Source organism: Oncorhynchus gorbuscha, linkage group LG08 (genome assembly GCF_021184085.1).
Source record: "Oncorhynchus gorbuscha isolate QuinsamMale2020 ecotype Even-year linkage group LG08, OgorEven_v1.0, whole genome shotgun sequence".
NCBI classification, from domain to species: Eukaryota; Metazoa; Chordata; class Actinopteri; order Salmoniformes; family Salmonidae; genus Oncorhynchus; species Oncorhynchus gorbuscha.
The window spans coordinates 78670668-78728167 of NC_060180.1; the positions used below are offsets into that span (position 1 = coordinate 78670668).

General features: G+C 43.6%; 1 protein-coding gene and 1 pseudogene across 1 annotated transcript; both read right to left on the reverse strand.

Moving 5' to 3' along the window:
• Positions 1 to 6225: 6225 nt before the first annotated feature.
• On the reverse strand, positions 6226 to 31354 carry LOC124041058 (protein THEM6-like). Its single transcript, XM_046358225.1, has 5 exons — positions 31227 to 31354; positions 15264 to 15488; positions 7494 to 7773; positions 7312 to 7316; positions 6226 to 6552 (listed from the first exon to the last, which is right to left on the reverse strand). Exons 2-5 carry the CDS (start codon positions 15482 to 15484, stop codon positions 6435 to 6437), a joined length of 624 nt encoding a protein of 207 aa, XP_046214181.1. The 5' UTR covers positions 15485 to 15488; positions 31227 to 31354; the 3' UTR covers positions 6226 to 6434.
• Positions 31355 to 37210: 5856 nt separating this feature from the next.
• On the reverse strand, positions 37211 to 46768 carry LOC124041059 (annotated as a pseudogene).
• Between the last annotated feature and the right edge of the window lie 10732 nt (positions 46769 to 57500).

The following is a 57500-nucleotide window of genomic DNA, read 5'->3' on the forward strand; positions in this document are numbered from 1 at the left end:
ATATGGGGAGGGAGAAACCCTGTGTATTCTGAACCAGGATCATGTTACCAAGGTACCTCCAGACAGGAAGGTATGACCACTGACATGTTACCATGGTAACCCCATTACCTCCAGACAGGAAGGTATGACCACTGACATGTTACCAAGGTAACCCCATTTCCACCAGACAGGAAGGTATGACCACTCTGACATGTTACCAAGGTAACTTCCTGTCTGGTGGTAACAGGGTGAGGATCCCTGACATGTTACCATGGTAACCCCATTAGCACCAGACAGGGTGCATATTGGCACATTATCTGTTACATTGTTATACTATCAGAACACTTGTAAAATGTTTATTCTACATGGACCTGTTACCAAAACACTTAGTTAAGAATATCTGCATACATTCATCAATTGCAAGATGCCGAAACCCATGTTGACTCTACAAGGTGTTGAAAGCGTTCCACAGGGATGCTGGCCCATGTTCACTCCAATGCTTCCCACAGTTGTGTCCAGATGGCTGGATGTCCTTCGGGTGGTGGACCATTCATGATACAGATGGGAAACTGTTGAGCGTGAAAAACCCAGCAGCGTTGCAGTTGTTGACACAAACCAGTGCATGCACCTGGCACTTATCACCATGCCCCCGTTCAAAGGCACCTAAATATTTTGTCTTGCCCATTCACCCTCTGAATGGCACACATACGCAATGCAATCTATGTCTCAATTGTCTGCAAATCAATCTGAAAACAGGTCACTTTTACAATGAGTGGTTACTCACGGGCAGTCTCATCCAACTCGGTCTCTCTAGCAGCACCAGTTAAATCTGTGGGTGGGTAGAGACAACGGCAGAGAGATGCGCCTGGTCTTTCGATGACAGTTGAGGAGGGTGGGAGACTGAAAATCTCCCATTGTCCTCGCGGCTATCGTTGTATTACCTATTTTTGTATAGCTATTTTAGTTAATGAACAGTGAGTTATCAACTTAAATAGTCAAAACAACAAATTAGCAGCATTGCTAGCTCGGAGTGCGCGGGGTTTTCGAGTCTCCCTTTTCCGCGTCGGACTGTCGTCTAGTGTTGAACACAGTAAATCAAAGCAGTAACCAGGAGTTTACATACATGGTTTATTCAAAATAATTGACATTCAATTCCAATCATGATATACTCTGCATCCAATTCAATATTTAAGATCTACAGACAGCAACATAAATAATGTAAAAAATAAATAGACAATGAACATCATCATCAATAAATTATAGAAACACTAATTGTAATAAAAACACAGAATGGAGAAGCTTTGGTGCATAATTTATACGCAGTACACACAAGATAGAGTTCCCTAACGTAAGGTTACCTGCGTAACCACGGTTCTCTGAGTGAGACGTCTCACTGTGGAATTCACCAGAATATCCTAAATAGCTCGGGGGAACCAATCATACACATCTGTCGGGGACAGTCTCAATACCATCCCTCAGATGCTCTCTGAAGCTAGGCAGTCTTCAATACCATCCCTCAGATGCTCTCTGAAGCTAGGCAGTCTTCAATACCAACCCTCAGATGCTCTCTGAAGCTAGGCAGTCTTCAATTACCATCCCTCAGATGCTCTCTGAAGCTAGGCAGTCTTCAATACCAACCCTCAGATGCTCTCTGAAGCTAGGCAGTCTTCAATAGCAACCCTCAGATGCTCTCTGAAGCTAGGCAGTCTTCAATTACCAACCCTCAGATGCTCTCTGAAGCTAGGCAGTCTTCAATTACCAACCCTCAGATGCTCTCTGAAGCTAGGCAGTCTTCCACCAAGGACAGTGTGTGCCAATGAAAGCGGAGTGACGTCTGGTTGGTAGAACCTCATAAATATATGAGGGGATGCCCAACAAGCCACATGGCAGATATCCTGTTAGGAGATGCCCTTCAACAGTGTCCAAGAAGTAGTGAGCCCTCTGGCCCCCCGGAGGCTGTAACTCCTTGCTATTGAAGGCCAATATAAAAGCTTCCCCATCCAATGAGACAACCGTTGAGCCCTTGCAGGGAGGCACCCAGGACAAAGAGTTGGTTGCGCTTGCGCAAAGCTGTCGTCCAATCCAATTATACGCACAACGCGAGTACTGGACAGAAATGGGGTAGCCTATCCTCTTCCATAGAAAGGCCAGACGGCATGTGGAAAACCACAAGCTCCATGGACAGACCACAAGCCCCATGGACAGACCACAAGCCCCATGGACAGACCACAAGCCCCAAGGACAGACCACAAGCCCCAAGGACAGACCACAAGCCCCATGGACAGACCACAAGCCCCATGGACAGACCACAAGCCCCATGGACAGACCACAAGCCCCATGGACAGACCACAAGCCCCAAGGACAGACCACAAGCCCCATGGACAGATGGCATGTGGAAAACCACAAGCCCCATGGAGAGACCACAAGCCCCATGGACAGATGGCATGTGGAAAACCACAAGCTCCAAGGCCAGACATTTGTAATTGCAGCCAACCTTGAGTATAAAGGTGGGGTTGAGCAACAAGGTGACCTTGGAAAAAGCCCAAGGCAAACTGCAGACAGGAATGGAGAACTGAAAGGGGATGGAGCTCACTGGCTCTGCAGACAGGAATGGAGAACTGACAGGGGATGGGAGCTCACTGGCTCTACAGACAGGAATGGAGAACTGACAGGGGATGGAGCTCACTGGCTCTGCAGACAGGAATGGAGAACTGACAGGGGATGGGAGCTCACTGGCTCTACAGACAGGGGGTGTAGCTCACTGGCTCTACAGACAGGAATGGAGAACTGACAGGGGATGGAGCTCACTGGCTCTACAGACAGGGGGTGTAGCTCACTGGCTCTACAGACAGGAATGGAGAACTGACAGGGCTCTGCAGACAGGAATGGAGAACTGACAGGGGATGTAAATAAATACCTTCCCGTCTGGTGGTAATGGGGTTACCATGGTAACATGTCAGTGTGGTTGATGTAGCTTTAAAAAACACCACCACTTGTTTCCATACAGTGAGCATGTAGAATGAGCCCTAGCACTCTGGATAGACTCAATAGTCCACATTTAACCTCTCAAGGGCCAGAGGGCCATGGCTTCCGGGTGAGGGACAGTCTCTCAGTTCGCTTTGGTCAGCTGATCTCTGCGTAACAGGAGTTGCCAAGGCTTGTTGTACAGCGGGTGAATGATCTCCGCTATCCACAGCTTGCCTTGCCACCAAGGGGCTACAACGTTACTTTTATGCGGAGTAAAGTCATCCCGTATAAAATATATGGTAGCCCAGCATGGGCACAGGTGTGCCGGTAGAGGCCTTGTTCGGTAAATCTTGGGCTGAGTTAGCATGTTCCATGGCTCCAAAAAAAGGCTAATTCGAGAACAAAGTGAAACGATGGTAGGCTAGCGAGTGTTGGTAGGCTAGCGAGCGTGGTAGGTTAGCGAGCGTGGTAGGCTAGCGAGTGTGGTAGGCTAGCGAGTGTGGTAGGCTAGCGTGTGTGGTAGGCTAGCGAGTGTGGTAGGCTAGCGAGTGTGGTAGGCTAGCGTGTGTGGTAGGCTAGCGAGTGTGGTAGGCTAGTGAGCGCGGTAGGCTAGCGAGTGTGGTAGGCTAGCGAGTGTGGTAGGCTAGCGAGTTAGCACAGTGCTGGCCGGTGAAGCCAATCCCTTTAACAATGTGAGCGCAGCTAGCGTTCGTCACAAGGGCTAGTAGCATGGCTAGCCAAAGGAAGATGGCGCTATGTTGGTCTTGTGATGAACAAAAGTGTGCTTCTCGATCGATAAGCAGTGACGCTAGGATGGTCGGTCTGGTCAACATCGGTAGTGGGTTGAACTAAACGAGAAAGCAAACTAGTAATTCTACCCTTCCAGGTAGAAGAGCTAGTCGGTAGGGGAGCTGGCCTTGCAGCTAAGCTAGCCAAGTCTCCTTAGCTAGCTGTTTTACGCTAGCTGTTTTATGCTAGCTACAACAGGAGACGAATGAAGAAAAAGCAGTTGAAGCGAAAACGTTCATTCTGCATTTTAGTAATTTATCAAAAACTCTTATCCAGAGCGAAAACTCTTATCCAGAGCGACTTACAGGGAGTAATTCGGGTTAAGTGCCTTGCTCAAGGTCACCCAACACTAAATACCAATAACCCATCGCTCGGCTGTGTAACCGTTAAGCCTGTGAACAGGAAAACAGATCTAGTGGTGCTGAGGAGAGCTGAGTAAGACTCAGGAAGAGAGGTGAGAATGATCAGAGGGCAGGTGGCTGGCTCTTTAGTATGATGGGAGGGGCTCCGTCATTCGCCACTCGACCTGTCAGTCTCCGACAGACATTTATGATTGGTCCTTCGAGCTACTTAGGAAATTCTGGTGAATCCCACAGATGTCGAAATGAATAATTGAAAGAGACTATCTCAAGATACATGCACACGTAACTAAAACTATTATGGTAAGAGTTTCATGTCAATGGGAAAAAGTTTCGCATCTCAGGTTAGGATGAATCCCTTAACAACACGATGGTCCTCTATCCTGCAGGCGAATAACCAAAGTGCTCTCTAGTGGCCTCATGGGTGAAATGTGACTCATATTTTCCATAATTAAGAAACATTTTAATTTTTTAATGTAGAAATACAGTGTTTCTATGTCAAGCAGTTTTGTAATATTTCAGTCTTCTGTGACGTATATAAAGTGTAATATTGGGATGCAAACTCAACATGGTCCTGTGTAGCTCAGTTGGTAGAGCATGGCGCTTGTAACGCCAGGGTAGTGGGTTCGATCTCCGGGACCACCCATACGTAGAATGTATGCACACATGACTGTAAGTCGCTTTGGATAAAAGCGTCTGCTAAATGGCATATATTATTATTATTATTATATTATATACATTACAACTCCATATCTGACGTGGTACAGGTGTCTTTGTTTCAGCCCATAACCATGTGTGTGAGATGTATTCTTTTGTTTCAATGTAGATCTGTTTAAGACTACCCAGAATCACTCTGTGTGACCCTGATTTAGCCCACTGCAGTACAAGGTTATTAAAGGCCTATCTGTCAGTTTTGTATTTTAAAATCATAATGAATTAGTTCCTGTATTCTGAGGGAGCTGTCAGTCATATCAGTTTAGTTCCTGTATTCTGAGGGAGCTGTCAGTCATTTCAGTTTAGTTCCTGTATTCTGAGGGAGCTGTCAGTCATTTCAGTTTAGTTCCTGTATTCTGAGGGAGCTGTTTAGTTCCTGTATTCTGAAGGAGCTGTCAGTCATGTCAGTTTAGTTCCTGTATTCTGAGGGAGCGGTCAGTCATGTCAGTTTAGTTCCTGTATTCTGAGGGAGGTGTCAGTCATGTCAGTTTAGTTCCTGTATTCTGAGGGAGCTGTCAGTCATATCAGTTTAGTTCCTGTATTCTGAGGGAGCTGTCAGTCATGTCAGTTTAGTTCCTGTATTCTGAAGGAGCTGTCAGTCATATCAGTTTAGTTCCTGTATTCTGAGGGAGGTGTCAGTCATGTCAGTTTAGTTCCTGTATTCTGAGGGAGCTGTCAGTCATGTGAGTTTAGTTCCTGTATTCTGAGGGAGCTGTCAGTCATGTCAGTTTAGTTCCTGTATTCTGAGGGAGCTGTCAGTCATGTCAGTTTAGTTCCTGTATTCTGAGGGAGCTGTCAGTCATTAGTTTAGTTCCTGTATTCTGAGGGAGCTGGAGTCAGTTTAGTTCCTGTATTCTGAGGGAGCGGTCAGTCATGTCAGTTTAGTTCCTGTATTCTGAGGGAGCTGTCAGTCATGTCAGTTTAGTTCCTGTATTCTGAGGGAGCGGTCAGTCATGTCAGTTTAGTTCCTGTATTCTGAGGGAGCTGTCAGTCATGTCAGTTTAGTTCCTTATTCTGAGCTGTCAGTCATGTCAGTTTAGTTCCTGTATTCTGAAGGAGCTGTCAGTCATATCAGTTTAGTTCCTGTATTCTGAGGGAGCTGTCAGTCATATCAGTTTAGTTCCTGTATTCTGAGGGAGCTGTCAGTCATGTCAGTTTAGTTCCTGTATTCTGAAGGAGCTGTCAGTCATATCAGTTTAGTTCCTGTATTCTGAGGGAGGTGTCAGTCATGTCAGTTTAGTTCCTGTATTCTGAGGGAGCTGTCAGTCATGTCAGTTTAGTTCCTGTATTCTGAGGGAGCTGTCAGTCATGTCAGTTTAGTTCCTGTATTCTGAGGGAGCTGTCAGTCATGTCAGTTTAGTTCCTGTATTCTGAGGGAGCTGTTTAGTTCCTGTATTCTGAGGGAGCTGTCAGTCATGTCAGTTTAGTTCCTGTATTCTGAGGGAGCTGTCAGTCATGTCAGTTTAGTTCCTGTATTCTGAGGGAGCTGTCAGTCATGTCAGCTCTAGGCCCTCACCTGATTCAACTAATCAACAGCTGAATGATAAGCAGATTCGTTGAATCAGGTGTGCTTGGGGCCGGGCCACAACAATGTGTAATGTTAGGGCTACTCAAGGAATGTGTGTATCACTTGTCTTTGTCTTCCTGCGCTCCAGTCTTGTCCTCTAGTCCACTCTGGGCTCTCAGGGCCTGGCTGCTGGCTGAGATGAAGAAGTGCTGATCCTCAGTGCTGAACACACAGATCCTCCAGGGTAGTCCACCTGAACACACAGGACTGACTCCACCTGAACACACAGAGAGAAGAGGACCGAGTCGGGACACTCCACCTGAACACACAGAGAGAAGAGGACCGAGTCGGGACACTCCACCTGAACACACAGAGAGAAGAGGACCGAGTCGGGACACTCCACCTGAACACACAGAGAGAAGAGGACCGAGTGACACACCTGAACACACAGAGAGAAGAGGACCGAGTCGGGACACTCCACCTGAACACACAGAGAGAAGAGGACCGAGTCGGGACACTCCACCTGAACACACAGAGAGAAGAGGACCGAGTCGGGACACTCCACCTGAACACACAGAGAGAAGAGGACCGAGTCGGGACACTCCACCTGAACACACAGAGAGAAGAGGACCGAGTCGGGACACTCCACCTGAACACACAGAGAGAAGAGGACCCACCTGAACACACAGAGAGAAGAGGACCGAACACTCCACCTGAACACACAGAGAGAAGGGACACTCCACCTGAACACACAGAGAGAAGAGGACCGAGTCGGGACACTCCACCTGAACACACAGAGAGAAGAGGACACTCCACCTGAACACACAGAGAGAAGAGGACGGGACACTCCACCTGAACACACAGAGAGAAGAGGACTGAACACACAGAGAGAAGAGGACTGAGTCGGGACACTCCACCTGAACACACAGAGAGAAGAGGACTGAGTCGGGACACTCCACCTGAACACACAGAGAGAAGAGGACTGAGTCGGGACACTCCACCTGAACACACAGAGAGAAGAGGACTGAGTGAGAGAAGAGGACCGAGTGATATCCCATGCATCAAAGGCCCCCTCTCCTCCCTCTCATCCTCCCCCCCTCCTCTCATCCTCCCCCTCCTCTCATCCTCCCCCTCCTCTCATCCCCCCCTCCACACCCTCTGATCCCTTCCTCTCCTACCTTCCTCTTGCAGAGCAGCTGTAGGATGCTCTCAGGGTTGCTACGGAGAACATTCTGTCTGCATAGCATCACCGCGGAGATGAACCCGTCGCCCTGGGAGACAAACCGCTGCTCCACAAAGAATGACTTGTCGTCCCATGCCACGATGCGAGTGCGCAAGTCAAATGCTTCCCCAAAAGCCAGCGAGCGTCGGTAGCGAATAGTGGAGGCCCCCACCACCATGGTGGCCTTCAGGGTCCGTAGGGCCTTAAAGATCCCGTTCCGCATGTAATGGTGGAACCTGGAGGAGGATAAGGAACCAGTACAGACATTACCCAATGCCTTACGTCTGTCTGAGTGATTCTCACAAAACCAGTTTCAAAATGTCTGTAGCAAATTTGAGTTACAGAACCATGATGCATCTGCAAAAAATCAACTGTCATTCTGAGAACTAAGAGGTGTTAGGTGTCATTCTGAGAACTAAGAGGTGTTCGGTGTCATTTTGAGAACTAAGAGGTGTTCGGTGTCATTTTGAGAACTAAGAGGTGTTAGGTGTCATTTTGAGAACTAAGAGGTGTTAGGTGTCATTTTGAGAACTAAGAGGTGTTAGGTGTCATTCTGAGAACTAAGAGGTGTTAGGTGTCATTCTGAGAACTAAGAGGTGTTAGGTGTCATTTTGAGAACTAAGAGGTGTTAGGTGTCATTTTGAGAACTAAGAGGTGTTAGGTGTCATTTTGAGAACTAAGAGGTGTTAGGTGTCATTTTGAGAACTAAGAGGTGTTAGGTGTCATTTTGAGAACTAAGAGGTGTTAGGTGTCATTCTGAATATATATATATATATATATCCGGATTCAAAGGAGTTATTTTATACAATTTTACTTTACAAAAACCTAACTTATTTAAATACAAAATAGCTTTAGTTTGTCCATAAATCATAAAAATGGTATACTAGGTAAAGTTGACATTAAAATATGTTTATTACATAAAAGCACACCCAGGATGCATCATCTGCATCAGGGGTTCTTAAACTATTTCAGCTCCAGAACCGAGACATTGACCGTCCTCCCGTGACTCAAATGAGACATTGACCGTCCTCCCGTGAAATGAGACATTGACCGTCCCCCCGTGACCCAAATGAGACATTGACCGTCCCCTCGTGACCCAAATGAGACAATGACCGTCCTCCCGTGAAATGAAACAATGACCGTCCTCCCGTGAAATGAGACAATGACCGTCCTCCCGTGAAATGAGACAATGACCGTCCTCCCGTGAAATGAGACAATGACCGTCCTCCCGTGAAATGAAACAATGACCGTCCTCCCGTGAAATGAAACAATGACCGTCCTCCCGTGAAATGAAACAATGACCCTCCCGTCCTCCTCCCGTGAAATGAAACAATGACCGTCCTCCCGTGAAATGAAACAATGACCGTCCTCCCGTGAAATGAAACAATGACCGTCCTCCCGTGAAATGAAACAATGACCGTCCTCCCGTGAAATGAAACAATGACCGTCCTCCCGTGAAATGAAACAATGACCGTCCTCCCGTGAAATGAAACAATGACCGTCCTCCCGTGAAATGAAACAATGACCGTCCTCCCGTGAAATGAAACAATGACCGTCCTCCGTGAAATGAAACAATGACCGTCCTCCCGTGAAATGAAACAATGACCGTCCTCCCGTGAAATGAAACAATGACCGTCCTCCCGTGAAATGAAACAATGACCGTCCTCCCGTGAAATGAAACAATGACCGTCCTCCCGTGAAATGAAACATTGACCGTCCACCCATCCACCCGTGAAATGAGAATGACCGTCCTCCCGTGACCCAAATCGTCCTCCATTAACCCAAAGAAGAAAGTGTGTGAATATAGATGTATTCTCAGGACTCACCTGCCCAGGGTCACTCTGGGAAACCTGGTCTAGAGTAGTCCTCAGGTCAAGTTAACCTTCCGAATGAGGAGCTCATTCTCTAAACACCCCCTTTAACTCACTTGGCCTTCTCATTACCGAAACGGCTAAAAAGCTAAATTGGGAAAAAGTCAGAGAGCCATTACCTTACCAACATGGAGGCATGAATGGGTTTCAGTGATGTGGTCAATTGTTTGCTGATTTAAATTGGCTGTCTCCTTTTACACTGCTTTAAAAAATTAAGGGAACACTTAAACAACACAATGTAACTCCAAGTCAATCACACTTCTGTGAAATCAAACTGTCCACTTAGGAAGCAACACTGATTGACAATAAATGTCACATGCTGTTGTGCAAATGGAATAGACAACAGGTGGAAATTATAGGCATTTAGCAAGACACCCCCAATAAAGGAGTGGTTCTGCAGGTGGTGACCACAGACCACTTCTCAGCTCCTATGCTTTCTGGCTGATGTTTTGGTCACTTTTGAATGCTGGCGGTGCTTTCACTCTAGTGGTAGCATGAGACGGAGTCTACAACCCACACAAGTGGCTCAGGTAGTGCAGCTCATCCAGGATGGGACATCAATGCGAGCTGTGGCAAGAAGGTTTGCTGTGTCTGTCAGCGTAGTGCCCAGAGTATGTAGGCGCTACCAGGAGACAGGCCAGTACATCAGGAGACGTGGAGGAGGCCATAGAAGGGCAACAACCCAGCAGCAGGACCGCCACCTCCGCCTTTGTGCAAGGAGGAGCACTGCCAGAGCCCTACAAAATGACCTCCAGCAGGCCACAAATGTGCATGTGTCTGCTCAAATGGTCAGAAATAGACTCCATGAGGGTGGTATGAGGGCCCGACATCCACAGGTGGGGGTTGTGCCTACAGCCCAACACCGTGCAGGACGTTTGGCATTTGCCAGAGAACACCAAGATTGGCAAATTCGCCACTGGCTCCCTGTGCTCTTCACAGATGAAAGCAGATTCACACTGAGCACATGTGACAGTCTGGAGACGCCGTGGAGAACGTTCTGCTGCCTGCAGCATCCTCCAGCATGACCTGTTTGGCGGTGGGTCAGTCATGGTGTGGGGTGGCATTTCTTTGGGGGGCCACACAGCCCTCCATGTGCTCGCCAGAGGTAGCCTGACTGCCATTAGGTACCGAGATGAGATCCTCAGACCCCTTGTGAGACCATATGCTGGTGCAGTTGGCCCTGGGTTCCTCCTAATGCAAGACAATGCAAGACCTCATGTGGCTGGAGTGTGTCAGCAGTTCCTGCAAGAGGAAGGCATTGATGCTATGGACTGGCCCGACCATTCCCCATACCTGAATCCAATTGAGCACACCTGGGACATCTTATCTCACTCCATCCACCAATGCCACGTTGCACCACAGACTGTCCAGGAGTTGGCGGATGCTTTAGTCCAGGTCTGGGAGGAGATCCCTCAGGAGACCATCCGCCACCTCATCAGGAGCATGCCCAGGCGTTGTAGGGAGGTCATTCAGGCACGTGGAGGCCACACACACTACTGAGCCTCATTTTGACTTGTTTTAAGGACATTACATCAAAGTTGGATCAGCCTGTAGTGTGGTTTTCCACTTTTGAGTGTGACTCCAAATCCAGACCCTCATAGGTTGATAAATTTGATTTCCATTGATAATTTGTGATTTTGTTGTCAGCACATTCAACTATGTAAAGAAAAAAGTATTTAATAAGAATATTTAATTCATTCAGATCTAGGATGTGTTATTTTAGTGTTCTCTTTATTTTTTTGAGCAGTGCATTTGATTGATTGAGCCTCATTAAAGAAACACACATTTCGCATTACCACGTCCTTTTTTAGGTCCGTTTCGGTAACGAGAACATTGTTTTCGGTAATGATAATAAGCTAATTGTAATATATAGTCAATCGGTGTGCAGTAACGTTACGTATTTACCACGTCTATACACATGGATAGATTCTGTTGTTGGAAAACAGTTATTTAATTAAGTAAGGTTTGTCAAATAACATGGCATAAATATGGTATAAACAGTTATTTAATTAAGTAAGGTTTGTCAAAGAACATGGCATAAATATGGTATAAACAGTTATTTAATTAAGTAAGGTTTGTCAAATAACATGGCATAAATATGGTATAAACAGTTATTTTACTTTAAGTCACAACTGTCAGTGTGTTTCAGCAAAGAGCAGCATTACCACTTCAAAAAGTATATCCCTCATTTTCAAGTGTACCAAATTTCAAACTTACCTGTTGTTTATAATATCATAATAATATTGTTTATAATATCCTACGGTTGTTTTTGGTCCTATTTTGAAACGTATAGACATGTGTCATGCCATTTGCCCATAGGATCCCATTCAATCCCAAAATATCAAAAATACCTTAAAACCCCAAAATATCCATGTCCTACCTCACCAATATTAACTGTAATGGATAGATATTATTAAAAATAAAACACAAAAATACCTTAGTTACATAAATATTCAGACCTTTTTGCTATGAGACTCGAAATTGAGCTCAGGTGCATCCTGTTTCCATTAATCATCCTTGAGATGTTTCTACAACTTGATTGAAGTCCACCTGTGGTAAATTCAATTGATTGGAGATGATTTGGAAAGGCACACACCTGTCTATACAAGGTCCCACAGTTGACAGTGCAGGTCAGAGCAAAATCCAAGCCATGAGGTTGAAGGAATTGTCCATAGCGCTCCGAGACAGGACTGAGTCAACGCACAGATCTGGGGAAGGGTACCAAAACTATTCAGAAGCATTGAAGGTCCCCAAGAACACAGTGGCCTCCATCATTCTGCAGCATTGAAGGTCCCCAAGAACACAGTGGCCTCCATCATTCTGCAGCATTGAAGGTCCCCAAGAACACAGTGGCCTCCATCATTCTTAAATGGAAGTTTGGAACCACCAATACTTTCTAGAGCTGGCCGCCCGGCCAAACTGAGCTCCAGAGATCCCCTGTGGAGATGGGAGAACCTCCCAGAAGGACAACCACTCCACCAATCAGGCCTTTATGGTAGAGTGGCCAGACAGAAGTCACACCTCAGTAAAAGGCACATGACAGGCCACTTGGAGTTTACCAAAGTCACCTAAAGGACTCTCAGACCATGAGAAACAAGATTCTATGGACTGATGAAACCAAGTTTGAACTCTTTGGCCTGAATCCCAAGCGTCACATCTGGAGGAAACCTGGCACCATCCCTACAGTGAAGCATGGTGGTGGCAGCATCATGTTATTGGGATGTTTTTCAGCGGCAGGGACTGGGAGACTAGTCAGGATCGAGGGAAAGATGAACGGAGCAAAGTACAGATATCTCCTTGATGAAAACCTGCTCCAGAGAGCTCAGGACCTCAGACTGGGGTGAAGGTTCATCTTCCAACAGGACAACGAACCCTAAGCACACAGCCAAGACACTGCAGGAGTGGCTTCGGGACAAGTCTCTAAATGTCCTTCAGTGTCGCAGCCAGAGCTCAGACTTGAACCCGATCAAACATCTCTGGAGAGACCTGAAAATATCTGTGCAGCGACGCTCACGATCCAACCTGACAGAGCTTGAGAGGATTTGCAGAGAAGAATTGGAGAAACTCCCCAAATACAGGTGTGCCAAGCTTGTAGCATCATTCCCAATAAGACTTGAGGCTGTAATCGCTGCCAAAGGTGTTTCAACAAAGTACTGAGTAAAGGGTCTGAATAATTATGTCAATGTGATATTTCAGATTTTGATTTATAATACATTTGCAAAAATGTCTAAAAACCTGTTTTTGCTTTGCCATTATGGGGTATTGTGTGTAAATTGATGAGGAAAACAATTAATTTGATCCATTATAGAAAAAGGCTGTTAACAAAATGTGGAAAAAGTCAAGGGGTTTGAATACTTTCTGGATGCACTGCATATATATATATATACTCATTCAAGGGTTTTATTGATTTTTTACTATTTTCTACATTGTAGAATAATAGTGGAGCCATCAAAACTATGAAATATGAATATGTAGCAAGGGCCAGCCGACGAGAGCACACAGGTCGCAGGTATATGGGGCTTTGACAAAACGGATGGCACTGTGATAGACAACATCCAGTTTGCTGAGTAGAGTGTTGGGAGGCTATTTTGTAAATGAAATTGCCGAAGTCGAGGATCGGTAGGATAGTCAGTTTTACGAGGGTACGTTTGGCGGCGTGAGTGAAGGATGCTTTGTTGCGAAATAGGAAACCGATTCTAGATTTAATTTTGTATTGGAGATGCATAATATTAGTCTGGAAGGAGAATTTATTGTCTAGCCAGACACCTAGGTATTTGTATTTGTAGTTGTCCACATATTCTATGTCAGAACCGTCCAGAATAGTGATGCTAGAAGAACCAGATGTATACAGAATGGTGTCGTCTGCGTAGAGGTTGCTCAAGGAATAACCCGCAGCAAAAGCAACATCATAGATATATACAGAGAAAATAGTCGGCCCGAGAATTTAACCCTGTGGTACCCCCATAGAGACTGCCAGAGGTCCGGACAACAGGGCTCCCGATTTGACACACTGAGCTCTATCTGAGAAGTAGCTGGTGAACCAGGCGAGGCAGTCATTTGAGAAACCAAGGCTGTTGAGTCTGCCGATAAGAAAGCAGTGATTGACAGAGTCGAAAGCCTTGGCCAGGTCGATGAAGCCGGCTGCACAGTACTGTCGTTTATCGATGGCGGTTATGATATCGTTTAGTACCTTGAGCGTAGCTGAGGTGCACCCGTGACCAGCTCGGAAAGCAGATTGCAGTGGAGAAGGTACGGTGGGATTCTAAATGGTCAGTGATATGTTTATTAACTTGGCTTTTGAAGAATTTAGAAAGGCAGGGCAGGATGGATATAAGTCTGTAACAGTTTGGGTCTAGAGTGTCACTCCCTTTGAAGAGGGGGATGACCGCGACAGCTTTCCAATCTTTAGGAATCTTAGACGATACGAAACAGGTTGAACAGACTAGTAATAGGGACAATGGCAGCGGATTATTATAGAAAGAGAGGGTCCTAAAGGACACCAATACGAAGAAGAGACTTGGGCGAAGGACATTAGGCCGGTGGAAATCTGTCCTTCTGATGAGTCCAAATTTGAGATTTCTGGTTCCAACCACCGTGTCTTTGAGAGGCAGAGTAGGTGAACGAATGATCTCCACATGTGTGGTTCCCACAATGAAACATGGAGGTGGTGGTGTGATGGTGCTTTGCTGGTGACAAAGGTCAGTGATTTATTTGGAATTCAAGGCACACTTAATCACCATGGCTACCACAGCATTCTGCAGCGATGCTCCATCCCATCTGGTTTGGGCTTAGTTGAACTATCATTTGTTTTTCAAGAGGACAATGACCCAACACACCTCCAGACTATTTAAGGGCTATTTGACCAAGGAGAGTGATGGAGTGCTGCATCAGATGACTTGGCCTCCACAATCACCCGACATCAACAGAGTTGAGATGGTTTTGGATGAGTTGGAGCGCAGAGTGAAGGAAAAGCAGCCAACAAGTGCTCATCATATGTGGGAAATCCTTTAAGACTGTTGGAAAAGCATTCCTCATGAAGCTGGTTGAGAGAAGGCTAAGAGTGCGCAAAGCTGTCATCAAGACAAAGGCTGGCTACTGGAAGAATAAAAATCTATTTTAAGTTGTTTAACACTTTTTTTGGTTACTACATGATTCCATGTGTTATTTCATAGTGTTGATGTCTTCACTATAATTCTACAATGTAGAAAATAGTAAAAATATAGAAAAACCCTTGAATGAGTAGGTGTGTCCAAACGTTGTGCCTTTCACCGCTCTCTCTCTATAAAACATACAAAACACTTAAATATGTTTGTTAAGTAAAGTAGTAAAGTAGCAGGCCTATGTGTTCGTCTAACCTGGCGAAGTCACACTCCCGGAGGTATCTGGCGTTATTCATGTGACCCATATAGTCCAGGTCATGAGGTAGGACCCTCCCAGCAACACTCTGCTCTGCCAGGACATCCCAGACCGGGGGTTGGAACCAGGCCTGCACCACCACCACCACCCCCCGCAGGAAGTACCACACATCCAGACAGGAGAACAGCAGCAGCAGACCCACCAGAGCACACAGCAACATCTCTCTGGAGGAGAGAGAGAGGGATCGAGGAGAGCGACAAAGGGTTTGAATTCAGGCGAACAGAAGAGAAGTCACAGATAAAGTCAACAAAAAAAACTGGTTTATGACAAGTTTCTAACTGGCTTTTTTGAGACAGGCCCTCTATATCCTAATCAGACAATACCAAATGTTCTGTAAACACCAGCCAAGCCCTCTATATCCTAATCAGACAGTACCAAATGTTCTGTAAACACCAGCCAGGCCCTATATATCCTAATCAGACAATACCATATGTTCTGTAAACACCAGCCAAGCCCTCTATATCCTAATCAGACAATACCAAATGTTCTGTAAACCCCAGCCAGGCCCTCTATATCCTAATCAGACAATACCAAATGTTCTGTAAACCCCAGCCAAGCCCTCTATATCCTAATCAGACAATACCAAATGTTCTGTAAACACCAGCCAGGCCCTCTATATCCTAATCAGACAATACCAAATGTTCTGTAAACACCAGCCAGGCCCTCTATATCCTAAACAGACAGTACCAAATGTTCTATAAACACCAGCCAGGCCCTCTATATCCTAATCAGACAGTACCAAATGTTCTGTAAACACCAGCCAAGCCCTCTATATCCTAATCAGACAGTACTAAATGTTCTGTAAACACCAGCCAGGCCCTCTATATCCTAATCAGACAGTACCAAATGTTCTGTAAACACCAGCCAGGCCCTCTATATCCTAATCAGACAGTACCAAATGTTCTGTAAACACCAGCCAGGCCCTCTATATCCTAATCAGACAGTACCAAATGTTCTGTAAACACCAGCCAGGCCCTCTATATCCTAATCAGAAAGTACCAAATGTTCTGTAAGCATTGGGGTAAAACAAGGATACAATTCTAGTGACCATCAGCACCTTTAAGTGTCACAAACAGAACACTGGAAATTGTACAGAAACCCCAGATATGCTAAACATTGTGTTAAACTAAATATGAACTTTAGTGATCTTCCATTGGTTAAATGGAAAGAGAGGGAAGAGACAGACAGGTGTTACACGAGACCAGCTCTGAAGTATCTCTATCTCACATGTCAGGTTTCACTTTGGGGCAGGAAAGACAGGGCCTCTGGTTTCACTGGCCTTGTTCTAATGGGACTTCATGAAATTAACAATATATTTTTTAGTAGGATTTTTTTTCTGCATTTCTTTTTGAATGCAGCCAGCTGGTTGATCAGCCTCCATATGGGGAGGCAGGTAGCCTAGTGGTTTGAGTGTTGGACTAGTCACTGAAAGGTTGCAAGATCCCCGAGCCGACAAGGTCAAAATCTGTCTAAGGAGCTAGCCTCGGGAGGCTGTAAAGATTTGGCATGGGCCGTCAGATCCTCAAGAAGTTCTGTTCTGTGAGCTTGTGTGGCCTACCACTTTGCGGCTGAGCCATTGTTGCTACAAGACATTTTTCACGTCACAATCTCAGTTGACCGGGGAAGCTCTAGCAGGGCAGAAATTTGACAAACTGACTTGTTGGAAAGGTGGTATCCTATGACGGTGCCACGTTGAAAGTCACTGAGCTCTTCAGTATGAGCTATTCTACTGCCAATGTTTGTGTGCTTGATTTCATACACCTGTCAGACACTGGCATGGCTATACTATATAGTCTATGGTATATATATAGTATATGAAGGGGTGTAAGTCGCTCTGGATAAGAGCGTCTGCTAAATGTATATATAGTGGATGAAGGGGTGTCCTGTATATATAGTGGATGAAGGGGTGTCCACATACTGCTGTATATATAGTGGATGAAGGGGTGTCCTCATACTGCTGTATATATAGTGTATGAAGGGGTGTCCTGTATATATAGTGGATGAAGGGGTGTCCTCATACTGCTGTATATATAGTGGATGAAGGGGTGTCCTGTATATATAGTGGATGAAGGGGTGTCCTCATACTGCTGTATATATAGTGGATGAAGGGGTGTCCTGTATATATAGTGGATGAAGGGGTGTCCTGTATATATAGTGGATGAAGGGGTTTCCTGTATATATAGTGGATGAAGGGGTGTCCTGTATATATAGTGGATGAAGGGGTGTCCACATACTGCTCTATATATAGTGGATGAAGGGGTGTCCTGTATATATAGTGGGTGAAGGGGTGTCCTGTATATATAGTGGATGAAGGGGTGTCCTGTATATATAGTATATGAAGGGGTGTCCTCAAAGTGTTGTATATATAGTGGATGAAGGGGTGTCCTCATACTGCTGTATATATAGTGGATGAAGGGGTGTCCTCATACTGCTGTATATATAGTGGATGAAGGGGTGTCCTGTATATATAGTGGATGAAGGGGTGTCCTCATACTGCTGTATATATAGTGGATGAAGGGGTGTCCTGTATATATAGTGTATGAAGGGGTGTCCTGTATATATAGTGGATGAAGGGGTGTCCTGTATATATAGTGGATGAAGGGGTGTCCTGTATATATAGTGGATGAAGGGGTGTCCTGTATATATAGTGGATGAAGGGGTGTCCTGTATATATAGTGGATGAAGGGGTGTCCTGTATATATAGTGGATGAAGGGGTGTCCTCATACTGCTGTATATATAGTGGATTAAGGGATGTCCTGTATATATAGTGGATGAAGGGGTGTCCTGTATATATAGTGGATGAAGGGGTGTCCACATACTGCTGATATATATAGTGGATGAAGGGGTGTCCTCATACTGTTGTATATATAGTGGATGAAGGGGTGTCCTGTATATATAGTGGATGAAGGGGTGTCCACATACTGCTGATATATATAGTGGATGAAGGGGTGTCCTCATACTGTTGTATATATAGTGGATGAAGGGGTGTCCTGTATATATAGTGGATTAAGGGGTGTCCTGTCTATATAGTGGATGAAGGGGTGTCCTCGTACTGTTGTATATATAGTGGATGAAGGGGTGTCCTCGTACTGTTGTATATATAGTGGATGAAGGGGTGTCCTCGTACTGTTGTATATATAGTGGATGAAGGGGTGTCCTGTATATATAGTGGATGAAGGGGTGTCCACATACTGCTGATATATATAGTGGATGAAGGGGTGTCCTGTATATATAGTGGATGAAGGGGTGTCCACATACTGCTGATATATATAGTGGATGAAGGGGTGTCCTGTATATATAGTGGATGAAGGGGTGTCCACATACTGCTGTATATATAGTGGATGAAGGGGTGTCCACATACTGCTGTATATAAAGTGGATGAAGGGGTGTCCTGGATATATAGTGGATGAAGGGGTGTCCTCATACTGCTGTATATATAGTGTATGAAGGGGTGTCCTGTATATATAGTGGATGAAGGGGTGTCCTGTATATATAGTGGATGAAGGGGTGTCCTGTATATATAGTGGATGAAGGGGTGTCCTGTATATATAGTGTATGAAGGGGTGTCCTGTATACATAGTGGATGAAGGGGTGTCCTGTATACATAGTGGATGAAGGGGTGTCCTGTATATATAGTGGATGAAGGGGTGTCCAGTATATATAGTGGATGAAGGGGTGTCCTGTATATATAGTGGATGAAGGGGTGTCCTCATACTGCTGTATATATAGTGTATGAAGGGGTGTCCACATACTGCTGATATATATAGTGTATGAAGGGGTGTCCTGTATATATAGTGTATGAAGGGGTGTCCTGTATATATAGTGGATGAAGGGGTGTCCACATACTGCTGATATATATAGTGGATGAAGGGGTGTCCTCATATTGTTGTATATATAGTGGATGAAGTTGTGTCCTCATACTGTTGTATATATAGTGTATGAAGGGGTGTCCTGTATATATAGTGGATGAAGGGGTGTCCTCATACTGCTGTATATATAGTGGATGAAGGGGTGTCCTCATATTGCTGTATATATAGTGGATGAAGGGGTGTCCACATACTGCTGTATATATAGTGGATGAAGGAGTGTCCTCATACTGCTGTATATATAGTGGATGAAGGGGTGTCCTCATACTGCTGTATATATAGTGGATGAAGGGGTGTCCTGTATATATAGTGTATGAAGGGGTGTCCTGTATATATAGTGGATGAAGGGGTGTCCTCATACTGTTGTATATATAGTGGATGAAGGGGTGTCCTGTATATATAGTGGATGAAGGGGTGTCCTGTATATATAGTGGATGAAGGGGTGTCCTGTATATATAGTGGATGAAGGGGTGTCCTGTATATATAGTGGATGAAGGGGTGTCCTGTATATATAGTGGATGAAGGGGTGTCCTGTATATATAGTGGATGCCAGGACGCCAGGACAGCGGAGTCAATCACCACCTTCCGGAGACACCTGAAACCCCACGTCTTTAAGGAATACCTAGGATAGGATAAGTATTCCCCCCCCCCCTTAAGATTTAGATGCACTATTGTAAAGTGACTGTTCCACTGGATGTCATAAGGTGAATGCAACAATTTGTAAGTCGCTCTGGATAAGAGCATCTGCTAAATGACTTAAATGTTAAATGTAAATGAAGGGGTGTCCTCATACTGCTGTATATATAGTGTATGAAGGGGTGTCCTGTATATATAGTGGATGAAGGGGTGTCCTGTATATATAGTGGATGAAGGGGTGTCCTGTATATATAGTGGATGAAGGGGTGTCCTCATACTGCTGTATATATAGTGTATGAAGGGTGTCCTGTATATATAGTGGATGAAGGGGTGTCCTGTATATATAGTGGATGAAGGGGTGTCCTGTATATATAGTGGATGAAGGGGTGTCCTCATACTGCTGTATATATAGTGGATGAAGGGGTGTCCTGTATATATAGTGGATGAAGGGGTGTCCTGTATATATAGTGGATGAAGGGGTGTCCTGTATATATAGTGGATGAAGGGGTGTCCTGTATATATAGTGGATGAAGGGGTGTCCTGTATATATAGTGGATGAAGGGGTGTCCTGTATATATAGTGGATGAAGGGGTGTCCTCATACTGCTGTATATATAGTGGATGAAGGGGTGTCCTGTATATATAGTGTATGAAGGGGTGTCCTCATACTGCTGTATATATAGTGGATGAAGGGGTGTCCTGTATATATAGTGGATGAAGGGGTGTCCTCATACTGCTGTATATATAGTGTATGAAGGGGTGTCCTGTATATATAGTGTATGAAGGGGTGTCCTGTATATATAGTGGATGAAGGGGTGTCCTCATACTGCTGTATATATAGTGGATGAAGGGGTGTCCTGTATATATAGTGGATGAAGGGGTCTCATACTGCTGTATATATAGTGGATGAAGGGGTGTCCTGTATATATAGTGGATGAAGGGGTCTCATACTGCTGTATATATAGTGGATGAAGGGGTGTCCTCATACTGTTGTATATATAGTGTACTTCCATATTTCATCTTTATTTAACTCGGCAAGTCAGTTAAGAACACATTCTTATTTTCAATGACGGCCTAGGAATGGTGGGGTTTCACCTTGTCAGCTCGGGGGATCCAATCTTGCAACCTTACAGTTAATAAAGTCCAACGCAATAACGACCTGCCTCTCTCTCGTTGCACTCCACAAGGAGACTGCCTGTTACGCAAATGCAGTAAGCCAAGGTAAGTTGCAAGCTAGCATTAAACTTATCTTAGAAAAAACAATCATAATCACTAGTTAACTACACATGGTTGATGATATTACTAGATATTATCTAGCGTGTCCTGCGTTGCATATAATCGGACTGAGCATACAAGTATCTAAGTATCTGACTGAGCGGTGGTAGGCAGAAGCAGGCGCTGTAAACATTCATTCAAACGTTTTGCCAGCAGCTCTTCGTTGTGCGTCAAGCATTGCACTGTTTATGACTTCAAGCCTATCAACTCCCGAGATGAGGCTGGTGACCGAAGTGAAATGGCTAAGCGCTAATAGCGTTTCAAACTTCACTCGCTCTGAGCCTTGGGGTGGTTGTTTCCCTTGCTCTGCATGGGTAACGCTACTTCGATGTGGTGGCTGTTGTCGTAGTGTTGCTGGTTCGAGCACAGGGAGGAGCGAGGAGAGGGACGGAGGCTATACTGTTATACTGGCAATACTAAAGTGCCTATAAGAACATCCAATAGTCAAAGGTTAATGAAATACAAATGGTATAGAGAGAAACAGTCTTATAATAACTACAACTTAAAACTTCTTAACTGGGAATATTGAAGACTCATGTTAAAAGGAACCACCAGCTTTCATATGTTCTCATGTTCTTAGCAAGGACCTTAAACGTTAGTTTTTTACATGGCACATACTGCACTTTTACTTTCTGCTCAACACTTTGTTTTTGCATTATTTAAACCAAATTCAACATGTTTCATTATTTATTTGAGGCTAAATAGATTTTTATTTATGTATTATATTAAGTTAAAATAAGTGTCCAATCAGTATTGTTGAAATTGTCATTATTACAAATAGATTTCTAAAAATCGTCCGATTAATCGGTATGTGCTTTTTGGGGGGGGGGGGGGTCCTCCAATAATCGGTATCAGCGTTGAAAATCATAATCGGTCGACCTCTAATTTGCACTGTTGAATGCAGTGAAATGTTGTATTTGTACTGTTGAACGCAGTGAAATGTTGTATTTGTGCTGTTGAACGCAGTGAAATGTTGTATTTGTACTGTTGAACGCAGTGAAATGTTGTATTTGTACTGTTGAACGCAGTGAAATGTTGTATTTGTACTGTTGAACGCAGTGAAATGCTGTATTTGTAGTGTTGAACGCAGTGAAATGCTGTATTTGTAGTGTTGAACGCAGTGAAATGCTGTATTTGTAGTGTTGAACGCAGTGAAATGCTGTATTTGTAGTGTTGAACACAGTGAAATGCTGTATTTGTAGTGTTGAACACAGTGAAATGCTGTATTTGTAGTGTTGAACGCAGTGAAATGCTGTATTTGTAGTGTTGAAATGCTGTATTTGTAGTGTTGAACGCAGTGAAATGCTGTATTTGTAGTGTTGAACGCAGTGAAATGTTGTATTTGTAGTGTTGAACGCAGTGAAATGTTGTATTTGTAGTGTTGAACGCAGTGAAATGTTGTATTTGTAGTGTTGAATGCAGTGAAATGTTGTATTTGTAGTGTTGAATGCAGTGAAATGTTGTATTTGTAGTGTTGAATGCAGTGAAATGTTGTATTTGTAGTGTTGAATGCAGTGAAATGTTGTATTTGTAGTGTTGAATGCAGTGAAATGTTGTATTTGTAGTGTTGAATGCAGTGAAATGTTGTATTTGTAGTGTTGAATGCAGTGAAATGTTGTATTTGTAGTGTTGAATGCAGTGAAATGTTGTATTTGTAGTGTTGAATGCAGTGAAATGTTGTAAATGACATTTTGATGGCATCGGACCGAGGCTCTGCATCTGTCCTCGTGCTCCTAGACCTTAGTGCTGCTTTTGATACCATCGATCACCACATTCTTTTGGAGAGATTGGAAACCCAAATTGGTCTACACGGACATGTTCTGGCCTGGTTTAGGTCTTATCTGTCGGAAAGATATCAGTTTGTCTCTGTGAATGGTTTGTCCTCTGACAAATCAACTGTACATTTCGGTGTTCCTCAAGGTTCTGTTTTAGGACCACTATTGTTTTCACTATATATTTTACCTCTTGGGGATGTTATTCGAAAACATAATGTAAACTTTCACTGCTATGCGGATGACACACAGCTGTACATTTCAATGAAACATGGTGAAGCACCAAAATTGCCCTCGCTAGAAGCATGTGTTTCAGACATAAGGAAGTGGATGGCTGCAAACTTTCTACTATTAAACTCGGACAAAACAGAGATGCTTGTTCTAGGTCCCAAGAAACAAAGAGATCTTCTGTTGAATCTGACAATTAATCTTAATGGTTGTACAGTCGTCTCAAATAAAACTGTGAAGGACCTCGGCGTTACTCTGGACCCTGATCTCTCTTTTGAAGAACATATCAAGACCATTTCGAGGACAGCTTTTTTCCATCTACTAACATTGCAAAAATCAGAAACTTTCTGTCCAAAAATGATGCAGAAAAATTAATCCATGCTTTTGTCACTTCTAGGTTAGACTACTGCAATGCTCTATTTTCCGGCTACCCGGATAAAGCACTAAATAAACTTCAGTTAGTGCTAAATACGGCTGCTAGAATCCTGACTAGAACCAAAAAATTTGATCATATTACTCCAGTGCTAGCCTCTCTACACTGGCTTCCTGTCAAAGCAAGGGCTGATTTCAAGGTTTTACTGCTAACCTACAAAGCATTACATGGGCTTGCTCCTACCTACCTCTCTGATTTGGTCCTGCCGTACATACCTATACGTACGCTACGGTCACAAGACGCAGGCCTCCTAATTGTCCCTAGAATTTCTAAGCAAACAGCTGGAGGCAGGGCTTTCTCCTATAGAGCTCCATTTTTATGGAACGGTCTGCCTACCCATGTCAGAGACGCAAACTCGGTCTCAACCTTTAAGTCTTTACTGAAGACTCATCTCTTCAGTGGGTCATATGATTGAGTGTAGTCTGGCCCAGGAGTGGGAAGGTGAACGGAAAGGCTCTGGAGCAACGAACCGCCCTTGCTGTCTCTGCCTGGCCGGTTCCCCGTTTTCCACTGGGATTCTCTGCCTCTAACCCTGTTACGGGGGCTGAGTCACTGGCTTGCTGGGGCTCTCTCGTGCCGTCCCTGGGGGGATGCGTCACCTGGGTGGGTTGATTCACTGTTGTGGTCGGCCTGTCTGGGTTCCCCCACCCCTTGGGTTGTACCGTGTCGGAGATCTTTGTGGGCTATACTCGGCCTTGTCTCAGGATGGTAAGTTGGTGGTTGAAGATTTCCCTCTAGTGGTGTGGGGGCTGTGCTTTGGCAAAGTGGGTGGGGTTATATCCTTCCTGTTTGGCCCTGTCCGGGGTGTCCTCGGATGGGGCCACAGTGTCTCCTGACCCCTCCTGTCTCAGCCTCCAGTATTTATGCTGCAGTAGTTTATGTGTCGGGGGGCTAGGGTCAGTTTGTTTATCTGGAGTACTTCTCCTGTCCTATTCGGTGTCCTGTGTAAATCTAAGTGTGCGTTCTCTAATTCTCTCCTTCTCTCTTTCTTTCTCTCTCTCGGAGGACCTGAGCCCTAGAACCATGCCCCAGGACTACCTGACATGATGACTCCTTGCTGTCCCCAGTCCACCTGGCCATGCTGCTGCTCCAGTTTCAACTGGCCTGGGCCCTAGGACCATGTCCCAGGACTACCTGACATGAGGACTCCTTGCTGTCCCCAGTCCACCTGGCCATGCTCCTGCTCCAGTTTCAACTGTTCTGCCTTACTATTATTCAACCATGCTGGTCATTTATGAACATTTGAACATCTTGGCCACGTTCTGTTATAATCTCCACCTGGCACAGCCAGAAGAGGACTGGCCACCCCACATATGCTCTCTCTAATTCTCTCTTTCTTTCTCTCTCTCGGAGGACCTGAGCCCTAGGACCGTGCCCCAGGACTACCTGACATGATGGCTCCTTGCTGTCCCCAGTCCATCTGACTGTGCTGCTGCTCCAGTTTCAACTGTTCTGCCTTATTATTATTTGACCATGCTGGTCATTTATGAACATTTGAACATCTTGGTCATGTTCTGTTATAATCTCTACCCGGCACAGCCAGAAGAGGACTGGCCACCCCACATAGCCCGGTTCCTCTCTAGGTTTCTTCCTAGGTTTTGGCCTTTCTAGGGAGTTTTTCCTAGCCACCGTGCTTTTACACCTGCATTGTTTGCTGTTTGGGGTTTTAGGCTGGGTTTCTGTACAGCACTTTGAGATATCAGCTGATGTACGAAGGGCTATATAAATAAATTTGATTTGATTTGATATTTGTAGTGTTGAATGCAGTGAAATGTTGTATTTGTAGTGTTGAATGCAGTGAAATGTTGTATTTGTAGTGTTGAATGCAGTGAAATGTTGTATTTGTAGTGTTGAATGCAGTGAAATGTTGTATTTGTAGTGTTGAATGCAGTGAAATGTTGTATTTGTAGTGTTGAATGCAGTGAAATGTTGTATTTGTAGTGTTGAATGCAGTGAAATGTTGTATTTGTAGTGTTGAATGCAGTGAAATGTTGTATTTGTAGTGTTGAATGCAGTGAAATGTTGTATTTGTAGTGTTGAATGCAGTGAAATGTTGTATTTGTAGTGTTGAATGCAGTGAAATGTTGTATTTGTAGTGTTGAATGCAGTGAAATGTTGTATTTGTAGTGTTGAATGCAGTGAAATGTTGTATTTGTAGTGTTGAATGCAGTGAAATGTTGTATTTGTAGTGTTGAATGCAGTGAAATGTTGTATTTGTAGTGTTGAATGCAGTGAAATGTTGTATTTGTAGTGTTGAATGCAGTGAAATGTTGTATTTGTAGTGTTGAATGCAGTGAAATGTTGTATTTGTAGTGTTGAATGCAGTGAAAGGTTGTATTTGTAGTGTTGAATGCAGTGAAATGTATTTGTAGTGTTGAATGCAGTGAAATGTATTTGTAGTGTTAAATGCAGTGAAATGTTGTATTTGTAGTGTTGAATGCAGTGAAATGTTGTATTTGTAGTGTTGAATGGAGTGAAATGTTGTATTTGTAGTGTTGAATGCAGTGAAATGTTGTATTTGTAGTGTTGAATGCAGTGAAATGTTGTATTTGTAGTGTTGAATGCAGTGAAATGTTGTATTTGTAGTGTTGAATGCAGTGAAATGTTGTATTTGTAGTGTTGAATGCAGTGAAATGTTGTATTTGTAGTGTTGAATGCAGTGAAATGTTGTATTTGTAGTGTTGAATGCAGTGAAATGTATTTGTAGTGTTGAATGCAGTGAAATGTATTTGTAGTGTTGAATGCAGTGAAATGTATTTGTAGTGTTGAATGCAGTGAAATGTATTTGTAGTGTTGAATGCAGTGAAATGTATTTGTAGTGTTGAATACAGTGCATTCGGAAAGTATTCAGACTTTTCCCTCATTTTGTTACGTTATAGCCTTATTCTAAAATTGATTAGTTATTTCCCCCTCAATCTACAAACAATATCCCATAATGACAAAGCTAAAACAGGTTGACATATTTGCAAATTTATTAAAAATAAAAAAACGGAAATATCACATTTACATAAGTATTCAGACCCTTTACTCTGTTCTTTGTTGAAGCACCTTTGGCAGCGATTACAGTCTTGAGTCTTCTTGGGTATGACGCTACAAGCTTGGTACACCTGTATTTGGGGAGTTTCTCCCATTCTTCTTTGCAAATCCTTTCAAGCTCTGCCAGGTTGGATCGGGTTCGTCGCTGCACAGCTATTTTCAGGTCTCTCCAGAGATGATAGATTGTGCTCAAGTTCGGGCTCTGGCTGGGCCACTCAAGGACATTCAGAGGCTTGTCCTTGAAGCCACTCCCGCGTTGCCTTGGCTGTGTGCTTAGGGTCGTTGTCCTGTTGGAAGGTGAACCTTTGCCCCAGTCTGAGTTCCTGAGGCTCTGGAGCAGGTTTTCATCAATGAGCTCTCTGTACTTTGCTCCGGTCATCTTTCCCTTGATCCTGACTAGTCTCCCAGTCCCTGCAGCTGAAAAACATCCCCAAAGCATGATGCTGCCACCACCATGCTTCACCGTAGGGATAGTGCAACATTTCCTCCAGACGTGACACTTGGCATTCAGGCCAAAGAGTTCAATCTTGGTTTCATCAGACCAGAGAATCTTGTTTCTTATGGTCTGAGAGTCTTTAGGTGCCATTTGGCAAACTCCAAGGGAGCTCTGCTCTTTGCTCTGTCATGCACTGTCGACTTTGGGACCTTATATAGACAGGTGTGTGCCTTTCCAAATCATCTCCAATCAATGGAATGTACCACAGGTGGACTGCAGTTAAGTTGTAGAAACATCTCAAGGATGATCAATGGAAAAAGGAGTTTCATAGCAAAGGGTCTGAATACTTACGTAAACAAGGTATCTGTTGTTTGTTTTTAATACATTTGCAAACACTTCTAAAAACCTGTTTTCACTTTGTCATTATGGGGTATTGTGTGTAGTTGACTGAGGATTTGTTTTTGTTTTTAATCCATTTTAGAATAAGGCTGTAACGTAACAAAATGTGAAAAAGGTCAAGGGGTCTGAATACTTTCTGAATGCACTGTATTTTACAATGTATGAAACCTACTTTTTTTTGCAGGGGGGTTTAAATCCACGTAGGAAAAGAGGGGGAATCTGTCAAGGGTAGGCATGCACACAGCACATTATTTACATATATAGTGCAGCCTGTATATCTAGCCAAGCTATCATTGGCTAGGTACTGGTACTACCTGTATATAGCCAAGCTATCATTGACTAGATACTGGTACTCCCTGTATATCTAGCCAAGCTATCATTGACTAGGTACTGGTACTCCCTGTATATAGCCAAGCTATCATTGACTAGATACTGGTACTCCCTGTATATAGCCAAGCTATCATTGACTAGGTACTGGTACTCCCTGTATATCTAGCCAAGCTATCATTGACTAGGTACTGGTACTCCCTGTATATAGCCAAGCTATCATTGACTAGATACTGGTACTCCCTGTATATAGCCAAGCTATCATTGACTAGGTACTGGTACTACCTGTATATAGCCAAGCTATCATTGACTAGATACTGGTACTCCCTGTATATCTAGCCAAGCTATCATTGACTAGGTACTGGTACTCCTGTATATAGCCAAGCTATCATTGACTAGATACTGGTACTCCTGTATATAGCCAAGCTATCATTGACTAGGTACTGGTACTCCTGTATATCTAGCCAAGCTATCATTGACTAGGTACTGGTACTTCCTGTATATAGCCAAGCTATCATTGACTAGATACTGGTACTCCCTGTATATAGCCAAGCTATCATTGACTAGGTACTGGTACTACCTGTATATAGCCAAGCTATCATTGACTAGATACTGGTACTCCCTGTATATCTAGCCAAGCTATCATTGACTAGGTACTGGTACTCCCTGTATATAGCCAAGCTATCATTGACTAGATACTGGTACTCCCTGTATATAGCCAAGCTATCATTGACTAGGTACTGGTACTCCCTGTATATCTAGCCAAGCTATCATTGACTAGGTACTGGTACTCCCTGTATATAGCCAAGCTATCATTGACTAGATACTGGTACTCCCTGTATATCTAGCCAAGCTATCATTGACTAGGTACTGGTACTCCCTGTATATAGCCAAGCTATCATTGACTAGATACTGGTACTCCCTGTATATAGCCAAGCTATCATTGACTAGGTACTGGTACTACCTGTATATAGCCAAGCTATCTTTGACTAGATACTTGTACTCCCTGTATATAGCCAAGCTATCATTGACTAGATACTGGTACTCCCTGTATATAGCCAAGCTATCATTGACTAGGTACTGGTACTACCTGTATATAGCCAAGCTATCATTGACTAGATACTGGTACTCCCTGTATATCTAGCCAAGCTATCATTGACTAGGTACTGGTACTCCCTGTATATAGCCAAGCTATCATTGCTCATTGTATATTTATTCCTCGTGTTAGCATATATTTTTTAATTGTATTATGCGTTGTTTGAAAGGCCTAAAAAAGTAAGCATTTCAATGTTAGTCTACACTAGTTTACGCAGGTGACAATTAAAATGTGATGTGACTAGAGAGAGATGGTAATGACGTTTATTGGGATTATGGCTACTCACTAGCTAGCTAGGTCATTTGTTAAATTAACAGTAGAGAGAGAAGGTAATGAATGTCTATTGGGATTATGGCTACTCACTAGCTAGCTAGGTCATTTGTTAAATTAACAGTAGAGAGAGAAGGAAATGAATGTCTATTGTGATTATGGCTACTCACTAGCTAGCTAGGTCATTTGTTAAATTAACAGTAGAGAGAGAAGGAAATGAATGTCTATTGTGATTATGGCTACTCACTAGCTAGCTAGGTCATTTGTTAAATTAACAGTAGAGAGAGAAGGAAATGAATGTCTATTGTGATTATGGCTACTCACTAGCTAGCTAGGTCATTTGTTAAATTAACAGTAGAGAGAGAAGGAAATGAATGTCTATTGGGATTATGGCTACTCACTAGCTAGCTAGGTCATTTGTTAAATTAACAGTAGAGAGAGAAGGTAATGAATGTCTATTGGGATTATGGCTACTCACTAGCTAGCTAGGTCATTTGTTAAATTAACAGTAGAGAGAGAAGGTAATGAATGTCTATTGGGATTATGGCTACTCACTAGCTAGCTAGGGTCATTTGTTAAATCAACATTAGCGTGGGTTAAATCACCGGGGAAGCCAATCCAGAGGATAATGCCATTTTACAACCTGTGTTGTGATCAATGTTCCCCCTAAGTGGCGAGTGTGCAGCTCCCTGGTACTGCTGCACAGACAAGCACAAGATTGAACTTCTCACCTTTCTCGTTTTCCCCCTTAGTTAACACTATCAACATTCCCCTCTATTGTGGGAATTGTGATCAAATCAAAGCCCTATTAGCTACTTTCAATGCAACATACCAAAACAAACTATGAAACATTTTGTTGTTGTAGGCAGAACGCATCCGTTGGATTCTATTGCATGACAAACCCACACCATTTCAGCATCTAATCACCTCCTCTTAGTCTAATACAGTGACAACTAAAAGATACCAAAAACTATTTAGTCCAATCAAAGTAAGCTAAATATGATGTGGCTGTCAATTGTACTGAAAAATACATGTTGACTCACCCTACTTGTAGAGAAACACCAAAGCCATCCTCATCTTTCATGTTGTCTATAATAATAATAATAATATATGCCATTTAGCAGACGCTTTTATCCAAAGCGACTTACAGTTACAAGCGCCATGCTCTACCAACTGAGCTACAGAGGACGGTCTATGTCTCTGTCATACACTACAACCTTTCAGTTTTGTTGTCCTAAGCTACCTGGCTAAAATGCTTGCTCGCATACTACCTCCAGCTACATATTGAACTTCCATCCTCCCAGACCAGGGGCATAATGTATGAATTAATGGTTGGACCTGAATCCCTGTTATCATCATTGGCCAGTACAGAGAATTAAGTAAAACTGTACAAATCCCTGGCTGTAGCCCAAACACTTACAAGACACACCCTATCCCCTCAGCCCTCAAATGAAGTGGACACTTCTAATGACGTGTCATGACGTCTGACGAGTATACACTTGCAGGAAGAGAGGAAAGAACGCTGATTGGCTATTATTTGATATGTTTTTATCAATGGAGGCCAAATGCTCACTGGCTTCCTTTGCATTTAATGCTACGGGTGTCTTCAATGTCATACTCTTTCTGACCAGACCGCATCAGATAGATACACTACATACTGAGACAGAGGGGCGTTGTTTCTTTCGCTTTCTCCAGTGAGACACATTCAGCCTCTTGCGAATTGATTGGACATTTATGAAACACAAGAGATTCCTGAAATTATTATTATATATATATATGGTTGTTTAAAATATATATATATATTATTTGGGGAAACATGGCTTTCCCTTGGCAACCACTGTAAATCATCAGCAGCGTAAACTACACATTCAACTTGAAATCAAACACTGAGCAAAATGTAATTGAATTACTAGCTGACTAACGTTAGCTTGTTCAAGTACAGACCAACAAACGTTAGCGCTCCACCTCAGGTAATCTGCTAGCTAAATTAGCTAGCTCAAATGTGGTGTCGGGATTGTATTGACCCTTATCTTATCATTGAAGTTGTATTATATATATTTCTAGACAGATGTTAACATGTACAAGGTATGTTTTTTAATTTTCATAATTGAATAGCCGGTAAACTTACAGCGTTTATCTGGAGATGTGCTGCGAAGTGGAAGAAGCCGTAAATGACGAGGCCGGTATTCTGCCAGCAGCACAAACGATGACTTCCGGTTGGTATGGTAATGAGGAAATGTTAAAAATAAAAGCCCGCATTTCAAAACATTGCAACGTGTATAACTAATTCAAAGAATATACAGGCCACCAAGTCCTCCCCTACAGTGATTTGTATAGCCTGTGGCACCATAATGCATTGAGTGCAGCTATAAGTGCTGCTTATGGTTATGTATGACACCGCCCCCCTCTAAAAATACACATAAGAGAAATCTTACTGATTATCTCCCACCCCACTTTAGCTGAGACAGTAGAACACTTCTCTACAGCCCACCATTCTCAACATAACGGTGTCAACATTTTCATTATTGGTATAAAAAAAAGTTACAACTAACACAATGAAAGCTAACTGGTGAAAAGACAAGGATGCCCACTGGCCTTGTCTAACACAATGAAAGCTAACTGGTGAAAAGACAAGGATGCCCACTGGCCTTGTCTAACACAATGAAAGCTAACTGGTGAAAAGACAAGGATGCCCACTGGCCTTGTCTAACACAATGAAAGCTAACTGGTGAAAAGACAAGGATGCCCACTGGCCTTGTCTAACACAATGAAAGCTAACTGGTGAAAACACAAGGATGCCCACTGGCCTTGTCTAACACAATGAAAGCTAACTGGTGAAAAGACAAGGATGCCCACTGGCCTTGTCTAACACAATGAAAGCTAACTGGTGAAAAGACAAGGATGCCCACTGGCCTTGTCTAACACAATGAAAGCTAACTGGTGAAAAGACAAGGATGCCCACTGGCCTTGTCTAACACAATGAAAGCTAACTGGTGAAAAGACAAGGATGCCCACTGGCCTTGTCTAACACAATGAAAGCTAACTGGTGAAAAGACAAGGATGCCCACTGGCCTTGTCTAACACAATGAAAGCTAACTGGTGAAAAGACAAGGATGCCCACTGGCCTTGTCTAACACAATGAAAGCTAACTGGTGAAAACACAAGGATGCCCACTGGCCTTGTCTAACACAATGAAAGCTAACTGGTGAAAACACAAGGATGGCTGGAGCTTTCTCTCACTGATCTCTGGGCTTGAGATCACCCAGCATGCTCTCTGCTCCACTTCACCGGTGGGCGGAGCTACAGCTCAGATATATTGAACCTACACTACTGATATGATTAACTACAAATACTAAACAGCTTTTTTGTTACAAGCACGTTCATTTGAAGTTCAAGTAGACAGTTATCAATAGTTAGTTTCTTTGTTACTGTTGTTAGTCATTCAGACTATAAATACATTATCATCATGGTCCTGTTTTGTTCTAAATTCATGAGGAATCACCTTCAGTCGTCACTTGGCAAATGGTGTTGTTCTAGTGATATGTAGGCCAAAATCATATGAATTACATTGCATCTTTCAGTCTTACCAAACTTTCAGTATGCTTATGGTTCCCACCATAGTGCAGCACAGCCCCCCTTCAAAATTACACATATTTGGTTAGTAGAGACCCTACTGAGTATTTCCCAGACCAATTTAGCTGAAGCAGGTAGAAAGGTTCTCTCTCTAGAAGCCAATTGTATTTTATTTTACCTTTATTTAACCTTGTCAGCTCAGGGATATGAACTTGCAACCTTTCGGCTACCTGCCTCCCCTAAACTAGGCTACCTGCCTCCCCTACACTCTAACCACTAGGCTACCTGCCTCCCCTACACTCTAACCACTAGGCTACCCTGCCGCCTCTACACACTAACCACTAGGCTACCTGCCTCCTCTACACTCTAACCACTAGGCTACCTGCCGCCCCTACACTCTAACCACTAGACTACCCTGCCGCCTCTACACTCTAACCACTAGGCTACCCTGCCGCCCCTACACTCTAACCACTAGGCTACCCTGCCACCTCTACACTCTAACCACTAGGCTACCCTGCCACCTCTACGCTCTAACCACTAGGCTACCTGCCGCCCCTACACTCTAACCACTAGACTACCCTGCCGCCTCTACACTCTAACCACTAGGCTACCCTGCCGCCCCTACACTCTAACCACTAGGCTACCCTGCCACCTCTACGCTCTAACCACTAGGCTACCTGCCTCCTCTACACTCTAACCACTAGGCTACCCTGCCGCCCCTACACTCTAACCACTAGGCTACCCTGCCACCTCTACGCTCTAACCACTAGGCTACCTGCCTCCTCTACGCTCTAACCACTAGGCTACCTGCCTCCTCTACGCTCTAACCACTAGGCTACCTGCCTCCTCTACACTCTAACCACTAGGCTACCTGCCTCCTCTACACTCTAACCACTAGGCTACCCTGCCACCTCTATCTAACCACTAGGCTACCCTCCACCTCTACGCTCTAACCACTAGGCTACCTGCCTCCTCTACACTCTAACCACTAGGCTACCCTGCCGCCCCTACACTCTAACCACTAGGCTACCCTGCCACCTCTACGCTCTAACCACTAGGCTACCTGCCTCCTTACACTCTTGCCACTAGGCTACCTGCCTCCTCTACATCTAACCACTAGGCTACCTGCCTCCTCTATCTAACCACTAGGCTACCTGCCTCCTCTAAATCTTACCACTAGGCTACCTGCTTTCTCTAACTATAACCACTTAGGTACCCTGCCGCCTCTACACTCTAACCACTAGGCTACCTGCCTCCCCTACACTCTAACCACTTACCTGCATTCCCTTTCTAACCACTGCTTGCTACCTGCCTCCTCTACACTATAACCACTAGGCTACCCTGCACCTCTAAAACCACTAGGCTACCTGCCTCCCCTACACTCTAACCACTAGGCTACCTGCCTCCCCTTCTAACCACTAGGCTACCTGCCTCCCCTATTTCTAACCACTAGGCTACCCTTTAAAAACCACTAGGCTACCTGCCTCCTCTACACTCTAACCACTAGGCTACCTGCCGCCTCTACAACGGTAACCACTAGGCTACCTGCCTCCTCTACACTCTAACCACTAGGCTACCTGCCTCCCCTACACTCTAACCACTAGGCTTCCCTGCCGCCTCTGCTCTAACCACTAGGCTACCTGCCTCCTCTACAACTGGACTCTAACCACTAGGCTACCTGCCGCCTCTACACTATAACCACTAGGCTACCCTGCCGCCTCTACACTCTAACCACTAAATACCTGCCTCCCCTACACTCTAACCACTAGGCTACCTGCCTCCCCTACACTCTAACCACTAGACTACCTGCCTCCCTACACTCTAACCACTAGGCTACCTGCCTCCCCTACAGTCTAACCACTGGCTACCTGCCTCCCCTACACTCTAACCACTAGGCTACCTGCCTCCCTGACTCTAACCACTAGGCTACCTGCCTCCCCTACACTCTAACCACTAGGCTACCTGCCGCCCCTACACTCTAACCACTAGACTACCTGCCGCCTCTACACTCTAACCACTAGGCTACCCTGCCGCCCCTACTCTAACCACTAGGCTACCCTGCCGCCTCTACACTCTAACCACTAGGCTACCTGCCTCCCACACTCAACCACTAGGCTACCTGCCTCCCTACACTCTAACCACTAGGCTACCTGCCTCCCTACACTCTAACCACTAGGCTACCCTGCCGCCTCTACGCTCTAACCTAAACTAGGCTATCTGCCTCCTCTACACTCTAACCACTAGGCTACCTGCCGCCTCTCCATTCTAACCACTAGGCTACCTGCCTCCTCTACACTCTAACCACTAGGCTACCTGCCTCCCACACTCTAACCACTAGGCTACCCTGCCGCCTCTATTCTAACCACTAGGCTACCTGCCTCCTCTACATTCTAACCACTAGGCTACCTGCCGCCTCTACACTATAACCACTAGGCTACCCTGCCGCCTCTACACTCTAACCACTAGGCTACCTGCCTCCCCTACAGGAACCACTAGGCTACCTGCCTCCCTATAATAAGTATCCCTTATACATCCGTCCTGCGGTGCAGTGAAAGGAGTGGATGGAGTAAAGGCTCACCAGTACTCTGTCAGCACAAGAGACCCATTTAAGTTTTGCAGACTGTATTGAGTAATTCTAATAACATATATTTGTATTTTATTAACAGTGTATTTCTTTAAATATAGCCTACCCAATAGCTTTCAACATATGAGTATTTATGTAAACTTAACTCTGGGTTAAATAATACAATAATAAAATACATAACATTTCCCATTGTCTTTTTAAGAGGTGCTTGCAATGTTGTGATTAAACGTTGTACTGCACTGGAGTGAAAAAAACCGATATTCTCAAATGTACTTGTCTTTTCCACAGGGACTCTTATTTCGAAGAGGAATTTAAAAAACATCCGCTAATGTGCTGTCAGCATGAATATCCTGCTGCTAGGAGAACGGTAATATACGGTGTGCTACTTTCAGCCATCACCCTGCCAAATTCGATTGGTTCAAACAATGTCTTCTTCGGTTTTGTTGGCGAACTACACGCAAAATGTATATTCTCGCCACCAACTGGACGGGGGTGAAAAAAATAAACACTAAAGAAAAGTGAATTAGACTACTGGTGTGAGAAAATGAACATGAATCTACACAAAATAATTTAATCAAATATATTGCCACTCCTTTAGTCATTCTAAACTTCAAATCCCTTGTTCAGGCTCTGGGGCCTGTGAGGGTGTGCCTGCACATCAGTAATGCATGTAGTCTTTTAATCCCAGAAACAGCTCAGCTGACTTTTTTCCTCCAATTTGAGCATTGCTTTTAAAGCAATAAAGTCCACGTTCTTCACTTGAAGCCTGTCTGGATCCTGCTGGTGACACGCAGGCCTTGGTGTATTGCTCTTTAGCTCCTCCAAGTGCTTGACTTGGACTGAAAGAGTTCCCATACTCATTTTCAGTGCCGGCAGCATTGATATGTAGGTGCAGGACCTACATCTATTCTATAACAGGAACAGCAGCTACATCTATTCTATAACAGGAACATCAGCTACATCCATTCTATAACAGGAACAGCAGCTACATCCATTCTATAACAGGAACAGCAGCTACATCTATTCTATAACAGGAACAGCAGCTACATCCATTCTATAACAGGAACAGCAGCTACATCCATTCTATAACAGGAACAGCAGCTACATCCATTCTATAACAGGAACAGCAGCTACATCTATTCTATAACAGGAACAGCAGCTACATCCATTCTATAACAGGAACAGCAGCTACATCTATTCTATAACAGGAACAGCAGCTACATCTATTCTATAACAGGAATAGCAGCTCAAGCAATCGAACATTTGATGTGCCGGTACTCAGCTCCGATGAACTCCTGCCCAAGTCAAGCACCGTCTTCCGCTATACCACTGCCCTGATTTTGGCATTCCAAGGATCTCCCCTCATGTTCTCCTCCACAGTTACTACACTTTATTCCTTTGTAATTATCTTCTGCTATACAATCAACATCAAAGTGATCTTCCCCAGACATCCTACAGCTCAGCTCCTGTCTGCCAACACTGTCTACATAAGAGAACATTGACTGCAATGGCCTGGATACAAAAGCTCTGACAGGGTAGTACACATCTCAGCTGAACCAGGGAGGAACTCCACGAACCAAATAATGTCACATGCTTCGCTGATTTTTAATCACAACAAAAACCCGGACCTTTTCTCATTTGAGGAAAAGTCCATCCTCCCTCTCTCCTCCGCAACCCGGAAACCGATGAGTGGTCGACGAGAGTCTGACCTTCTCTCAATTGCATACCCCTCGCGTCCTCTTTCCTCATCCTCAAAACCCATTGGATGAGAAAATCAGAGGACACGAGGAGTTGAGAAAAGACCCCACTGTCTGCATCAAGAGAATCTTTAAATTCTCCCGATTAGATCTTAAACTATAATACATTTTAACCAGGTTTCTATTCCCAATATTTCACAATCAACCTTAGTTACCATTTTATCAGATCTTAATTAATTAAGCCTATAACAAACAAACTCAAATCAATTGATTTTTATTTTACAACATAGAAAATATAGATGAATTCATTTGACCTCTTTCCTATAGATTCCTATGTTCCAATTCCTATATGGAATGGGTAGTCAGTAGTAACAGACCGTTGTGCACGCCACCCTCCACAAGGAGTATGCAGGATACAGCAGAGGGTCGATAGACAGGTCTGTCCTATTTGACTCTAGGTCCAGTCCCACAACAGACCCTACGCCCTAGTACAGATGTGAGATGATTGGTCAGATGCAATCGATATGGAAATGGATCCAACTTCCACTTTGAAAGGATCGGTAGAAGTTTCACCGTATCGCTTATACCAATCAAATTATCTCAGATCTCCACAAGTACATATGGCATATGGTCCATTTGGGACTGGGCCAAGAAGAGAGAAGGCACCAGTGAAGTGAAGTCTCATGGGCTGTGTTTACACAGGCAGCCCAAATCTGATCAGCTCCGAAAAATTTCTGATGTGAAAATATATGATTGGTCAAAAGACCCAATAGTGGCGAAAAAGATCAGAATTGGGCTGCCTGTGTAAACGCAGCCTTAGTCAGCAGGAGGTCAGAGTGGAAGAGTGTCCAGCAGTCTGAAGCTTGGGTGTATTCACTAGGAACCAAACGGAACAAACCTACCTACATTCATCTAATAGAACTCTTATTTTCAAATGAGAAACGTTTTCCTACAGTCGACACTAATGAATACACCCCAGATCTGTCAGAGAGAGCCTTCATGCTCCCATATCGTCGACAACAGCACAGCACTCAATCACTTGTCTTTGTCTTCCTGCGCTCCAGTCTTGTCCTCTAGTCCACTCTGGGCTCTCAGGGCCTGGCTGCTGGCTGAGATGAAGCTGATCCAGTGCTGCAGATCCTCAGGGTAGTCGGGACACTCCACCTGAACACACAGAGAGAAGAGGACTGAGTCGGGACACTCCACCTGAACACACAGAGAGAAGAGGACTGAGTCGGGACACTCCACCTGAACACACAGAGAGAAGAGGACCTCCACCTGAACACACAGTCGGGACACTCCACCTGAACACACAGAGAGAAGAGGACTGAGTCGGGACACTCCACCTGAACACACAGAGAGAAGAGGACTGAGTCGGGACACTCCACCTGAACACACAGAGAGAAGAGGACCGAGTCGGGACACTCCACCTGAACACAGAGAGAAGAGGACTGAGTCGGGACACTCCACCTGAACACACAGAGAGAAGAGGACTGAGTCGGGACACTCCACCTGAACACACAGAGAGAAGAGGACTGAGCCGGGACACTCCACCTGAACACACAGAGAGAAGAAGACTGAGTGAGAGAAGAGGACTGAGTGAGAGAAGGACAGTGATATCCCATGTACTTTAGTGTCAAAATACACTAGGAAGTGGAAATAGGATCTAGGATTTTGGTCATAAAGTCAGGTCTCGTCCAAAGTGGAGATTTGCCAGACAGATGAAGAGTAGACTATGTGTAACCCTCTGGTTGAGTTTATTTCATTCCTGCCCACATGCTCAAAGCTGTACCCAAGTTATCATCCATTTGGAGCTGAAGGCAACCCGATCATAATGGCCAACACCTGGGAATGGAACGCACAGGCTACTTCCTGGTTAGACGGTTTAAAGTTACAGGCTACTTCCTGGTTAGACGGTTTAAAGTTACAGGCTACTTCCTGGTTAGACGGTTTAAAGTTACAGGCTACTTCCTGGTTAGACGGTTTAAAGTTACAGGCTACTTCCTGGTTAGACGGTTTAAAGTTACAGGCTACTTCCTGGTTAGACGGTTTAAAGTTACAGGCTACTTCCTGGTTAGACGGTTTAAAGTTACAGGCTACTTCCTGGTTAGACGGTTTAAAGTTACAGGCTACTTCCTGGTTAGACGGTTTAAAGTTACAGGCTACTTCCTGGTTAGACGGTTTAAAGTTACAGGCTACTTCCTGGTTAGACGGTTTAAAGTTACAGGCTACTTCCTGGTTAGACGGTTTAAAGTTACAGGCTACTTCCTGGTTAGACGGTTTAAAGTTACAGGCTACTTCCTGGTTAGACGGTTTAAAGTTACAGGCTACTTCCTGGTTAGACGGTTTAAAGTTACAGGCTACTTCCTGGTTAGACGGTTTAAAGTTACAGGCTACTTCCTGGTTAGACGGTTTAAAGTTACAGGCTACTTCCTGGTTAGACGGTTTAAAGTTACAGGCTACTTCCTGGTTAGACGGTTTAAAGTTATCTAGAAGGCTGAGTGCCTGTAACTGTAGTGTTTTTCCTGGCAGATGTCCCAACTCTTCCCACGTTCAAACATACACACACTGGAGAGAGCCACGCCTCCAAGCCCTTATTTCCTTATGAGGACTAAAACTTATATCAGCCCTCCTTTAAAATTCTCAACTTCTACATCAGTCGCTCGTCCTCCCATCCAGTCATTCATCTTCCTCCCCTACACCATCTCCCCCACACCCCTCCTTCCCTTCCACCTCTTACTTTTCTCTTGCAGAGGAACTGTTAGGATCTTGTCAGGACTGCTGCGCATGACGTTCTGTTTACACAACATGACAGCGGCCACCAGACCGTCCCTGCAAGAGGAAAGAATGATAGACGGATTAATATGGGATGTAACACATGAAGCCAAAACAGGTTGTAAACACAGTTGTCCCTCGTGCCCTACACAGTTGTCCCCGGCCCTACACAGTTGTCCCCTGCCCTACACAGTTGTCCCCGTGCCCTACACAGTTGTCCCCGTGCCCTACACAGTTGTCCCCATGCCCTACACAGTTGTCCCCGTGCCCTACACAGTTGTCCCCGTGCCCTACACAGTTGTCCCCGTGCCCTACACAGTTGTCCCCGTGCCCTACACAGTTGTCCCCGTGCCCTACACAGTTGTCCCCGTGCCCTACACAGTTGTCCCCGTGCCATACACAGTTGTCCCCGTGCCCTACACAGTTGTCCCCGTGCCATACACAGTTCCATTGAAGTCCATAAGGCATTATACTAGCAGACACACACCTGCAGGAGACGAAACGCTGCTCTAGGTAAAAGGCCTTCTCATCCCAGACCACGATTCTGGTGCGCAGCTCAAATGCTTCCCCCAGGCACAGGGCCCGGCGCAGGCGGATAGTAGTGGCCCCCACCACCATGGTGGCCCTCAGGGCTCTGCAGGCTTTAAACACCCCGTTACGACTGTACAGGGAGAACCTGAGAGAGGACAACATTTCCACATCACCATCATCATCATCATCATCATCATCATACACCCTGTGTGGGTGTACTGGGAAAGTACAGGACGTCACACACACACAAACCTCTAGGGGTTAGGAGCTACTGAGGTAAAGGAATCCTCTATTAGGAGCTACTGAGGTAAAGGAATCCTCTAGGGGTTAGGAGCTACTGAGGTAAAGGGATCCTCTAGGGGTTAGGAGCTACTGAGGTAAAGGGATCCTCTAGGGGTTAGGAGCTACTGAGGTAAAGGAATCCTCTAGGGGTTAGGAGCTACTGAGGTAAAGGAATCCTCTAGGGGTTAGGAGCTACTGAGGTAAAGGGATCCTCTAGGGGTTAGGAGCTACTGAGGTAAAGGGATCCTCTAGGGGTTAGGAGCTACTGAGGTAAAGGAATCCTCTAGGGGTTAGGAGCTACTGAGGTAAAGGGATCCTCTAGGGGTTAGGAGCTACTGAGGTAAAGGGATCCTCTAGGGGTTAGGAGCTACTGAGGTAAAGGAATCCTCTAGGGGTTAGGAGCTACTGAGGTAAAGGGATCCTCTAGGGGTTAGGAGCTACTGAGGTAAATGAATCCTCTAGGGGTTAGGAGCTACTGAGGTAAATGAATCCTCTAGGGGTTAGGAGCTACTGAGGTAAATGAAAGGGATCCTCTAGGGGTTAGGAGCTACTGAGGTAAATGAATCCTCTAGGGGTTAGGAGCTACTGAGGTAAAGGGATCCTCTAGGGGTTAGGAGCTACTGAAAGGTCCTCTAGGGGTTAGGAGCTACTGGAAAGGGATCCTCTAGGGGTTAGGAGCTACTGAGGTAAAGGGATCCTCTAGGGGTTAGGAGCTACTGAGGTAAAGGGATCCTCTAGGGGTTAGGAGCTACTGAGGTAAAGGGATCCTCTAGGGGTTAGGAGCTACTGAGGTAAAGGAATCCTCTAGGGGTTAGGAGCTACTGAGGTAAAGGGATCCTCTAGGGGTTAGGAGCTACTGAGGTAAAGGAATCCTCTAGGGGTTAGGAGCTACTGAGGTAAAGGGATCCTAAATATAATAACTGAGGTAATATCCTCTAGGGGTTAGGAGCTACTGAGGTAAAGGGATCCTCTAGGGGTTAGGAGCTACTGAGGTAAAGGAATCCTCTAGGGGTTAGGAGCTACTGAGGTAAAGGGATCCTCTAGGGGTTAGGAGCTACTGAGGTAAAGGGATCCTCTAGGGGTTAGGAGCTACTGAGGTAAAGGGATCCTCTAGGGGTTAGGCTAGCTACTGGGGTTAAACTGGGATCCTCTAGGGGTTAGGAGCTACTGAGGTAAAGGGATCCTCTAGGGGCTAATTAGGAGCTACTGAGGTAAATGAATCCTCTAGGGGTTAGGCTACTGCTAATCTGAGGTTAAGCTACTGAGGTAATCCTCTAGGGGTTAGGAGCTACTGAGGTAAAGGGATCCTCTAGGGGTTAGGAGCTACTGAAAACTAACAGAGAACTCAGCTTCCTGGGACCCATCTAACCTGGCGATCCTCTAGTCACATTCCCTAGGGGTTAGGTATCTGGCATTGTTCATGTGTCCTCTAGGGGTTAGGAGCTCGATATCGTGAAGCAGGACGCGCCCTCTACACACTCTGTTCCCCTACTGAGGAAAGGGATCCCACACCGGGTTCTGGAACCAGGCCCTGACCACCGTGACCGGACGCTACTGAAGTACCACACATCCAGACTGGGGGTTAGAACAGCAGCAGCAACACCCTAAAACCCACAGTAACAACTCCCTGGAGAATCCTCTGGGGAGGAGGAGGTAGTGTTACAAGAGGTAGCAATGTTACAGACAGCAATACTCAGACATCAATACAGACAGCAATACAGACAGCAATACAGACAGCAATACAGACAGCAACCAGGCCCTACAGACAGCAAGACAGACAGCAAGACTGGAGAACAGCAAGACAGACAGCAAGACAGACAGCAAGACAGCTGCAATACAGACAGCAAGACAGACAGACAGCAATACAGGAAGCAATACAGACAGCAAGACAGACAGCAAGACAGACAGACAAAGACAGACAGCAATACAGACAGCAATACAGACAGACAGCAATACAGGAAGCAATACAGACAGACAGCAATACAGACAGCAATACAGACAGCAAGACAGACAGAAGACAGACAGACAGCAATACAGACAGACAGCAATACAGACAGACAGCAATACAGACAGACAGCAATACAGACAGACAGCAATACAGACAGACAGCAATACAGACAGACAGCAATACAGACAGACAGCAATACAGACAGCAATACAGACAGCAATACAGACAGCAATACAGACAGCAATACAGACAGCAATACAGACAGCAATACAGACAGCAATACAGACAGCAATACAGGCAGGCAGGTAGGCAAGGCAGGCAGGCAGGAGAATAGTTTCAGCAGGGTCATCAGGGTGTAGACAACTACACAGACAAGCCTGGCTGCCTTCATTACAAGGGCACATCAGCTATGTGGGGATTTGAAATAAATAAGAACAGGTTCAGCTTGAAAGGTGTAGAAGCCTGGTAGGTGTGAATGATTCATGGACAGGGTTAGCTGGAACAGTATGTACATCTATCGCCCCACAAGTTGTCCGGGATACTGTACACATACCCTGCAGAGGTCTAGAAAATGAGCCCATACAGCTTCAGCTAATCACTCATATCAATGTTTAGCCTCTTACTGACAGCAAATACATTCAGCAAACAATTTCCCCGACTTTAGATTAGCTCTCAAGAACTCAAGTGGGGTATACCCAGCTTCCAGCCGGCCCACCTCGAGTTCCCAGCTGATGGTATTGATCACAGCTGGCTCACTTGTAGTGGTGTAAAGTACTTAAGTAGTACTTTCAAGTATTTTTACTGAAGTAGTTTATGTATTTATCCGTACTTTACTATTTATCATTTTTTGACAACTTTTCCTTCACTACATTCCTAAAGAAAATAATGTACTTTTTACTCCACACATTTTCCCTCAAACCCAAAAGTAATGTTTTGAATGCTAAGCAGGACAGGTAAATGGTCTAATTCACACACTAATCAAGAGAACATCCCTGGTCATCCCTACTGCCTCTGATCTGGAGGACTCACTAAACAGAGAACATCCCTGGTCATCCCTACTGCCTCTGATCTGGAGGACTCACTAAACAGAGAACATCCCTGGTCATCCCTACTGCCTCTGATCTGGAGGACTCACTAAACAGAGAACATCCCTGGTCATCCCTACTGCCTCTGATCTGGAGGACTCACTAAACAGAGAACATCCCTGGTCTTCCCTACTGCCTCTGATCTGGAGGACTCACTAAACAGAGAACATCCCTGGTCATCCCTACTGCCTCTGATCTGTAATTTATTTAAACTCCCTTCTTCCCTATTTGATCTGGATGAGAACATCCCTGGTCATCCCTACTGAACTCACTAAACAGAGAACATCCCTGGTCATCCCTACTGCCTCTGATGTAATTTATTTAAACTTTATTTGATATGATCTGTTGAACTCAGTAAACAGTGTGACTGTTGGAGCCCCTGGCTGTCGGTAAAAAATACTTTTTATGCAACATACTGATCAGCTACCAATAGATTGTTTTGAATATATAATCTAGCTGAACCGGAGTGACATGAGCCGTCCTCGAATGATCTCCCAGCTTGGTTAGAAAGTTGTCGTGCGTAAAACCAGTCTATTAACACCAAATAATACCGTCAGTTCACCCTCAAAACACTAGCTGAATAGGGAGTGTTTGATTATGCAGTATATTATCTATATACTCTATTTAGCTTCCATTTATAAACCTTCATAAAGATTCCACATCAAATAGCCTAACAATGAGGAAAAAGTGGTCGCCTGGTGGATCAATTCAGTCTGCTACCCATACTCCAGTCACCATATTGGGGGACAGCTACTACTCCAGTCACCATATTGGCCTGCACCCATACTCCAGTCACCATATTGGCTTGCAGCTACCCATACTCCAGTCACCATATTGGCCTGCAGCTACACATACCCAGTCACCATATTGGCCTGCAGCTCACCAGTCACCATTTTGGGGGACAGCTACCCATACTCCAGTCACCATATTGGGGGTCACCATATTGGGCTACAGCTACCCATACTCCAATCACCAGTCATACTCAGTCACCATATTGGCCTGCAGCTACCCATACTCCAGTCACCTTGCAGCTACCCATACTGGGGGCTACAGCTACCCATACGCCAGTCACCCATATTGGGGGATAGCTACCCATACTCCAGTCACCATATTGGCCTGCAGCTACCCATACTCCAGTCACCATATTGGGCTACAGCTACACATACTCCAATCACCATATTGGGCTACCCATACGCCAGTCACCATATTGGGGATAGCAGCTACCCATACTCCAGTCACCATTTTGGGCTGCAGCTACCCATACTCCAGTCACCATATTGGGCTACAGCTACCCATACTCCAGTCACCATATTGGGCTACAGCTACCCTATACTCCAGTCACCATATTGGCCTACAGCTACCCATACTCCAGTCACCATATTGGGCTGCAGCTACCCATACTCCAGTCACCATATTGGGGGACAGCTACCCATTTGTAGTCACCATATTGGGGGCAGTTTGTAAGTCGCTCTGGATAAGAGCGTCTGCTAAATGACTTAAATGTAAATGTAAACTCAGCAGGTTGTCTGGCTAATAGTCTACACAAATGGGTTGCAATATTCAAGGTAAATCTAATCCAACTTGACTCCCCTAAAGTCTTTTTTTGTATGTACATTTTTAAAATACTTATTTTCCACCATAATTTGCAAATAAATTCATTTAAAAAATCCTACAATGTGATTTTCTGGATTTTTTTCTCTCATAGTTGAAGTGTACCTATGATGAAAATTACAGGCCTCATATTTTTAAGTGGGAGAACTTGCACAATTGGTGGCTGACTAAATACTTTTTTGCCCCACTATATATATATAAATAGGGTTAAATTGATACACGGTTAGGTTTAGTGTTATATTGATATATGGTTAGGGTTAGTGTCCCAACACAGTCATATGTCCATATAAGAGCATGTTAATGGAAGACAGAGTGGACTACCGATGCCAGTTAGCCATCTGCGTCTCCTAAACAGGAGAATGATGCCCCCAACGTGTTGTCACAGAAAAATACTGTTGGCACCAACCGGTAAGAGTGTATTTTTTAGTTGTGAAATTATTTTGATGTGATAAGAAAGTAAAGGGATTTTTGCTTCTAGAACCGTACCGTAATTGAGAATCGATTCACGTTCAGGATGTAGCATTTCTTTGTCGGTTTCGGCTTCCAGAGCCAAATTGGCCTTTAAACAGAACATGTAGCTAGCTAAGGTCCTTGGACTATACGGAGTAACGATAAGCTCCTGTAGTCCAGTATTGGGCAGTGGTTCTCAACTGGTTTTGCCTCAGACCCAAATTGAACCAGGTTGTCTGTCGTGATCCATTTGGGGAGGGGAGGGGGGTGATAGTAAATGTACCAATTACATGACAAGGGAACAACTTTTCCATTGTCAATAATTCAGTTTTGCCCATATACACTTGAATGTTAAATTCACTGGTTTGAGATCAAAAATCTACCAAATTCACTAAATAGTGCTGCTAATAACTGTTGAAAATACTCATGGAAAGAAAAAGAGTTCAGAGGTTAACTAAATCAAATCAAAAGTTTAATGATCATTTCTACACACTTTCTACCTGGTTTTAGTCATTCAGACTATTGTCTTGGCCATTCACCCTTAATGCCACATACACAATCCATGTTTCAAAGCTTAAAAATCCCTCTTTAACCCGTCTCCTCCCTTTCATCTACACTGATTTGAAGTGGATTTAACAAGTTACATCAATAAGGGATCATAGCTTTCACCTGGATTCACCTGGTCATAGAAAGAGCATGTAATGTTTTGTACACTCAGTTTGTATATAAAAGGGGAAATGTAGATTAGCCTCCCCTCCATATAAAAGTGGCACAGTAAAGATGTTATAGTCTTCCAAATGTGAATTAGATATTAACACATTTTTAAGCAAACTTAGAAATGACATGAACTCAACAGTGGACAGCGCAGACCAACGTTGAAGTATAGTCGTAACAAACTTACATGACTGTTTTGACCAGAAACTTGTTGTCCGAAATCAACACTGCACGTTCACCGTCTTATCCTGAAACTCCGGGCTGCAGTTCAGGCTGAGAAACAATTACAGAAATAGATTTGAAGAGCAGATATTTATCAAACAAATCTGTGTAGCTGTCACTCTCCCTCAATAAAAAAAACAGTCTCGTGTGGAATTCACAACTTCCCAAGTCAAGTAAAACCTATTATAAATGTTTAAATAGTTATGTTACATTTGATACCGGAGCTCCGAGGTATGCGTTGAAATCACTAAGCACTTTTCCGTCTTCTTCGGTGGGGTTTTAACGGCGGTTGGCATCCAATATTATGGTGCATTACCGCCACCTACTGTACTGGAGGGTAGGCCAGAGGCACGGATAAACTAAATCCTACCCGTCAGCCCCGTTGCACTTAAAAATATAAAATATTTGCGACTATATCTAATGACGTTCTACTCACTATACCCTTTAAACTAATTTCCTGTATCCCCCCCCCTCATACTAGATCTCATCCTCTCTCTTTCTCTACAATAATGTCCAAATACACGCTCCACTGTCTCTGTTTCCTGTCAATACTCACATCTTCCTGTTGGATGCTTTCATTTCACATGTCTTATTCTACTGGCTGTGTCCCAGGATTAATCAACTGGCTGTGTCCCAGGATTAATCAACTGGCTGTGTCCCAGCATTAATCAACTGGCAGTGTCCCAGCATTAATCAACTGGCTGTGTCCCAGGATTAATCAACTGGCAGTGTCCCAGCCTTAATCAACTGGCTGTGTCCCACCCTTAATCAACTGGCAGTGTCCCAGCCTTAATCAACTGGCTGTGTCCCACCCTTAATCAACTGGCTGTGTCCCACCCTTAATCAACTGGCTGTGTCCCAGCCTTAATCAACTGGCTGTGTCCCACCCTTAATCAACTGGCTGTGTCCCAGCCTTAATCAACTGGCTGTGTCCCACCCTTAAAAACCTCTTGGAACTCTAGGGGCAGTATTGTCATTTTTGGAGAAAAAAAACGTTCCCGTTTTAAACGGGATATTTTGTCAGGAAAAGATGCTAGAATATGCATATAATTGACAGCTGTAGAAAACCAAAACTGTAAAGATATTAATATATTAATTAATTAATAATATTAATATAATATGAATATTAATATATGCCATTTAGCAGACGCTTTTATCCAAAGCGACTTACGGTCATGTGTGCATACATTCTACGTATGGGTGGTCCCGGGGATCGAACCCACTACCCTGGCGTTACAAGCGCCATGCTCTACCAACTGAGCTACAGAAGGACCACATATTGTCTGTCAGTATAACAGAACTGATGTTGCAAGGGAAAGCCTGAGAAAAATCCAATCCGGAAGTGCCCCAGGTTTTGAAAGCGCTGCGTTCCAATGACTCCCTATTCAGCTGTGAATGTACCACCAACGAGCTTACGCTTTCTACATATTCCCCAGGGTGTCTACAGCATTGTGACATTTCTGTTGAAGAATAGCCGCATTGGGGGCACATTGCATAAGTGGTCACATGGTGGCTCCGAGAGAGAGAGATTCTCTTGCTTGATTTGATTGCTTTTCTGATTTTCGTGACCAAGTTACCTCCTGCTAGCTGGACATAATGCTATGCTAGGCTATCGATAAACTTACACAAATGCTCGTCTTGCTTTGGCTGTAAATTTGTAAGTCGCTCTGGATAAGAGCGTCTGCTAAATGACCTAAATGTAAATGTAAATGTAAAGCATATTTTTAAAATCTGAGATGACAGGGTGGTTAACAAAAGGCTAAGCTGTGTCTCAATATATTTCAATTGTGATTTTCATGAAAAGGAATATTTTATAGTAATATTTATGTCCTTTGCTTTATGCTAATTAGTGTCAGTCGATGATTACGCTCCCGGATCCGGGATGGGGAGTATCAAGAGTTAATAAGTGTGAATTGTTTGCTGTTAAGACTGTGTGATACCCTCTATATGCAATTTTCTAGTCAAGGAAAAGGTACAATACCTCGGGATTACCATTTCTAAGAATCAACAGGAGAGATGCTCCTTACATTTCATAACTATTATTGAAAAAAACTAAAAGAACATGAACCATTGGTTGCAGAGGGATTTGTCCTTGAAAGGTTGAGTATTGCTTTCTAAAGATGAAGGTATCTCCAGACTTACTTATGCAGCCCAGTCCCTACATACAGCCCAGTCCCTACATACAGCCCAGTCCCTACACACAGCCCAGTCCCTACATACAGCCCAGTCCCTACATAGAGCCCAGTCCCTACATGCAGCCCAGTCCCTACACGCAGCCCAGTCCCTACACGCAGCCCAGTCCCTACACGCAGCCCAGTCCCTACACGCAGCCCAGTCCCTACACGCAGCCCAGTCCCTACATAGAGCCCAGTCCCTACATACAGCTCAGTCCCTACACGCAGCCCAGTCCCTACACGCAGCCCAGTCCCTACATACAGCCCAGTCCCTACATAGAGCCCAGTCCCTACATGCAGCCCAGTCCCTACACACAGCCCAGTCCCTACATACAGCCCAGTCCCTACATACAGCCCAGTCCCTACACGCAGCCCAGTCCCTACACACAGCCCAGTCCCTACATGCAGCCCAGGCCCTATATCTTGACAACAAAATAGGTAATACATTGACCAGGTGCTTTTCAACTTCATCTAGAAAAATCGTACACATTATATTAGGAAATCTGTCGTTATGAACACATGAATATGGTTGGCTCAATTTTTAAAAATATTTTCCTACTTTGAATAATACTTTTAAGATAAATTGGGCTAAACATTTCTTGAAGAATCCAACTTCAATTTGAGATTTTCATCCCTCATTATATCTTCTCCTGTTTTGGTGGCTTCAATTTTACGTTACTTTGTAACTATAGTAACTATAACATCGCTAAGATTCCTGCAAAATGATCTGCGTTTCATAGACAAGTATTCATAGCGGGGTCGTTAATATATAAACATGTTTTTCCCACTTAAATATTTCATTTGTAACAATAAGGACATTTTGTATAGAAACAAGTCATTATTTTTAAAGAATTGTTTCAATAATCATATCCCGCTGGTGAGTCAACTTTTTAATGCAGAAGGATTGTTACTCAATTATGAGGACATAAAAAAAATGATCTCATCACAATATCCATGTAACACCTAGAGAGTTCTCCATAGTCTTTGATGCTGTAACACCTAGAGGGTTCTCCATAGTCTGATGCTGTAACACCTAGAGAGTTCTCCATAGTCTTTGATGCTGTAACACCTAGAGGGTTCTCCATAGTCTGATGCTGTAACACCTAGTTCTTTGATGCTGTAACACCTAGAGGGTTCTCCATAGTCTTTGATGCTGTAACACCTAGAGAGTTCTCCATAGTCTGATGCTGTAACACCTAGAGGGTTCTCCATAGTCTTTGATGCTGTAACACCTAGAGGGTTCTCCATAGTCTTTGATGCTGTAACACCTAGAGGGTTCTCCATAGTCTTTGATGCTGTAACACCTAGAGGGTTCTCCATAGTCTTTGATTCTGTAACACCTAGAGGGTTCTCCATAGTCTTTGATGCTGTAACACCCAGAGAGTTCTCCATAGTCTTTGATGCTGTAACACCTAGAGAGTTCTCCATAGTCTGATGCTGTAACACCCAGAGGGTTCTCCATAGTCTTTGATGCTGTAACACCTAGAGAGTTCTCCATAGTCTGATGCTGTAACACCTAGAGGGTTCTCCATAGTCTTTGATGCTGTAACACCTAGAGAGTTCTCCATAGTCTGATGCTGTAACACCTAGAGGGTTCTCCATAGTCTTTGATGCTGTAACACCCAGAGAGTTCTCCATAGTCTTTGATGCTGTAACACCTAGAGAGTTCTCCATAGTCTGATGCTGTAACACCTAGAGGGTTCTCCATAGTCTCTGATGCTGTAACACCTAGAGAGTTCTCCATAGTCTTTGATGCTGTAACACCTAGAGAGTTCTCCATAGTCTTTGATGCTGTAACACCTAGAGGGTTCTCCATAGTCTGATGCTGTAACACCTAGAGAGTTCTCCATAGTCTTTGATGCTGTAACACCTAGAGGGTTCTCCATAGTCTGATGCTGTAACACCTAGAGAGTTCTCCATAGTCTGATGCTGTAACACCTAGAGAGTTCTCCATAGTCTTTGATGCTGTAACACCTAGAGAGTTCTCCATAGTCTGATGCTGTAACACCTAGAGAGTTCTCCATAGTCTTTGATGCTGTAACACCTAGAGAGTTCTCCATAGTCTTTGATGCTGTAACACCTAGAGGGTTCTCCATAGTCTTTGATGCTGTAACACCTAGAGAGTTCTCCATAGTCTGATGCTGTAACACCTAGAGGGTTCTCCATAGTCTTTGATGCTGTAACACCTAGAGGGTTCTCCATAGTCTGATGCTGTAACACCTAGAGAGTTCTCCATAGTCTGATGCTGTAACACCTAGAGAGTTCTCCATAGTCTTTGATGCTGTAACACCTAGAGAGTTCTCCATAGTCTGATGCTGTAACACCTAGAGAGTTCTCCATAGTCTTTGATGCTGTAACACCTAGAGAGTTCTCCATAGTCTTTGATGCTGTAACACCTAGAGGGTTCTCCATAGTCTTTGATGCTGTAACACCTAGAGAGTTCTCCATAGTCTTTGATGCTGTAACACCTAGAGAGTTCTCCATAGTCTTTGATGCTGTAACACCTAGAGAGTTCTCCATAGTCTTTGATGCTGTAACACCTAGAGAGTTCTCCATAGTCTGATGCTGTAACACCTAGAGAGTTCTCCATAGTCTTTGATGCTGTAACACCTAGAGGGTTCTCCATAGTCTTTGATGCTGTAACACCTAGAGAGTTCTCCATAGTCTTTGATGCTGTAACACCTAGAGAGTTCTCCATAGTCTTTGATGCTGTAACACCTAGAGAGTTCTCCATAGTCTTCGATGCTGTTCCGTCTGGAACTCTCATGTTATTTAAAGGTGCAGCCAGACCTCACCTTGTTGACCTTCCCTCCTTAATCCAGTTGACTCTCCAATATGGAAAATATGTTTCTCCTCGCTCCCTCAGAACAACATGCTTTTTTTTCAAAGGCATATTGTATCCATTCCTTATGTCACAAGTTACTGGAATACATTGGTCACTAATATCTGTTGGCAAAAGTCTGGTTATTACCACACAAATACTTGCTTGTTAACAAGCTCAAAGAGGTCTCTTTCAGAATGATCCATAAGCATTACCCTGTGAATCATTACATTCACATTGATTGTACTTTTTGTGTTGAGCATTCAGAAACAGTTTCACATCTATTTTGGCATTGTCTACATTTAAAACAATTATGGAGGAAAGATATTCACAGTTTTATAATTATTCATATTCTTGGTGACTTTTGTATTGTTATAGGAGAATGTGCTGCTCGGTTTCCTTATTCTGAATTTCATATCCATAAAGATAAAGAAAAACAATTTTACCTCATAAATCTAATTGTGCTAATGGCAAAATGTCATATTCATAAATTTAAATTCACTAATATAAAACCACTCTTCCGTGTTTTCTATAAAGAATTCCAGCAGTACATTAAGACCATTCTACATTCTTCTAATCAGAAAGCTGTTGAAACAATCAATATGGTTGTTTCTTTTAAGGTCTTTGTATAATCTGTCATTTGTTGTACCCCCTAGCATATGTTTCATTGTCTATTTGTGTACTTCTTCTTGTATGTATACAGACTATTCTAAAGGATTATCAAATAAAAACACCTGATTGGTTTAGTATTGGTTTCCGTAGAAGAGAAAAAGGCTACACTGCGCACGCGTTACGGCGTGTTCCACGTCATCTACAGTTTGTCTGTTTAAATGGTTTTGACCAGCAGGTGTCGCTACTGTACACTGTGTTGACCAACACCTCGAGTAATCAACCCACTTTCCCCATCACTGAACTTACGCTATGTCCATATTTAGATCTCTTCAGTCCAGTCCTGGTTCTTGTTTCCATCAGCGTCTCCTCAGCAACACCGCTGTGAAACGCTGCAAACCGAAATACAATATTCCTTCAGGGAAGCTCCGAAGCCATCAAGACACGGGCCTAAGGCACTGCATCTCAGTGCTAGAGGCGTTATTACAAACCCTGGTTCAATTCCAGGCTGTATCACAACCGGCCGTGATTGGGAGACCCATAGGGCGGCGCACAATTGACCCAGTGTTGTCCGTTATTGTAAATAAGAATTGGTTCTTAACTGGCTTGCCTAGTTAGATAAATATTAAATAAAAAGAGCTGATCAAGAAATAAAAACGAATTTAGGCGCATTAGATACATTATTTCGGAAGGGGTTTAAACTCCATCTATTATCAGCTTTGCTTCTAGAAAACAATATCAAGCGAGGTGCTCAGTTCTCCGGCCTCGAGTGGACATTCCAAATGGACGTTGTGGAACTCCCGCCCCTGCTTCTGTTATGGGGAAAAGTTCACAATGAACCTGACATTACATCTGGAGAATGAAACATCTATTGGCCATCAATTAGCCTGTTCATTTCCATGCCTATGTAAGCTACTGTAGCCCACCATTTTATATAATAAATATGTTGAAATGACGATATCACTGGAGTCATTGCAAAAATGTGTGCCACTTGGGTATGCTACCTGGAGCTGACAAACGGATTTAATAAATAGCCTATAACTTCCGTTTTATTTTTGTCGTTGTAGCGTTGTGTTATTAATGGAAAATTGTAATTAATTAAATTGGAAGTTATCAATTGTGATCATGGTCACAGTTCTATCACAACTGCCGATCAGCTATTAGAAAGGAAAGGTTAGAGCAGTGGTTCACACACGTTTTATAGTCCCGTACCCTTTCAAACATTCAACTTCCAGCTGTACCCCCTCTAACACCAGGGGCAGCGCACTCTCAAATGTTGTTTGCTATCATTGTAAGCCTGCCACACACACTATACGATATGTTTAATAAATGTAAGAATGAATGTGAGTTTCTGTCACAAACCGGCTCGTGGGAAGTGACAAAGAGCTCTTAAAGGACCAGGGCACAAATAATAATATAATAGTGATAAATATAATAATAATATAATAGTGATAAATATAATATAATAATATAATAGTGATAACTATAATATAATAATATAATAGTGATAAATATAATAATAATATAATAATGATAAATATAATAATAATATAATAGTGATAAATATAATAATAATATAATAATGATAAATATAATAATAATATAATAGTGATAAATATAATATAATAATATAATAGTGATAACTATAATATAATAATATAATAGTGATAAATATAATAATAAAATAATGATAAATATAATATCATAATAATAATATAATAATAATAACAATGATTCTGCAGTGTACCCAAGTGGCGTCAGGAGCAACTGCTTGTACACGCGTTACCTCTCCGCTATGTCTCCCTGTCATGGCTTTTGCTTCATCAGTACAGATACCAACATCAGCAGCAGCTACGTTTGGCTACATACGGACCGTTAGTGGAATTCCCGCGAGAGAGTTTTTATTTTAATTTAATTTCACCTTTACTTAACTGAACCAGGTAGGTCAGTTGAGAACAAGTTCTCATTTACAACTGACCTGGCCAAGATAAAGCAAAGCAGTGCGACATAAACAACAACACAGAGTTACACATGGAGTAAAACAAACATACAGTCAATAATACAGTAGAATAATCTATATACAATGTGTGCAAATGAGGTAAAATTAGAGATTGACGGTTAGTGTGATTGGATGTTAATTATTTGACTACCTGTATTTGACATTGTGTTGTTATTTGGCTAAACTCTAGATGGTTACATTTTATTTTTGGCAGTGAAACGAGGCTACTCAGGCGAGAAAAAAACCTCACCCAAAATGTATGGCCCCGACCGCATTGCGCGTACCCCGACGGCATTGCGCGTACCCCGACGGCATTGCGCGTACCCCGACGGCATTGCGCGTACCCCGACGGCAATGCGCGTACCCCGACGGCAATGCGCGTACCCCGACGGCATTGCGCGTACCCCTGGGGAATAACTGCATTAGATTGAAGGTAACAGTCAGATTAGGCTCCAGGTAAAAAAAAAAAAAACACGGTCTGTTGTTGACAAGCCTATTCAGTTCATATCTATATTTTAATATTTGATTCAGTGATAGAGTGTGATTGAAATTACCACCCCACGCCTATAGCAGGCTACTGGGTAACGGAAGTACGTGTTACCTCGCTGTACATGGTGAATAAATCAGTCTGTCAATTTGAACCAAGCAAGCTGCTAAATCGTTAATTTAACATTATGTCTAGGCTACTTACTGTAGGCTATCAGGTGCTATAGGCTACCTGCATCTAGCTAACTAAACCATGGCAAGTTGAATTACAATCAAAAACCCTGCTTTTAGTCAGTAGACCTAGCCTATGTCTGTTAAAATGACAAGTCAATATCACAAATAGGCCCTTTATAAACAGTCTGTAGTGTTAACATCAGGCACATATTAACAGCACAATTACCACAAAATAGTCTAACATTCCTTTTTACATTTTCATAAGGGCAAATGGTCTTTTCTCTTGTCACATATTCATCACATTAGCTCGCAATAATTCTTATTTTGATGGAAAACTGATTTGAGCTTTTTTTAGATCGGTAGAAGTTAAATCTGAGATTCCTTCTTAATTCACTCAAAAACGTTACGTGGAAAAAATAGTTTATTGGCTAAATGTGTCAACTCCTCTCTCACTGTGAAACGTTTTCATGAATATGTTTCTCTTTTAATTCTTTAGAGTCTAAGGCATATGGAATTGTTTTAAGACGGTTATACTATGGATCATATAGCTATTTGATGTAGAATCTGAGGACCTTTTTAGGTAAAAACAAATAAAGAAAAACATGATAAAATATTGATTTTGGACTTCACTTCTAAAGCCCATAGAAAAGAATAACACATTTATACAAGGCAAAGGGACAGTCAAAAAATAAATAATCAGAAACAAGAAGAGTCTGTCCTAAATCTACGAGATATACTCAGGAAATATTTACTATTTTCACATTGTAGAATAATAGTGAAAACATCAAGAGTATTAAATAACACATATGGAATCATGTAGTAACCAAAAGAGTGTTAAACAAATCCAAATATATTTTAGATTTTAGATTCTTCAAAGTAGCCACCGTTTGCCTTACATTTACATTTAAGTCATTTAGCAGACGCTCTTATCCAGAGCGACTTACAAATTGGTGCATTCATTGATGAAAGCTTTGCACACTCTTGGCATTCTCTCAACCAGCTTCATGAGGAATGCTTTTCCAACAGTTTTGAAGGAGTTCCCACATATGCTGAGCACTTGTTGGCTGCTTTTCTTTCACTCTGCGGTCCAACTCATCCCAAACCATCTCAATTGGGTTGAGGTCGGGTGATTGTGGAGGCCAGGTCATCTGATGCAGAACTCCCTCACTCTCCTTCTTGGTCAAATAGCCCTTACACAGCCTGGAGGTGTGTTGAGTCATTGTCCTGTTGAATAAACAAATTATAGTCCCACTAAGTGCAAACCAGATTGGATGGCGTATCGCTGCAGAATGCTGTGGTACCCATGCTGGTTAAGAGTGCCTTGAATTCTAAATAAATTACAGACATCGTCATCAGAAAAGCACACCAACAATCAGAATATATCCAACTTAAGTTTTCTGCTCAAAATGTAAGTATCTTTTATGAGGACAACCCAAAGACAGAGATAATTAAGGGATTGAACACATTGGAAGTCTAGTTTTAATCTCCTTGCATTTCCTATCTTGCCAAGAGGCTCTGTTTTCATAGGATTGTGGGTAATTCAATGTTTTTTTTATTTTTAAGTAATGATTATGTTACACAATGTTGCATGTTTGAAGAAATAAATGTTTAATCTATATAAGTATTAAGCAGCTTGTGAGGGATATCAGAACCAACCAGATGAATGGATATCAGAACCAACGTGATGAATGGATATCAGAACCAGCCAGATTAATGGATATCAGAACCAGCATGATGAATGGATATCAGAACCAGCCAGATGAATGGATATCAGAACCAGCATGATGAATGGATATCAGAACCAGCCAGATGAATGGATATCAGAACCAGCCAGATGAATGGATATCAGAACCAGCATGATGAAGGGATATCAGAACCAGCAGGCAGAATGAGGTGTAATGATGAGATGACCCATTCCCAGATTTCCAATATTTAATTGTAGAGGCAAATCCAGTGTCCTGCAGTGCTTACTGTAAAACCTCTAGTCACGGCTGGTGGACTGAGCAAAGTGATCAGCAATGGGTTAAACTGTGAAATGATCAGAAACAACGTTAAACTATATACTCCAGAAGGAGGGATCTAATTCTCCACTAGACAGGATGTTAAACATCCTCAGTGTTTAGAGGCTATAGAGAGAGGAAACACCCTCAGTGTTTAGAGGCTATAGAGAGAGGAAACACCCTCAGTGTTTAGAGGCTATAGAGAGAGGAAACACTCTCAGTGTTTAGAGGCTATAGAGAGAGGAAACACCCTTAGTGTTTAGAAGCTATAGAGAGAGGAAACACTCTCAGTGTTTAGAAGCTATAGAGAGAGGAAACACCATTAGTGTTTAGAGACTATAGAGGAAACACTCTCAGTGTTTAGAGGCTACAGAGGAAACACCCTCAGTGTTTAGAGGCTATAGAGGAAACACCCTCAGTGTTTAGAGGCTATAGAGGAAACACCCTCAGTGTTTAGAGGCTATAGAGGAAACACCCTCAGTGTTTAGAGGCTATAGAGGAAACGCCCTCAGTGTTTAGAGGCTATAGAGGAAACACCCTCAGTGTTTAGAGGCTATAGAGGAAACACCCTCAGTGTTTAGAGGCTATAGAGAAACGCCCTCAGTGTTTAGAGGCTATAGAGGAAACGCCCTCAGTGTTTAGAGCCTATAGAGGAAACGCCCTCAGT

Coding starts and splice junctions, on each gene's coding strand:
- LOC124041058 (XM_046358225.1), bottom strand. CDS start 15,484: ATGTTGCTGTGTGCTCTGGTGGGTCTGCTGCTGCTGTTCTCCTGTCTG. Junction 7,774..15,263: donor CGGGAGTGTGACTTCGCCAG/GTTAGACGAACA, acceptor ATCCTCCTCCAG/GTTCCACCATTACATGCGGA.